This window comes from Juglans microcarpa x Juglans regia, chromosome 1S, assembly GCF_004785595.1.
Source record: "Juglans microcarpa x Juglans regia isolate MS1-56 chromosome 1S, Jm3101_v1.0, whole genome shotgun sequence".
NCBI lineage: Eukaryota > Viridiplantae > Streptophyta > Magnoliopsida > Fagales > Juglandaceae > Juglans > Juglans microcarpa x Juglans regia.
In genome coordinates this window covers 21,219,903-21,291,991 of record NC_054595.1, presented here as the reverse complement: position 1 = coordinate 21,291,991, position 72,089 = coordinate 21,219,903, and the positions used below count along the sequence as shown (strand labels likewise).

The 72,089-nt window shown below is 38.3% G+C and overlaps 6 protein-coding genes across 6 annotated transcripts; 2 read left to right on the top strand and 4 right to left on the bottom strand.

Annotated features, from left to right (window-relative positions):
• Nucleotides 1–7,742: 7,742 nt before the first annotated feature.
• LOC121247402 lies at nucleotides 7,743–10,137 on the bottom strand. Its single transcript, XM_041145758.1, has 2 exons — nucleotides 10,005–10,137; nucleotides 7,743–8,944 (listed from the first exon to the last, which is right to left on the bottom strand). The coding sequence occupies exons 1-2, from the start codon at nucleotides 10,135–10,137 to the stop codon at nucleotides 7,743–7,745; spliced, it is 1,335 nt and encodes a 444-aa protein (XP_041001692.1).
• A 4,102-nt stretch (nucleotides 10,138–14,239) lies between these two features.
• Nucleotides 14,240–15,198, top strand: LOC121247401. Its single transcript, XM_041145757.1, has 2 exons — nucleotides 14,240–14,274; nucleotides 14,406–15,198. The coding sequence occupies exons 1-2, from the start codon at nucleotides 14,240–14,242 to the stop codon at nucleotides 15,196–15,198; spliced, it is 828 nt and encodes a 275-aa protein (XP_041001691.1).
• Nucleotides 15,199–23,679: 8,481 nt separating this feature from the next.
• Nucleotides 23,680–25,550, bottom strand: LOC121246883. The gene is made up of 2 exons (XM_041145196.1): nucleotides 24,422–25,550; nucleotides 23,680–24,101 (listed from the first exon to the last, which is right to left on the bottom strand). The coding sequence occupies exons 1-2, from the start codon at nucleotides 24,786–24,788 to the stop codon at nucleotides 24,067–24,069; spliced, it is 402 nt and encodes a 133-aa protein (XP_041001130.1). The 5' UTR covers nucleotides 24,789–25,550; the 3' UTR covers nucleotides 23,680–24,066.
• Nucleotides 25,551–47,473: 21,923 nt separating this feature from the next.
• Nucleotides 47,474–49,441, bottom strand: LOC121247400. The gene is made up of 6 exons (XM_041145756.1): nucleotides 49,134–49,441; nucleotides 48,775–49,043; nucleotides 48,474–48,683; nucleotides 48,284–48,376; nucleotides 47,951–48,046; nucleotides 47,474–47,821 (listed from the first exon to the last, which is right to left on the bottom strand). Exons 1-6 carry the CDS (start codon nucleotides 49,417–49,419, stop codon nucleotides 47,474–47,476), a joined length of 1,302 nt encoding a protein of 433 aa, XP_041001690.1. The 5' UTR covers nucleotides 49,420–49,441.
• Nucleotides 49,442–49,775: 334 nt separating this feature from the next.
• LOC121247399 lies at nucleotides 49,776–53,435 on the bottom strand. The gene is made up of 3 exons (XM_041145754.1): nucleotides 50,881–53,435; nucleotides 50,684–50,771; nucleotides 49,776–50,573 (listed from the first exon to the last, which is right to left on the bottom strand). Exons 1-3 carry the CDS (start codon nucleotides 53,433–53,435, stop codon nucleotides 49,776–49,778), a joined length of 3,441 nt encoding a protein of 1,146 aa, XP_041001688.1.
• A 4,300-nt stretch (nucleotides 53,436–57,735) lies between these two features.
• Nucleotides 57,736–58,480, top strand: LOC121247398 (TIR-only protein-like). Its single transcript, XM_041145753.1, has 2 exons — nucleotides 57,736–58,271; nucleotides 58,414–58,480. Exons 1-2 carry the CDS (start codon nucleotides 57,736–57,738, stop codon nucleotides 58,478–58,480), a joined length of 603 nt encoding a protein of 200 aa, XP_041001687.1.
• The last annotated feature ends 13,609 nt before the right edge of the window (nucleotides 58,481–72,089 follow it).

Genomic DNA, 72,089 nt, shown 5'->3' with positions numbered 1-72,089 from the left:
GCAAAATTAAAGATAAATTAGATAAGCAGTTATCAAAATAATGACCAAAAACTAAGAAGTCATCCATAAAGACTTTGAAAAAAATTTCCACCATGTTTGAGAAGATGGACATTATGCATCTTTGAAAAGTGGTTGGTGCATTGCAAAGACCAAAATGCATGTGCCTATATGCAGAAATGCCATATGGACAGGTGAAAGTGGTCTTCTCTTACTCCTCGGGTGCAATGACTATTTGATTGTAACCGGAATATCTATCTAGAAAACAGTAGTAGGCGTGGCCGGCAAGTCTTTCATGCATTTGATCAATAAACAGTAAGGGAAAATGGTCTTTCCAAGTTGCATCATTCAATCTTCGATAGTCTATGCATACTCGTCATCCCGTGCTCATCTTGGTTGGTACGAGTTCATTGTTGTCATTCTTGATCACGGTTATCCCTTCTTTCTTTAGGATGACTTGCACTGTACTTACCCATGCACTATCTGAGATTGGATAAATGATTCCGATATCTAAAAGTTTCAATACCTCTTTATGCACCACTTCTTGTATTGATGAATTCAGTCTCCTGTAGGGTTGGACGATCGGTTTGAAATTTTCTTCCATTAAAATCTTGTGCATGTAAATTGAAGGACTTATTCCTTTGATGTCCTAGATGGTCCAACCCAAAGCCATTTTGTGCTCCTGCAAGACTCTCAACAACTTCTCTTCCTCTACATTACTCAATAAACTATTAATAATAACTGAAAAAGTAGAATTCTGGCCTAAGAAAGCGTACCTTAAATTTGATGAAAGTGGCTTGAGTTTAGGCTTGGATGACGTCGACTGAGATGAGTTTAGCTCTTTCACTTTCAGTTTTGTTAAATGAGAAAGGGAAGGTATAGATTTGAAATATCTCTCACACTTCTTAACTTTTTCATGTTCAGATTCAAAGGACTTCTTTTAGATTTCCTTCTACATTTGGTACTTTTTTGTTTCTCTAATAATCTATATGTGAACATTGTCACTTCATCAGAAACATTTAATTTTTGTGGTTTGAATTTTACATTTAATATCATTGCTCCCCATTTAAAATAAAATTGATAGATGCTCTTCCCACAAGTGTTGCTGCCCCCATCTTCATGTTGCTCGCATTTCTCGCATCCCGGTAAGATCTAATGACTGTTCAAATCTTTTGACTAATGCTCCAGCTAGTTACAAGTTCAACTAATTTTTCTAGTCATAATCTTGCAAAGTGTGATCTTCAGATCGATATGTATTGCGTGTCGAGTAGCAACTACCAATTAGCATTGATCATCAGGGTTGGATTTTTTTCTGGCCATGTCTAGAATCCGGAAAACCGGATTCCGGTTCCAGGTTCCGGCCCACATCATAACGGATCCGAAACCCAGATTGCAAAACCCACACCAATACGGTCCAGGTAAGGGTTAGGGACCCGGGTACCAGGGTTAAACCCAATACCCGGGTTTAACCCACCTCCCCCCCCTCCCCGGGACTCACTTCGACTCACTTCTCTCTCTCTCGTTGCGCTGCCGAGCAGAAACCCTAGGTCTCTAGTAGCAGCCATCGTGACCCCGTCGACGCATCTCCTTCACCGTCGCCCCATCTCTATCGCCACATCTTTGTGGCCGTCGACCTTAGGTCGTTATTCCGGTAAACCCCCTCTGACTCACTTCTCTCTCTCTCTCTCTCTCTCTCTAGTCTCTCGCTCTCTCTCTCATTGCGCTGCGGTAGAAGCAGAAACCCTAGGTCCCTAGCTGCCGCATCTCCTTCACCGTCGCTGCATCTGTTTGTCGTTGAGATGGGTCGTGCGGTGGTGGATGGATACTTTGACCATCTGTTTGCTGGTGGCCGTGTATTTTTGGAATGTTTGGAAACTTGCTTTTTTTTTTTTTTAATTTGTATTGAGTATCGACTTGTTTATGGATTTGTTGATTCTCTATTTTAATAAATTTGTTTGGTTGTTGGGAAAGTTGAAGGAAAAAAGCCCAAATTTGTTTAGTCGATGGTTTTTTGAGCTTAAAAAACCTTCTTTCATCTTTGTGTTGATCTTTACTAAAGGGTTTTATTAAAAATAAAAATCCGAATACAATCTGGAACCCGGATTTTCGAGTTTAAAAAACCCTGATCCACCCGGGTTCCAGCCCGGGTCTGATTCGGACCAATCCGGTCTGGGTTTCAGCCTGGGTTTGAAACTCGGGTTCCGGTCCTGGTATATCTAAATTCCCAGGTCAGAACCCAGATGAACACCCCTACTACCAATTTTAGAAGGTTCCTGCCTTCCTGATTCTGTGTTTTTTTAATATTAGCATATTTTAGAAGTGGAAAATATTGATGTAATAATACTTTAGCCATCTATAAGTAATGGCATTTCTGGGGATCCTTATAAAATAATTGGTCTAGCTAGGCTGTAGCTTTTTATGCAATTTCTAATGCTTGAACTTGAAACTAAGAACCCTATTAACTTACTACATTGAATGAAAGAAACCGTCAAAAGGATTTGAACTGTTGGAGCAATATATTATATGTAATTGTGATTAGATGCCTAACACAAATTTGCCTTTTTATTTTATTTTAGTTTTTATCATATTCTTAGATATTTTTAAAAAATAAAAAATACATTAATACACTAAAAGTTACTTTCTTAATCATTAAGTAAAAAAAAAAAAATTAAAAAAAATTAAATACATGAGCAATCAAAACGTTGAGATAAATTCAGGTAGCATACAAGCATTTTGCTTATATAATATGTTACATAAACTGGTGTTTGCAGGGCAAATTAATTAGCTATGGCTATGCATCTAGGGAAAGCTAGATCAGATATAAAGAAGGTGAATATATATGTATCATGTAGATACAAATGATCCAATGGGTGTGTGTTTTTTCTTCAAATGAATTATGAAAATAAAAACTTCTAGTTAGATATATTAATTATTTACTGGACACGTTCTTTTTTATATAATATTCTACATATACACATATATATAGCATGAAAAATATTTGCTTTACATAAAATCTCCTAGAATAAAACTCACAAACTAACGTGACTCGTTGTGGTACGTTAAATTATTGTAAAACTAATTTTATTAACATAACACATCTAGTTACACCAAGGTGTGAAATTATTTTCCTGATCTCTTTGCGAACATAATAGAGCTAAATTGTAGAGTTACAAAGCAGCTAGCATATATATATATGCTTACTAGAAACCCTGTGCTTAACAAATAGAAGAAAGAAATCACTTAACTTTTATATGCATTAATTCATGGTATTATATATACAGAAATTCATGTGGAAAAATTAGAAGGATAAATCTGATGACTGATAGTAAATGAGTGGTACTGCCATGAAAGTTAATTGAATTAATCCAATATATACATTGGTAGGAATTTATGACTGATCCAATCATGCATAATTAGCATTAACATACAAAGTGAACCTTTGGATTTTTCTCCATCCTAAATGAGTTGATGCCTTTTAAAATTTTAATATAGCCTAGTTATTTTTTAAATTAATTTTTTACTTCTAATTTATTTTTTCAGCTTCTCTGATTGTGATATGGATCTCAGACCTAGTGGAGATGATCACCTACAAGGGGATGTGGCGGATGCCAATGCTGCAGCTCTTACACCGGTGGGTACTTCCACCCCTAGAGCCACATCTAGGGTAGCTACATCTAGAGCAGCTACATCTTGTGCGAATAGTTGACTCCCACTCCCAATAGATATAGAGGATGAGGATATGTTTAACGAAGAGGAGATGCCCATTGAGCAAGATCAACCACCACGACCTTCTAAAAAAAGGTCGTGGACATGATATCATTTCACCAAAATTCCTGGTGATATTGCGAACCCGGTAGCAAGATGTCATCACTATGGGCAACTTTGTGGATGCCATTCGAAGAAGCAAGGCACCAGTGTGTTAATAGCACATCTAAATAGTTGCCAACGATATAAGATTGCAAAGGGATTAGCGGCCACTGATCAAACCAACCTCAGTTACAAAACTTCTACAGCCACTGATGGTACACAGATTAAGATATTGGTCATCCCTCAATACAGTGAGAAGATGTTGTTGGACATGCTTACAGAAATGATAATTACTGATGAGATGCCATTTACCACAGTCAAGAAAAGAGGCTTTCGAAAGTTTTTAAACTTTGTTGTGCTACGATTTCCCATTCCATCACGGTATACGGTGATGCGAGATTGTATAAAGAGGCATGCGAAGGACAAGGCGGAAATGAGGAAGATATTTATTACCACTGGCCAGAGAGTGTCATTTATGATTGACATATGGACGTCCATACAGAACGTCTGCTACATGTGTATCACAACACATTACATTGACAGTGAGTAGATTTTGCATAAAAGAATTATTGGCTTCAAAGAAATTATGGATCATAAAGGTGCATCCATTAGGATGAAAATGGATGATTGTTTAAAGGACTGGAGAATTTGAAAAGTGTTGTGTATTATAGTTGACAATGTCAGTGCCAATGAAACAACAATTGATTGGTTTAAACGGAACACGACGATGAAAGATGATGTCATTCGGGCCCACGTGTTTATTCATATTCGATGTTGTGCTCATATCATCAACCTCATAATTGTTGAGGAGTTAAAAGAGGTTGATGATTCCATTACCCGAGTACGCAGCATTGTGCGATATGTGAGGAGTTCACCTTAAAGGCTTGCCAAGTTTAAGACAATAGTAGAAGATCTTTAGATTGAATGTTCTACTCTGTTGTGCTTGGATGTTTCGACTCAATAGAAATTTACATACATGATGTTGGATGTGGCACAGATGTACCAAAGAGCGTTCGAGCGGATGGAGGTCGAGGATGGGGGCTTGAGATATGCTTTGTTGGAGCCAGCAGGATATGGCCTCGGTGTGCCGGACGCATATGATTGGACCAGTGTGAGGTACTTTGTTGAATTTTTAAAATTTTTTATGACATAACCATGTGGATATCTAGATCCAAATATACGACTGCGAACTTGTACTTCAGAGAGCTCTCGGAGCTTCACTTCTACTTGGAAAATAGTTATGCTGACTTTAGGGGATTGTTATCTGTTATGGCTTCGAGGATGAAGACCAAATATGATAAATATTGGGGAGATATTGAGATGATAAATAGATTACTATTTGTGGTTGTGATCCTTGACCCCCGATATAAGTTGGCCATTCTAGAATTTTGGGTAAATTCTGTCCTTGGGGGCAGTGAAGGCTGTAGAGTTTATTAGAATGCTAAAAAGTAATATTGATGACCTATATATTCACTATAGCAATAGTTGTCAGGCTTCATCCGCAGTTGGTAGCTCCTCACATTCGAGGTCAACGGGGTTGACAACTTAGATAATATTGTCCCATCCGTAAGGGTTATAGGCCATCGTATTATGCAACAGTATCATCAACTCATTGCAACAAGGAATATTATGCAGTGTACATCTGAGGTTGAACGATATTTTATGGAAGCTGTCGAGGCACCTAGTGCTGTATTTCAGTTATTAACTTGGTGGAAGGTTAATTCCACCAAGTATCCATTCCTTTCCAGTATAGCCTAAGATGTGCTAGCCATTCTTGTTACTACGGTTGCCTCAGAGTCGGCGTTTAGCACTGGAGGTCGTGTGTTGCTTATTGGAGTTCATTGTCACTGTCAATCGTGGAGGCCCTCGGTTGCACATAGAATTGGATAAGTGAAACATCCATTAGACTAGATACCGTTGACGTTGATACCGAGAGCTATAGGCTTGAATCGGGTAACTTTATATGCTTTTAAATGATTGTTTAATTATTTTTAATGTTTCTAACTTCTACTTTTTATGATTTCATAGACCTAACTGTGACCCCTAACATAATTACCGATGACTAAGAGTCTGAGACGAACGCCCTTGAACGCCCTTCAGAGTTGGGATGGAGTTGAGAGAACCCCATTTCTTGGTAAGAATCAAATTCTCCTTTTACTGTGTTAAATTTTTTATTATCAATTTTTTTTTCATTTATTGATTGCAACTTTCTATCTTCATTTCATGCATGACCAATGGACCATTGAGATTTGAGTGAAATCTGTCTTTAATATTTATGTAGTTATCTTTCAAGGCTAAGTCAATATTATTATTACATTATAAATGAGACTGTTATAACTTATGGCTACATCATACATGTTATTTAGTTTTTAAACTATTGTATTTAAGCATTTTTTTTTATCTTTTCAGTATTTTTTTTTACAGGTTTGGGCTTGGGCTTTGGTGAGCATATTTATGTAGCTATATATATCCACAAAACTCTAGCGCCGACTTTACTCACTCCTCTCGCACTTTTTTATTTTTCTTCTCTTCCTCCAGGCCCATGCTTAATGCACATAACTTGTATTCTTTCTACATTACATTATGCTCTATCCGAGCAAAGACTGAAACAAGGACCCACCACATGATACTCTTATTAGTCTTATATTTAATTTTAGATCAAGTCGTAGACACACCTATATCTGTTAATAGTGCTATGTAATGTAATGGATCAAATTAATTTTTGCATACAATTTATTTAACAAAAGAAATTGACCACATTATTATATTAATATATTTGAAGACAATATTACAGGATTGATGTTGGTTGATATTATATCATTTATCTTGTCAATTAGAGATCAAACCTAATCAGATTCCCAAAAATACAAATTAATTAGAGCAAAAATACAAAAAAAAAAAAAAAAAAAAGGTCCCAAGATGCCTTAAATTGATTGATTGCTCTCTTTGTACTCTAATATATTATGTAATGTAAATGTAGGACCACTTAAATTCAGTTATGAAGATTTCGATGGGAATGTACCAACCCTTTTGTTGAACCCATATTCATGGACACAGGTATGCCACATGCATGTCATCATCTCTCCAAAAGTCAATGTTTAATATTTATGTAGTTATATATATATATATATATATATATATATATTTAGCCCAATAGACAGTCGGAGCTCTAACTTCCAATCGAAGCTTCGCTCAGAGCTCAGAGCTCTGACCTCCGATCGGAGTTGGACTCCGATTCCGTTCGGAGTAGGAGTCAGAATAAAAATTTCGCTAGAGTCAGAGTTCAGAAACAACAACTCCGACTCCGACGGAGTTGGAACTCAGCCCTATGGATCTCTTAACTTACTTTATATCTATATCATATATATATATATATATATATTAATCCTAGTTTTTATAATGTATGGTTTTAAACACATGATTTTATAAGGAGATGTTTGTTGCTGGTGAAGAAATACCAAATTCATACACATGCAAATCAAATTAATAAAGCATCTATATTCCAGAATTATTAATTTGCAGCATCGAGCCCTCAATCGAGAAGTTATCCCAAACGAAGAAAAAAAAAAAAAAAAGACAAACCTGTTGGATGAAGCTAGCACTTTGGTCCTTCCCATGTTGAGCAGATTTCGTGGCTGGTTGAGTTGCATCAGCGGTCTTGTCTTTTGTTGCATTGGCTGCATCCAAGGGCGGAACTAGGATTTGATGTTTGGGAGGGCGATTGACAAAGTGTGAGGTATGTGTGAGTATGAGTAATATGTATTTTTTACACGTGGCTATATAAAAAATAATAATCATATGTCATAAAATTGCATACAAAAAATACATGTCTATAAATCATCTTATAAGATAATTTTCCTTAAGATTTCCATAGTTTGCTAAAAACCATTACAAAAAGAAAGGAAAATGAAATATTAACTTAGGATTTTCCATTCAAATTAAGCTCGACGACGATCTTTCATGGAATAAAATTCATCCATTATCATCTCTGAAGTGAAATTCTTGGCAATTTCTTTCTCAATATAAACTAGCAAATGATTTGCAAGAAACTCATCTTCCATTCGAGTACGCAATCTAGTTTTTATAAGTTTCATGGCAGAAAATACTCGCTCAGTAGTAGCAGTAGAAACAGGAAGAGTTAATACTAGACAAATTAACCTATCAATCAAATAATAAATCTTTGACTTTTCTGAAATTGTTAGTCCTCTGCATAGCTCAGATAAGGTAGACATATCTTGAAAATCTAGATGCATCAGCACATCAAGCTCATAATGCTGCAATTGAATTCTCAAAAGGAATTTTTCTTGCTCAGTAAAATCCTGTGGATAAAACTTCTCAACCAATTTGCATATATCATCAATTTTAAATGATTTGTAAGCACCTTTAGGGTTCAAAGCAGCACTAAGAATGAGAAGTTTCATTGTATGGTCGTTAAATCTATTATTCAATTCTTGTAACTGGAAGTCTATTTTAGCAGTAAATATATCTATCCTAAAATGATGCTCCATTGACTTGTCAACTTGATGACGAGATTTGCCTCTAGCTCTTGGATATTGGCCATTCATATCAGAAATATCAATTTCGTGTTTTTCACAAAATGATATAACATCAGTAAGCAAAGACTCCCACCCATCATCTCTCAGATTTTGAATGAGTACCTTTGTGGTTGAAACTAGGCACAAGGCATTCACAATATCTTGGGAATTTTGTTGCAAAGATTGGCAAAGTGCATTAGTGATTCCAATGATTTTTTTCATCATATGTAATATGAGAATAAATTCAAAAGATGTTAATACCATGTAAGCCGCTTCAGCATCACCACATTGAGAATAATTTGATCCCTCATTTGAGATAGTATTGATAACTGAGCAAGTAGCACTGAACATCCTCATCAAGCTACAAATAGATTGAAAATGAGATCCCCATCTAGTATCTCCAGCTCGTTGTAGCGTACCAATTTGATTTGCCCATTTTTCAGTCTCAATCTCATTGGAAGCAGTCAAACTTTCAATTTCAGCAGTTTGAGCAGATTGTAATTCATCATGACGTTTAGAAGAACCAACAACAATATTGATAATGGATGTTAAATGGACAAAGAACTGATGAACATGTTTGGCTTCTCTAGAGGCTGCAACTAAAGCTAATTGTAGTTTATGAGCTCAACAATGCACATAATATGCATAGCGACAATCTTTAAGAAATAAAGTTTGTAATTCATTCCATTCACTGCGCATATTACTTCCTCCATCATATCCCTGACCTCGAATATTCTTAATTTGAATGTCGTAACGAGAAAGAAGAGCACATATATCATTTTTTAGAGTTAGTGCCATAGTATCTTTGACATGCACAATATAAAAAAATCGCTCTATAATAAAACTTTCTTTATCAACAAACCTCAAAAAAATAGCCATTTGTTCTCTTTTAGACTCATCCCGAGCTTTGTCAACAAGAATACAAAATTTGGCATCCCCGATTTCTTCGCGAATCACATTTCGCACTTTATTTGCAACTGTATGCAAAACTTCCTTTTGAATTTTGAGTGATATATATTTGGCATTCTGTGGAGCATTTTTCATGACAACTCCATTAACTTGATCATTATAACTTACCAAAAGTTTTATCAGTTCAATGAAATTACCTTTATTTTTTGAGTTAGAGCTTTCATCATGACCTCTAAAGGCACAAGTTTGGAACGTAAGCCATCGAACACTTTCTATCGAAGTTTTGAGCCACAACCGATTATTCTCCATATCTTGCGATACTTATTTTTCAACTAACTTGTCAATATGTCTTGATCGATTCATTAGATCCTCACAACATTTTACAGCATTTTTATGTGGTGAATTTGGATCTCTCCCCACATGTCCTATTAAAGGACAATTCATTCTATCATTCACTTTTTTCCAATTGTCAAAACCTTTAATGGTAAATGCATCTGATCCTGGATGACCTGTTGATTTTTTAGCAAAAATGTAGCATGGAAGACAAAATATAGCATTCTTCGATAGTGAGTACTCCAACCAATGAATATCTTTGAAACCAAGAAAACTGAAATCGACGACGTTGATTGCCTATTCCTGAAAATAGATATTCTGAAAGTTTAGGTTGATATGGACCAGCTTTAAGATAGGCACATTGGATCTCATCTTGTAGGTTAGTAGGAAATTCTCATATTTGTGAATATAATCCTGGATCACGTTCCAAGGAGGTAGCATCCATCTCTTCAGGTTGGATTTTTGAAGTTTTAGAAGGACGCTTCTCAATGATAGAAGCATCATGTTCCGTTGTTACCGAGTTCTCTAAATGTATATTGCTCTCTGAATTGTCCATGTCTTTCTTTTTAAAAAAAGAATCGATTGTTCTTGGCTTGCTCATATTTTTCTATACTTTAAGAAAAATTTATAGATCAAGAATAAACCTGAGAAGTACCTAATAAGTAATGATATAAAGTTGTTAGATTTTTTTGTATAGTTTGTATTTATTAAAGTGAACAAAAAAAAAAAAAAAAAAACTAGATGCAAATGTTCTATCAAGCTATCAACAATAGAATAATCATCAAGCTGGTAGAATGGAAAAGTTCATATAAGTACCTTTTAGAAGTCTGTGGCAGCGTGACCCTCTCTCAAAGATCTTAATGTGCCTTTTATGAGCATTTGATCCTTAAAATAAATTCATAGAAAAGATACAGATCAATTAGATAACACTACTCAAAAGTTTATGAGTAACCCACACAAAATATCAAACTTATTTTTTTTCAATTTTCAGCATTTCATACCAATCAAAATAAAAATCTCAACTAATTGTTTTTTCTTATTTAAAAAAAAAAGTACATAAAACACTCATGAGTTACTATTATTCACAAGAAAAATTATTATTTTTATCAATTAAAGTCAAATCTCAACTTTTTTCTTTTCTCCAACTTGCAAGAAAAGTCGATAACCTTCCAGACTTTTTTCTTTTACTTTATTAGTTCATCAATTCCTTGTCTTTTTCTTTTTATCGGTCTTCCTTCTTCCGTCTTACAGTCTTGCCATCTTACTCCTAGCCTCTTAATATAATAATACTCGAAAGTCAAACTCAAAGGAAAAACTATGAAGGGCCAAGGCACTAAGTTGCAAAATCCATTTTTCTAAAAAAAAAAAAAAATGAAAAACCAAACAAAACTGGATAGTTTAAACTTACTTCGGTGAGGTCAAGAACTAGAAGAGTAGAAGCACTGCAGATGAAAGGTGAAGCACTAAAGAGGCGAAGCTCACAGTCGCGGAAAAGCTGAGATTTGAGAGAAACTTTTCAAGTTCAACCTCACGAATCGCAAATGCAGATGCGGAAAGGCGAAGCAGCAAAGCTCACTAATATTTGATGGTCAAATAAAAAAAATGAAACTTGCAGGTCCGTAGGAAATGAGCCTCGATGAGAAAGTAAAAAGTTCCATATTTCCAAGATATGATCATGCATGCACGGCCAGACTTGACTCTTGAGTTGTCCGTTGGTATTTTCACCTCTCTCCCCTCTCCGTGATATGTTATCTGCTTGTAAGAGTTCACTGCACGAGAGTTATGCTTTATTGGTAAGAAGAAAAGATTTGTGCGTAAGATAAAATGAAGTGAAAAGTTAGAATGAAGTTACGTAAGTATTGGGAATTGAGGGCACAATTTTAATAAAAATTTTGAAAGTCTGAGTATTTGGGGGGTGGGGGGCATTTTAATTATATAAAGATATATTATATTTATTTACCTATGATATTAATATTTTAAAAAACTTTTGGGGGGGCTATAGCTAGTTCCGCCCCTGCATCCTTTGTGGATTGCATCCACTCGCCAGCTGGAGAGATAAGTTGCAATCTGCTCAAAGGGATATTGAAGGTTGATAAGCTGGGGCTTCCAGCTCTGCGAGGGTCTGATTGTTTGTAATGATGTTTTTAATGGCTAGTGTCCTTTTCTGCAACTGGATTCCCTCCCCTTAGTGAGGTCTTTAATAAAGCAGGCTGCCTTGGCCTTTTTTTTTTAAAAAAAAAAAAAAAAGCTGCAATTGGTTTTATTTTTTCCTTGTGAGTGACATAATATTATTAGATGGACGACTTAAATCTACAGGGAAACTAATGAAACCCAAGTTTGATTGGTAGCTGTGTTTTCTTTGCGCGTACGTAGAGATTAGTATCGGCCTTTTGGGACGAACATGACTAGTATGATCAACATGAGCTACTAGTAACAGTTTGTGACATTTGGGTGCTTTAATTTGAGGTTAAGGTCAGGGTTTTGGGACATTTGGTCATCTGAGAATAATGTGAGGAAGTCTAGGTTAACTGCATCACACTACAAGGAATATGGCCTTTGCATCACAAGGAATATGGCCTTCACCGGCGTTTATCTTAGCGCCGCGATAGATAAACGCCGCAATTAAAATCGACGGAATCTGGGACTAATTACGACGACATTAATGTGCGCCACGGAATTAAGGCGCGACTTGGGTAGATGGCGCCAGTGAACAGTGTTTCGTTCAATTGCAGCGGGTTTTAATTTTTTGGGCCGAATTTTGGCATTGCAAAAGGTTCCCAGCAATGCATCGGTCGAATAACGTCGGTAATAATTTTTGTTGCGGTGAATTTATAATAAACCGCTGTAAAAGATCATGTATTTCCGTTTCGTGTCTCACGCTATCCCCCTTCGTAATTCCCACCGTACATGTTTAGGGTGGATTCTCATTGACGTTCCCGTCTCCATTGATCATTCCCGAAAGGAACACTGCTATAGATTGCAGTTTCATTTTCTTCTTTGGGTGCCTCCAGCCTTGCCACTTCCTCCCAAGGCCACAACCATCATCTTTCTCGCAGAAACCACGATAAAGAGTAAGGCAATTTGCACCCTATGATTTCGCGTGTTAGGGTTTCTGCAATTAGAAATCCTAATTGCTTACAGATTTTTTATGTTGCCCTACATCTAGTTGTGAAGCCATTTATTCGATTTTATTTGATTTGGGGCAGGCTTGTTGTTTGGGGATCTGTATGAACCAGCGAATTAAGACGGAAACCACATAATCTATTCCATCGATTTCCATCGCTCATCTACCACGATGGCCACTGGGTTCATAAATCTTAAAGGTATTGCCAGTTCCCTTACCTAAACTGTTGAAACAATCAGTTTGCCATTTTTCGTGCATATATTTGATGTATTTTCTACCTGTATTCACCAATTTTGGAAATGAATGTCAATATTGTAAGGTTGTTGAGTAGAACTTCTCTTCACTTAGGTCTCAATATTGTACTACGTTAAATATGACTTTTCTAAAAAATAACGTCCTCCCATCTGGCTATAACTGAGAGACCTCTATCCAAAGAAAATGAAGTAGAGTTCTCTAGAGTAGCAAGCTCTCCACGAGAATCTCATGCAATAGCATATGGCCTTCTTATTATGGTAGGCGATGATATATATGTGATTTGGAGCTCAATAATTAGGAACTTCTGCTTCCAATTTTCAAACCAATTTGTTATGAAAGAGGTAGATCATAGATAAGCCAAAATATAATGATGCTGGACTGGTGAAAGGGAAAAGGGTCGAGGAGGAAAGGCTAAAATAATATTATTGGCTAGCTAGCTTTTGTGATGATATATGTACTTGTAGTACTGTAGAAAGCTAAAAGTCATTCATTGAGCAGTAGTATGATGGCAATATAGTTGAGAAATCGGCATCCAATCATTTACATGCTCACCTTTAAGCAAACATTGCATGCATGTTTGTTGTCTTCTTAGTTAATAGTTTGCACAATGCACATCCTAACAATATTTAGGTATCGGGTACAGCTCTTATATATAAATATATATATACATTTATATTTATGTGTGCGTATATATAAGAAGTGTTAAAGTCACACAGAAATTTTATAAAACTATGTATATAATTCGACGTGCCATATCAAATCAAGTCATTTTGTAAGTTTATTTTTATCACATGTTTTTGTTTGTTAATCGGTTAGATATGTGTGTATAATCCATTTCCTTGGCACTATATATCATTCATGATCTCCGACAGTTTATAATAGAGAATTATTGATATTTTCAGTCTAATTAAAGGCCGTCTTGAAAAGATAGGAAAAAAATTGGCAGGATGGAAGAGATTGTATTTGTCAAAAGGTGGCCGGGTTACTCTCATTAAGAGTACCCTTTCTAATTTACCTACGTACTTTCTATCTTTGTTTCAATTGCCTGTCAGTGTAGCGGCTCGGATTGAGAAACTGTATCGTGATTTCCTATGGAGTGGGATAGGGGATGAATTCAAATTTCATTTAGTTAGCTGGGACAAGGTGTGTAGACCAATCTCGTCAGGTGGGTTGGGCATAAAGAATTTGAGAACATTAAATCGGGCTTTGCTTGGGAAGTGGTTATGGCGGTATAATTTGGAAACCGGAGCTCTATGGAAACTGGTGATTGATTATAAACATGGAAGCTTATGGGGGGGCTGGTGCACAAAAGAGGTAATTGGGGCAAGTGGAGTGGGGATATGGAAACACATTAGGTGTGGGTGGGGGGACTTTATTAATCATTCTAAAATGGTGTTGGGGAGGGGATCCCGTATTAAGTTTTGAGAGGACATTTGGTGTGGGAGTGAGGCCCTAAAGGAGGCATTTCCAGCTGTTTTCCGTGTGGCTCGCAACCAGGAAGTATCCATTGAGGACCTCATGATTATATCAGGGGATCATGTGCAGTGGAACGTGACATTTAGTAGAGCGGCACAAGATTGGGAAGTAGACATTTTTGAAGCCTTTTTCAGCCTTATATATTCTGTGAAGCCGAATAGACAGCAAGCTGACAGCTTATGGTGGAACCCGACGGGTAAGGGCATCTTCTCTGTTAGATCCTTCTATAAGTCTCTTTCCCACACCACAACCATTCAGTTCCCATGGAAGAGACTTTGGAGAAATAAGGTGCCTCCGAAAGCGGTTTTCTTTACATGGACAGCAGCATGGGGGAAGATTCTGACCATTGACAACCTGAGGAAGCGACGGTTAGTTATACTAGACTGGTGTTGCTTGTGTAAGAGATCAGGTGAGACAGTGGATCATCTATTGTTACATTGCGAGACAACGAGAGCCTTGTGGGTGGAAGTTTTCAGTCGAGTAGAGTTACCCTTCGTGATGCCAGAAACTGTGGTTGATCTGTTGGCCAGTTGGGCACTCCCGAGAGGCGTTCAACAAATTAAGGAGGTGTGGAAAATGATCCCGATCTGTATCATATGGTGTATTTGGCAAGAGTGCAATGATCGGACTTTTGAAAACAAGGAGCGGTCGCCGGGGGAACTTGGAGCTTTACTTTTCCGTACTTTAATGTTATGGGCCATTGCTATAGATTTTAATGGCTTGAATGTACATGACTTCTTAGCTTCCCTTTCGTTGACCTAGATAGGTTTTATCTCCTGTATCCATCTTGAGTACTTGGGTTTTTGCCTATCTCTATTTATAATATTATCGATTACTTATCAAAAAAAAAAAATATGAAACAATAACTTTATGAAAAGTTGGAATTGCCAATTCTTTATGTAATATATCCTACATATTTAGGGAGTTGTCAACTGGCTAGATAGCTTGGGTTTTTAAACTTTTTAATCATTATTCATCCATTTTTGAATTTTACTGTTCTGCTCTGTTCAAGCTAGTGGCTATTTTTGGTTCTAATTATGCATTTACAAAACAGCCCAGAAGGATAGGATTACAAAACACATACCCCTTGCAATACTGAAAGTGGAAAACCTAGTTAGACAGTAAGTCCTGCACCTTAAATATTAATTCCCACCAGCTTTCATTAAGTTATTTGACCCTTGGGATGTCAGAATGACTCAACGGATTCACTAAGCCAGAAAACAGAATTTCCCCCCCCTAAACTATTCTCCTTAAACCATAGATATACCAAACTAGAATCACTTACATTCCTTCTCTTGGCTAGATGGTGATTTTTAATCTTCAACTATTTGATTATATTTGCATTTTTCATGGGGACATGAGGAAATCCTACTTGTCACAACATTCATCCTCACCCAACAACCAGCTATATTCAATATCAGATATTTTGTACAGTTCGATATGGACAAGTTTATATCTTATCCATATCGATGTTTTTAATTTCCAATTTGTTGGTATTTTTGCTGATTTGATTGTTTTTATCACAACAACTAAAGACGCTTGCATCCCTACCTTGCTTTGTTTTGGCCATGTGAAAATCACGGCTTTGCCTCTTTCAATGACTTGTGCTTCTAACCCCATCTCGGGACGACTTTCACACCGTCGCCCTCGTCATCTGAAGATACTCTAATTGTCGATATGTTTTGTTACTAGATGGACAGAAGTTGGATACACCTGAGAAATAGACTTATGTCAACCCAGTACGCTGAAGGGGTCAAACAGTTCCTTACAGTAGCACAAGCGCACGCAACGGGAACTGACCGCATCTGTTGTCCTTGCCGTTCGTGCTATAATAATATCTTCCTCCATATACCCGAGGTGGAAACACACTTGTTCCTAAATGGGATTAATCCAAATTACAACTCCTGGATATTTCATGGGGAAGACGAGATTCTGGATGTTAGTGATGACAATCTGCCAACGTCACCTAGTGATGAAGGTGAATATACTAATGACATGGAGCGATGAGAAAATGCTCCAGAATGCCCAAATCACATCATTGGCATGATACTTAACAAACTTAATAGAAAATTACATAAAAGACCTTTTAACTTTTCTTCTAGAAAGCTACTGAAACTTAACCATTTAAATATACTAAACGGTGCGTTTCTTACAATAAACCTATTATTGAAATAACATCAAACTGTGACATTTCTTCTTATTAAACCAACGACCCGTATGATAATGCTACTGTGTTTTGCCTTTTGCCCTTATACGAAGTCTCCTTCTCGATTCCTCCTCAGATTTCACCTTTGCACTTCAAGTCTTTCACTAGGGACCCTAAAGCTTACTCGTTAAAAAACCTTGTCCCTAAGGTGTGGATACAAAGCCCTAATTTTTCACAAATTTTTCCAACTGTTTTCCTCTTCCGAAAGCCCCATCCATTTAATCAACACTTTGGTCACAACTCTTCCTCCTTGTTGTCTCATACGCCAATCTTGCACAGCCTCCGGCTCTGATATCACCTCGTCGTCACCATTGGTGGGTGTAAGGGTGGCTAATGGTTGGATTTGATCCCCTATCTTCTTCTTCAAGCACGACACATGGAAGACGGGGTGAATTTGTGAAGTGGACGGCAACTCCAGTCTGTAGGTGACCAAACCGAGCCTCTGAGCCACCCTGAAGGGACTATAGAAGTGTGGTGCTAGTTTCATGTTCCGGCGAGCGGCCACAGACTTCTGATGGTACGGCTGAAGTCGGAGGTATACCCACTCTCTCACCATGAATTGTCACTCTATTCTATTTTTATCTGCATAATTTTTCATTCTAGCTTGTGCTGCCGTGAGGTTCCCTTTCAAAATGTTGACAATCTGCGTCCTGTTTTGTAGCAATTGATCCACTATCACATTGTTAGAAGTTCTTGGAATATAATCCAGTAGTCTTGGGGGAGCATACCCGTAGAGGGTCTCGAAAGGGGACATCTTGGCTGAGCTATGGTAGGTGTTGTTGTACCACAACTCAACCAATGGTAGCCACTGACTCCATCCCGTAGGCTTAAGACTTGCATAACAACGCAAGTATCCCTCCACCACCTTATTTACTACTTCGGTCTGCCCATCACTTTGGGGGTGACATGCGGAACTGAGTGTCTAGCCATGGGGTCAGTGTGTATAAATTGTAGTAACTTTAGTTTAAAGGGGAATCAGGCACAATGAGAATTCTCCTTTTCCTCAGAATCAGCCCTTGCTGTAGTGTTGTTCCCTTAGAAACCTCTTGACGATTCAATAGTTTCCCCATCAAGGCAGAGTATTCTTCACTATTTTAATAACTTTGCTTTAATTCCCCCACCCAATCAGTAGTAGGAAATGAGATTTGTGCACACAACCCCAAGTCTTCCTCCCTTCTTGAAAGAGCGTCTACCACTACATTTTCTTTGCCCCTTTTGTACTCAATAAAAAATTTGTACCCAATTAGCTTAGTAATCCACTTCTGTTGTGCCTCAGTTCCCAAGCGCTGTTCTAGTAGAAATTTAAGTGCTTGTTGGTTTGTTTTAATGACAAAAGGTTGTCCAAGAAAGTACGGTCTCCACTTTTGCACTGCGGTTACTAGAGCAAGTAGCTCCTTCTCGTATGTTGACAACAAGAGTGCCTTGCCCTTAAGGGCCTGATTGAGGTAGTAAATGGGCTGTCTGGACTGCATTAAGAGTGCCCCAATGCCCTTCCCGTTGGCATCACACTCAATTACAAACGGCTTGCTAAAATCAGGTAGTTTTAGCACTGGTGGGTGGGAAACAATTTGCTTTAGGGCTGCAAACGCCTTGCTGGCCTTTAAGTCCCAAGAAAAAAAAAATTTCATGAGTAAGGAGGTGAGAGGGGCAGCAATAAGCTATAATTCTTGATGAACTTCCGGTAGTACCCCCTGAACCCTAGGAATCCTCGTAACATCTTTACATTCTTGGGCTCGGGCCATTCCAACATAGAGGTAATCTTAGAAGAATTAGCTATTACACCCTTAGCACTTATGATATGGCCCAAGTAATTAACTTCCTCCACAGCAAACCGACACTTGGACTTTTTGCGTATAAATAGTGCAGTTTCAACATGCTTAAAATAGCCCTCAAATGATCCACATGCTCCTCCCTAGACTTACTATACACCAAGATGTCGTCAAAAAAGACAAGCACAAATTTCCTCAAAAAAGATTTGAAAACATCGTTCATTAACCCTTGGAATGTTGCAGGAGCGTTGGTGAGGCCAAAAGGCATCACCAAGAACTCATAAGGTCCATCAATGGTACGAAAAGCCGTCTTAGGAACGTCACTAGGCACCACTCTCACTTGGTGATAGCCCGATTGTAAACTCATTCATATCTGCATTGTCCTTCCAAAATAACACGTAATCATTAGGGCAAGCATGTATTTTGTAGTATTTGAATCCTAAATCCCACTCCAGTGACCGTGCTGCTTCGTAAGAATGCGGAAAATGAGAGTCCGGAAATGAAGTCCTCAACAACTTCAGGAGAAGATCGAATGACTTTATCAACCAACCCCCAATGGCTTTAATGTGAAGCAACTTCACAATGAAGGAGAGCTTTGAAAATTGTTTACACTCCTGGTAAAGTGGACGTTGTGCATCATCTAATAGTTTGTCACATGAGAAGGAAGGGGTTGCCTCGCCTATAGATGGGTGAACTCTAGGTCCGGCATCATCATCCACCTCACCCATGAACGTGCCTTCCTTAATGTCATCTAACAATGCCGCTCGGTGGTTGCCAAATACACATAGCAACCGTTTAATCCCGCAGAAGGTGTTGCGTCATTTTCCTTTAAAGCCGAGGTTGCAACGACTATATATGTCACCTAAGATTTCAGCTAATATGAGATGACATAAAGAGCATAGCTTCAGTGAAGGTGGTACTATGAGGCATCCGGCCGATGCACAAGTTTGGACTACTTTCGACAGTGATCATAGTTGGTTTGCTGCAGATGCTCGCAATATCAGGCTTGGTTTAGCGAGTGATGGTTTCAATCCTTTCAACAACCTTGCAAACCGTATAGTATTTGGCCCATTGTCCTCATGCCGTATAACTTGCCTCTGTGGTTCTGTATGAAAGAGCAATTCTTTATCACGTCTCTCATTATTCCTGGTCCAAAATCACCTAGAAATGATATTGGTGTATACCTGCAACCCTTGGTAGATGAATTGAATGAGCTTTGGGAGAATGGGGTCCATACATATGATGCGTACAAGAAGGAAACTTTCAGATTGCATGCGGCGTTACTGTGGACAATAAACAACATCCCTGCATATGGGAACCTATCGGGTTGGTCAACTAAAGGGAAATTGGAATGTCTTTCATGCAATTCAGATACAGATTCTATGTGGTTGACCTTTGGCCGTAAGCATTGTTACATGGGACATCGTCGCTTCCTTCCCGCAAACCACATATGGCGGAAGAAAAAATCTTGTTTCGACGGAAAGGATGACCACTGCATGCCACCTAATCGCTTATCTGGGTTGGATATTGTCAGTCAACTCAGTCTTCTTGGGGACGTGGAATTTGGCAAAGGTCCGAAGAAGAGAAAGCGGACTGATAAAGAGAACTGGACCAAGAGAAGTATTTTCTACAACTTACCATATTCGTCCTCACTTCAGGTTCGACATAATCTTGACGTAATGCATATTGAAAAGAATATCTATGACAACATACTCCGCACCCTAACTAACATTCCTGGAAAGAGTAAAGATAATAGGAACTCTCGTCATGACCTAACAAATTTAGGGATAAAAAAGGAACTTCAATTGACGCAACATGGTGACTGGTGTTTGATGCCACATGCATGTTTTACACTAAATGGCAAAGAGAGGAAAATGTTTTGTGAGTGGTTGGCCGATGTGAAGTTTCCAGATGGGTTCGCAGCAAATATTTCAAGATGTGTTTCTGTGCATGACTGCAAAATTTCAACGATGAAAAGTCATGACTGTTATGTTTTCTTGCAGAGACTACTCCCTATTGCGGTGGAAGGGTGTTTGCGAAACGATGTTGCACAACCTTTGATAGAACTCAGTCAATTCTTCAAAGAGATTTGTGCACAAACTCTAAGTATGGATAGTTTGGCAAAGCTGGAAAGTGATATCGTCCTGATTCTATGCAAGATGGAGATGACATTTCCACTGTCATTCTTCGATGTGATGGTCCACCTAGCTCTCCATCTGCCCCGTGAGGCTTTGCTTGCTGGACCAGTTCAATATAGGTGGATGTCTTGTTTGTGGAAGGAAAGAGTAAGATTCCACTATATTGAAAATAAGGTTATAGGCCCCTCTTTATATAGATGATAATGCTCATCTATTTTAGGGATATTTACAGCTAATCTAGGAAGGAAATCAGAACTACCTAAAACTGAAAGCTATAAAACAGGAAACTTATATCTACAGATTTGGTAACAGACTACCAAATCTCCTAAAATCATGGGATAAGAAAAACTGATCTGTTAGCTGTAAATCTCCTAGATATTAGCCCCTAATATTGCTAACGGATCCTTAAACATAAATCTCTCTATAATTCTACACTCCCTCTCAAGCTAGGCGGTAAATATTAATTAACCCCAGCTTGGAACTCAGATTATCAAACACCTTTCTCGATAGAGCCTTGGTAAGGATGTCTGCTGTCTGAAGACATGTAGGCACGTACAACATCTTGATTATTCCTTCCTTTATCTTCTCCTTTATAAAATGTCGATCAATTTCCACATGTTTTGTTCTATCATGATGAACTGGATTTTTGGCAATGCTGATTGCTGATTGATTATCACAGAACATTTTCATAGGTTCTTCATCTGAAATTTTTAATTCCTTTAGCACCCTTTTTAACCAAATTCCCTCACAAATACCGTGTGTCATTGCCCGGAATTCAGCTTCTGCACTGCTTCTTGACACCGCTGACTGCTTCTTACTTCTCCAAGTGACCAAATTTCCCCACACAAAAGTGCAATATCCTGAAGTTGATCTTCGGTCTTGTACTGATCCTGCCCAATCTGCATCGCTGAACACTTCAATATCTCTTTTTTGGTTCTTCTCAAAAAATAATCCTCTACCTGGTGTTAGTTTCAGGTATCTCAGGATTCTATACACAGCTTCCATGTGTTCTTCATTTGGATTGTTCATGAACTGACTTACCATGCTAACAGCAAATCCAATGTTTGGTCGTGTGTGAGATAGGTATATTAGTTTACCTACTAATCTTTGATATCTTCCTTTGTCCACGGGTGCACAATTTTCCTTAGCTCCTAGTTTGATAGTTGGATCCATAGGAGTATCTACCGGCTTACACCCGAGCATTCCAGTCTCTTTTAAGAGATCTAGGACATATTTTCTCTGTGAGACAAAGATTCCCTTTCTTGACCTTGCAATCTCCATACCTAGGAAATATTTAAGATTCCCAAGGTCCTTGATTTCAAATTCTGCAGCTAGTAAACTTTTGATGGTGCAGATTTCCTCTTCATAGTCTCCTGTTAGGATTATGTCATCCACATACACTATGAGGACAGCAAGTTTTCCTGCAGAAGAGTGTTTAACAAATAGTGTATGGTCCGTCTCACATTGAGAGTAGCCATGCTTCTTCACTACCTTTGTGAATCTTTCAAACCAAGCTCTTGGAGATTGTTTGAGCCCATATAGAGATCTCCTAAGCTTACAAACCTTGTTGCATGTAGTTTGTGTCTCAAATCCGGGGGGAATTTCCATGTACACTTCTTCAGTTAGGTCCCCATTTAGAAAGGCATTCTTGACATCTAGTTGGTGGAGAGGCCAGTCAAGGTTTGCAGCCAAGGATAATAAAACCTGAACTGTGTTTAACTTGGCTACAGGAGCAAATGTCTCCTCATAATCGATTCCATATGATTGGGTGAATCCCTTTGCAACCAACCGTGCCTTGAACCGATTAACACTCCCATCTTCATTATATTTTACTCTGAAGATCCATTTGCAGCCTACTGGGCGTTTCCCGGTTGGTAAGTCAGAGATTTCCCAAGTTCCATTTTTCTCTAGTGCATGAATTTCTTCATACACTGCTGATTTCCATTCTGGTGAGCCGAGAGCTTCTTGTATATTATTAGGAACTTGGATGTTGTCGAGGTTGGCAACAAAAGCTTTGAACTTCGGTGACAATCCTTCATATGACACAAATGTGTATATCGGATGTTTTGTGCATGATCTTACCCCTTTTCTCACAGCAATAGGAAGGCCACTGTCATCATTAGTTTCAGGATTAGTGTTACCTGGTGGATCTTCACTTGGTCTAGGACTTGAGTCAGACTCTTGGGTTTACTCAAGAGATGCTTGTTGTTCCATCTCCTTTTGGTTCTTTCTCCTCCTTGAGTAGGTAATCAATTCATCACTCTTTGTTGATTGAATAGTGTCCAGATTTTGAGGTGTGTCCAGATTTTGAGGTGGATTGTTGGCTTGATCTTGAGTAGGAGGTTCTAGGAAGTAAGAAGACTCAAGGGAGAGATTTTGAGGAGGAAGTGATTCATGATTTAGTGATGGGCAAGTTTGGTCAGAATTATGAGAGACATGAGGTGATTCTTCAATATCCCAAAGCTGATCTTCAAGGATAAAATTAGTCTCCCCCTGAATATCAGATTTGGGGAAATAAGGTTGTTGCTCAAAGAAGGTGACATCCATGGAGTGATAGAATTGTTTAGTGACCGGTGAGTAGCATTTATATCCTTTTTGAGTTGGAGAGTACCCAAGGAAAATACATTTATGAGCTCTAGGATCAAGTTTGTCCCTGTGTTGTTGATGGACATGGACAAAAGCTGAACACCCGAAAACTTTGAATGGGATGGTGGAGATGAGACGAGTAGTGGGAAAGGACTGAAGGAGAATTTGACAGGGAGTCTGGAAGTTAAGAATCTGATATGGCATCCTATTTATGAGGTATGCAGCAGTAAGGATGGCTTCACCCCAGAAATATTTTGGTACATGGGTAGAGAACATAAGAGCCCGAGCCACATCAAGAAGATGCCGGTTTTTTCTTTCGGCAATACCATTTTGCTGATGAGTGTTAACACAGGAACTTTGGTGAACAATACCATGACTCATGAGATAATCATTAAGGCTAGAATTGAAATACTCTTTGGCATTGTCAGTTTTCAGAATTTGAATTTTTGCTTGGAATTGTGTTTGGATCATGGTATTGAAGGTTTTGAAGATCTGGTTTGCCTCAGATTTTTCTTTTATGAGGAAAACCCATGTGACTCTAGTGTGATCATCAATAAATGAAATGAACCAGCGAGAACCAGTAACATTTTTTATCCTAGAAGGGCCCCATATATCACTATGAATCATGGAAAAAGGTTGAGATGCTTTGTAGGATCTGTTAGGATAAGAATTGCGAATATGTTTAGAGAATTGACAGATCTCACATTGAAATTCATTTGGATTTTTACTATGGAATAATGAAGGAAACAACTTCTCAAGATACAAGAAATTTGGATGACCTAACCTATAGTGCCATAACATAATTGCACTATCATTATTAGACTGACTCACAGACAAAGAAACAGGACTACTGGACACTGAACAATCTGATTGATGAATTGCTCCTTGAGGAGGATCATTAACCTCTAGAAGATAGAGCCCCGAACACATCTTAGCACTGCCAATCGTCTTCCCCGAGTCCAAGACCTGAAATACACACAGATTTGAGCCAAATTTAGTAACACAGTTGAGATCCCGAGTGAGTTTATTAACAGACAGTAAATTGCAATTTAATTTTGGTACAAGTAGAACGGAATCAAGAGTGATGTTCTCTGAAATTTGAACCGAGCCTGTACCAGCCACCTTTGAGAGTGAACCATCAGCTATTCACACAGTTAAATTTTTATAGCATGGGGTGTAAGTTGAAAACAGCTTCTCATCTCCAGTCATATGATCAGAAGCTCCTGAGTCTATAATCCATGGACTGAGTCTCTCCTTGTTAGCATTTAGAGCACTTAAAAAATTACCTTTTTGTGCCAGGGATCCGGTACCAACTACAGTGGGAGCTGGTGCAGGCAAGGATTGGCTGAACATTTTCTGCAAGATCTCTATCTGTTCCTTGCTGACGGGAGTTGGTTCGGGTGGAGGTTGTTCATCCATGGAAGCAAGGTTGCCTCGTCCTTCTTTGTCATTGGCAAACCGGGAAGGCCTCCAATCTGCTGGTTTGCCATGAATCTTCCAGCAGTTGTCCTTGGTGTGACCAGGACGTCGACAATGATCACACCATGGTCGCCCTTTCTTTGGTCTGTGATCGTTGTTGTTGTTGGATGGATTCCCTCTCACCACAAGTGCTGAACTCTCAGGATTTGTCACAGAATCTTGAGATCCCATCATGATCTTCTTTCGACTTTCCTCTCTCCGAACTTCTGAAAAAGCTTCTCGGATATTTGGTAGTGGTTTGGATCCTAAAATTCTTCCTCGTACTTCATCAAGGTTCTTATTTAATCCAATCAAAAATTTGTATATTCTTTTCCGTTCAATTATTTGTCTATACCTGATTCCATCATTCGGATAGCTCCAATTGTGCTCCTCGAATAAGTCTAGCTGCTGCCATACCGATTGAGAGTGTTGAAGTATTGAGTCACTGTTAATTCTCCTTGGCGGAAGTCATGAAGAACACTTTCCATCTCGAATAATTCCGATGTATTCTCATTGTTAGAATATATTTCCTTGGCAGCATCCCAAATCTCCTTTGCTGTTCCATAGAGAAGAAAGTTTTCTCCAATGTCATTTGTCATGGAATTAATGAGCCATGACATGACCATATTATTCTCGGCATTCCAGACTTTGAACTTTTCATCTGTCTTGTTTGGTTTGGCAGCATCTCCGGTGAGATAATCATCTTTGCCCTTTCCGCATATGAACATCATTACGGAATGGGACCATTGGAGATAGTTGTTCCCATTCAGTTTGTGTCCTGTAATGGGCATGAGGTTACTATCATTGTTGGAAGCCATGGCTTCCTGATTGGAGGTGATTTGGGAAACGGTAGCTCTTGAATCATGTTTCCCGTATTTAGTCATATGAGGGAATTAGGGTTCAGAGCTTGCTCTGATACCATCTTGTTTGTGGAAGGAAAGGGTAAGATTCCACTATATTGAAAATAAGGTTACAGGCCCCTCTTTATATAGATGATAATGCTCATCTATTTTAGGGATATTTACAGCTAATCTAGAAAGGAAATCAGAACTACCTAAAACTGAAAGCTATAAAACAGGAAACTTATATCTACAGATTTGGTAACAGACTACCAAATCTCCTAAAATCATGAGATAAGAAAAACTGATCTGTTAGCTGTAAATCTCCTAGATATTAGCCCCTAATATTGCTAACAGATCCCTAAACATAAATCTCTCTATAATTCTACATTACCCATTTGAACGGTTCCTTAGAAGATTCAAGCGTTATGTTAAGAATAAGGCTTGCCCAGAGGGATCAGTAGCGGAAGCATACATTCATGTTGAATGCATAACATTTTGCTCGATGTATCTCGACGATATTGAGACGCGATTCAACCGACTGGACTGCAACATTGATGCTTTGGACAATGAGAGGTTGCTGGATTTAGAATCTTCCCACAAAAGGTCCATCCCCTGGGTGTGGCATCACCTATACAATATGATCCTCAACTATTATCCTCAACTTGTTGGTATGTGCTTAACAACTGCACCGAGATTCCTGCCTACATAGAGTACGCATCTTTTATATTGTCTACATATTTTATTTATTTAGCACATGCTTCCTGAACTTGTTGTGTTTAAGCTACTTACTGTACATCTACTTTGGTTCTTGTTGTCGACCATTTTTGGGAAATGTCAATAATACCATATTTCTTGCAATCAGCATTATCGATTGTGTAAGGAAAAGAACCTAACGATGGCCGATGGAACCCATCGGCTAGAGTTTCCTGCATGATTCAAGAAACGTGCATGTTACCCCACCCACACTTGCCATGATAAATATCCGAACTAAGTCTTGAGTATCTACCCACAGTACTACAATCACGCATAATTACATGCTTATTAAAGGACTTGGTTGTATTTTTCCAGGTCCAAACTATGCGTGAACATACCCCTACTGAAGTAGCCAATGATTTATTGCCTTAGCTCGCGGCCCTAAATCACAGGTGAGATCGTACGTCGCATGCATCGTTAATGGTAAAAGGTTCCACACAAAGCATCGAGAACAATGTCTCCGCGTTCAAAATTCTGGTGTTTAGTCACCGGTGATGAGCAAGCAAAAAATTTGGACTTCTATGGTGTTCTAAATGATGTTATAGAGTTACATTATATGGGATGATGTCGAGTCTACTTATTCAGCTGTGACTGGTTTGATGTTGGCGATCAAAGACAAGGTGTCCGAGTGGATTCGCATATGACTAGTGTCAATCTCGCCAGGACATGGTACAAAGATGAACCCTTTGTTTTAGCGTGCCAGGCTGAACAATATTTTTACGTCAAAGATAGAAGAGTGAAAGGTAGTTGGTATGTTGTACAAAAGTTCACGAATAGGAATGTATATGACATCCCACAAGTGCATATAAACGAGGATCATGAGACGTCATCAAGTGACGGTGAGGCGTATCAAGATAAGGAATCTGAAAGTTCCCAAGAAATGTTGACTGTGCTAATGTTGGTGTGGCTACTCCACTCCATAGGCCTGATATACAACCATTTGAGTTTGATGCATCAACATTGGTTGGATCATCTGGATTGCAACCCCTCGCCAGGGATTTTCTTGACGACGCAGAGGTTGAGTCGGGTTCAGATAGCGGCGTCGGCGATCAGTCTTGTTCTAATCTAGAAGAGATAGATTATGTTGATGGTGTTCTGTCTGAAGGGGAGTAGTGTATATAAACGTCGTTTTGCGGGAAGGTTGCTTTCCTTCGCATTGAACTAGTGCCTGTAAAGTTTCCCTTGTATAATTTTTTAAAAATCGCCAGAACTAACATATCCTCTTTGTTGGCATATAGGCAGCTGCTTTCGACAACCTGTGGCCATGTATATCTAAAGACACCTCATGGACCGTGGATTCACATTGGGTGCATTGGAGTCCACACTTGGTCCATTTATGAGATAGGCTTGGTTGAAGTTCATTTAAATTTACAGCATGTTGTGTAATATTATTTGCTAAGCTGTTAGGCCAAGGCAGGTTATGATATGTATTAACATACACTGTTACTACCTATATATTACACAATAGACTATGATGAGCTTGTGCTTCTTGCATGTTATCTAACACTGATCTGGAGCCAATTTGTGCTGATTCTATGTTTTTTATTTTGGTGGTATCCACTCTCTGTGGCAGGTGATATCCGTTCGAGGTGTTTGATGGTAATGGCATATAGCTGGTGCCATTATGTGGACCCTATTTCGGCTTTGCATTGCAACCCCATCGATTTGGAAGAAAAATATATCCTTCCTCCCTCTTTATTTATTTAACCTAAATAAGCTAGCATTTAACCCTATTTCTGATATTTCTCATGATATCCAACTCCCTCACACACACACACACACACACACACACTATATATATATATATATATATAGGTTGTGTCTTGTATGGTAATTGGTGTATTACCCATGTATGTATATATATATATATATATGTTGTGTCTAACATATATATATATATATATATATATATATAGAAGCATGTATATATATGTATGTATATATATGGTGTGCGTGTTATTGAATATATGGGATGATGCCACTCACAAAAGTAGGTTGACATCGTCAAACCAAAGGATGTGAAAATAGATATATTTCCTAACATTTTAATGGCATGAAACAATCAAACTGAATTCGTAATATCACAAAAAAATTACCAAATATATATATATATATGCAAATCCAAGATGGGTAGTATATAGGTCATATACAATGCCTGCATAACGTGATCAAGTAAACATCTAGTTGATTTTACAATTATATTATGGAATTTGGCTTTTACATGTTCTGTTAAAGGTTTCAATAGGCGGTTGCATCTTAGAGTCCCAATTTGTGCAAAATTTCAAGTTGGTTCATTATTAAGCGATCATAGATGGTCAAATCGCATATGCCTTTTGTTCACAATATCTCTAAGTATGTTCCAGAGTTCTAATGACGTAAAATGAGCTAAATGGTCCAATAACAATTATAATGTCGAATTTGGCTTTTACGTCAACAATTACAAAGGTCTGAAGTAAAGGTTGCATCTAAGAGTTCCAATTTGTGGGAACTTTCAAGTTGGTTCATTATTAAGTGATCATATTTGGTTAAATTGATTTAACCCTTTTGTTTACAATTACTTGTTGGCATGTTCAGGAGTTCTAAGGCAGTAATGTTTATCCACACCATGGGACGAAGAGGGGTAAGAATTTCCTGAATTTATTTGATATGCATGCTTAAATAAACTGCAGCTGGCCCAACCAGCACCTAAAATAACCTTATCCTTGAACATATGACATCACCTCATGGTCAAATTGTTGCAACCTGCATGTTTTCCCTTACTTGTTGGCATGATCTGGTGTCTGGAGAGGCAGTAATAAGAGCTAAATGGTCCAATAACAATTATAATGTCGAATTTGGTTTTTACGTTAACAATTATAAATGTTTGAAGTAAAGGTTGCATCTAAGAGTTCCAATTTGTGGGAACTTTCAAGTTGGTTCATTATTTAGTGATCATATTTGGTTAAATTGATTTAACCCTTTTGTTTACAATCACTTGTTGGCATGTTCAGGAGTTCTAAGGCAGTAATATTTATCCACGTCATGAGACGGAGAGGGATAAGAATTTCCTGAATTTATTTGGTATGCATGCTTAAATAAACAGAAGCTAGCCCAACCATAACTTAAAAACACTATGTCAGCCCGTTAGCTTAATCATTTTAATGTCCTGGGAAGCAATTAAGACAGTTGAACATCACTCTTACATATAAGTTAAATGCAACAAAAAGTATGAAAATTGTTGGATTTGGAGAGTATAGTGAATTGGCCGAATTTTGCACCTGTACATGAATCTGTAATGGGCGGGATAAATTGGCGCCTGGGAGGCAAAAGTTGGGACTTAGGGGTAAATTATTTTTAGGTCCAATGCTTTAGAAGGTTAAAATTGGAAGAATGGTTCACAATTTGTTCAGATTTGACAGCTAGGATAGGATGTTATCTGATGGGTTGGTGAAGTCGTCAAGATATATTTGGTTGATCAAACTATGACAGCTAGCTGCTTGTATGACTTGCTGTTTTTCCTCATGAATTGCTCTTCACTTCCAGCGTACCCGCATGGAAAATTTTTGAAGCCTTCTTTGGGTCTTTGCAATTGGTAGAGCTTGGGTTCATTGCATAAATGACTTGGGGAGGAAGAGATTGGTGCATGCATCCAATTTCTGCTAACATTGTGTTAGTCTTTTAGTGCAACCAAGGTATAGCTCTCGGTTATTTGACCATTGCCACTGTAGGAGCTTTTTTCAGGTATGGGACTTTTGCATAAAACCATAAAAATAGAGACAATAAAACATGCTTTCTTCATTTCCCTTAACCAAGTATGTCTTGTATGGTAATTGGTTTATGGGATTCTGTACATGGACCTTATCCATGGGTTCATTATCTGATATAAATTATATATATATAAATATATGATAGGATAATGTTACCTACCATTGGGTAGGACAAGGTAGTAATATTTTTTCAAACACATGTATTATGACAAACAGGTCAAGCTTGTAGTGTTGCATGGTTTAGGTGGGTAGTGTAGCACAGTATATGTTTTGAGCTTTGGACTGCTATTGCATAAGATATTTTGCAAGTGGCTATGCTTTCTTAATTGTGGATATTTTATGTTTTTAGTTGGAGCTAGATATCGGTGGAAAATTGGACCCCAATTATCTGAAAATATGACTTATTTATCCATATATATAGTGGCTGTTAATATAGGTGTATATGCACTGACTGAACATCTCTAAGTTGGAACCCACATATGTAGCTCTAGTTGATTTAATGTCCATTAATTTCAAACCATATTCAGAACAGTAACTGATGACACATTTAGCAATTTTGAAAAAAGAAGGATCTGCTTTGGGTGATGAGCAATGTGTCCACCTAAGTAGCCCAGATGTATTTCTTCCAACTATGATGATTGACAGTACCAAAGTTCTACCCTATTCTTGAGTTCTATATATGTTTTCCTGTAGGAAAACATCAATGCCTCCAGCCAGATGAGGAAGAGATTGCAGAAGAGGTGGAGGGTTCAGATGAGTTGTGCCACAGCGTCCAAGACTTTCATCTGAAACCCCAAATGATGATGGCATTGCGGGTAGTTCTGACGACTCAAAGAAACCACCGAGTCCAGTTAGGCCGCCTCAAATTGCAAACTCAAGTCCAATATTGAGTGGGCGTAGGAGTGGAGGCAACAATGAAAATCTAAATGGTATGCAATATAAATATTGTTAGCCCCTACTGTGATGCTACCCCAGTTGTTGAAACAATTTGACATGTTGTACAAAGCATAAGCATTGTAGGTTCAAGAATAAGGTTTAGCATCTGTGTTTACATGTTCCTAATTATGGGTCCATGAATGTGTATCTAGAACCTGCTGCAAAAGATGTGGCATCACCTGCAACCGGACCTGCCAAATCCCCAAGACGCAGTCAGGGGCTAGCGAAATGTATTGAGTTTGATAAGCTTCGAAAGCATGGGAAAATATCTTTGAAAATTAACGATAGGCAAACCGCACCTTGCTGCGAAAATGCAACGGTGTTTACAACACGGGTCACATGGATCTTGAAGCATCATGGGGACATGAGTTACCCACGATAGACTGATGTACCCATGGTTGAGAAGGAAGAGCTAATGGACTGTGTCCAGGTGAGTCAAGGATTTGGACTTGCACATTAGAAAGGAATAGTTGTTGGATATTAGATTATGATGTTGAAACTAATAACTTGTAAGTTTTAGGCTGACTTCATATTGGACTGGGATTTGGACAATCACCGCAAGGCAGTGTGGAAACAGCTACGAAAGCGCTTCAATGCTTTCCATCATGAGCTTCACAAGAAATATTTGTCATATGATAGCCATGAAAAAGCCTTGGCTAGTGCAACTGATATGGTTGGGCAGCATGTTTGGGCAAAGTTTTGTGATAGATGGGGGAGCGAGACATTCAAGGTACGCCTTTGCTGCATTTACAACATTAAGCACTAATTTAATAGGCCAGAAAAGTATACTTACTGTGTATCAAGTGCACACATGATTCGATTAAGCCACCTCACATTGTGCATCCTTAATTTGATATGTGAAGTTGCAAAGGGAAATCATGTATGAATTAATAGTGAACAGTCACTTATCATTTAGTAATGCAAAACCAAAGTCGACTGTAAGAATAGATTAAGTCAATATCAAATAACTGAAGCAAATTAACGAGTGCACTAATATGAATTCGGCCTCACCTAGATGTGCTAATATGTGAAATTGGGAAGCTGTTACACAACCTGTCATACTTGGCATTGTCATAGATTCTCAAAAGGTGAAATAGGCTGTGTATTACAAGCATGGTTTCTCGATCTGATTTGATTCATGTCGAAGCTACTGAGACACAGGTGGAGCATGTAGACTCTAGAAATCATTACTTAAACCTAGTTAAAACCAACCTCACAGTAGCATAATTTATAATCAAAGTATGTTTAATATGGTGGATGTTCCAATTTCTAACAACCATTTCTTTAAATTATAACAGCACCGGTGTTCATTTTCAAGTTCACGATATATTGTTGGTGTATTTGTAGAAAATGTCAAAGCAAAACAAAGAGAACCGTAACAAGCTGAAAATCAATCACACCGTCGGGAGGAAGTCATTTGTTCGAATATTAGAGGAGAAGGTGTGCACTTGTTACTTACTCTATTCATAATTTTTGACAAACCGCTAGTTAGACATGCAAGACATACCAAAAAACAGTAATAGTTTGATAACCCATACACAAACCAGTGCAAGCAATATACATATATTCCTTGATTGACTTAACATACACACATTGAAGTAACTGAAAAATGCTTGGTTTCTGATTAGGCATCGCACATACATCAATTTATGCATTATTGCACATTCTTTCAGTCCTACAATGATTATTTATGCTATGTTTGACAGCGTTCAACCACCCCCAACTTGGTAGAGTTTTACAAGGAAGTCCGTTGGTCTAAAAAGAACAATGCATTTGTGATAGAGACGACGGGCGAGCTTTATGTGAGAATTGCATATAAAACATGCTAGTTATAGTTTAGTAAATAGTTTTTGTTTGTTATTAACATGTTTGTAAAAAGTAGACTAATCGGATGGCATAATGTGATGGCAAAACCAAATGGTTGGCAAAATGCTTGATATGGAACCTGAGCAACGTAGTGAAGAGGCAGCAACTTCTGTATTTAGGGATGTCTTGGGATATCAACCAGGTTATGCTAGGGGGCTCGGTGAGATGAGAATGCCAGACTCTACGAAAAAAAAAGATCGTGAATAGCAGAAACGTCATGCAGAAGAAGTGGAAAGACACAAAAAAGAGGCTGAGTATTACAAGAGTGAGTTCGAGGAATTGGGGCAAGCGTTAGAGTTCTTCTGGAGAGGCAGGCTGAGTATGACAAGACATTGGGTAGTTTGGTAAACACAATTCAGTCACAATAAGAGTCTCATAGAGAGACTCATGGTGATTAAAAGTTGCTGACCTTTATTCTAGTTTTTTTGTGGTGTTTTTTGAAGTAAATGGTGGCAGATTACTTCTTGGGTTATGTAATTACAAGTGTTGGGTGGTGAACAGGAGTTCTAAGGCTGTGCTTGGTAGGTAGATAGGAAATATATATTAATATTTTGTGATTTTCTATTGTGGAGGACTTGTAAGTAACTGGGGCATTTCTGTGGAAACTTCGGATGAGTTGTAATTCTGCACATTGACTGGTCTAATCCCTTCAGGTATTGAACCAATAACTTTCCAGGCTATTGGGCCTAATTCCCTCTTTATTAAGACTAGTACAATATTGCATACTAGCACATATATTCTGTATTATCTGACAGGCAATTTGAATGCAAGGTTACTTACTGATATTTCAACCTACTTGAGAGAATGGTGATGCCTTGCCCAAAAAATCGATGCAGCTTGTGCTTCTGGTTAATTAGCACAAGGTTCCTATTCTCTAGTGGCTTTGTCCCCTTAATAATTGGTACTTGCAGTAATAATAGTTTAGATTTATTAACCCTTCCTTCGTTGTTCTTATATATTCCGGATGTCATAATTGATTAATTGCAGGCTCCTTTTTTTTTAATCCTCATTAGCTATATGTACTTGGGGAATTGCATTAGCTCTGTAAACTCAACAGTAATGGGTGTGTTTTTACAGCAAGATACTATATAACGATTGTTGCCATGTGTTAGGGTATTTTATGGGAAGAGGCTCCTCGAGATGTTGATCCTGGATGCATGTTAGAGAGACCAATTTGATATATTGTGACAAGCATTAGCTATGTTGGGGTACAACTCATCATGGACAAGGAATATATGGTGGATGATCAATTGTGAAGTGAATGACTGCCTAGAGAATGAAAGTCTCATTGCCTGTCTCACGTTAGCCCTGCCAACCATTAATATTGATGCCTATAAGTTTTAGCTTAAGTTGGTTTATGTAAGGTTTATGCATGACTTCTTTGTATTTTAACAGTTTCTAATTAGCTAGAATTAAGTTTGTAAATGCTGTTTGATCTGGACATCATGTAATAGTTACAAATCCTTGATCAGTTTTGTCTTAAAGTGATCAATGATTTTTAACAAATGTATGGGGATGGATCAGAAATATACTATGTTGTTGATTTGATCTCAATACACTGCTTCTTACTTAAAAGTCTATTATAGCAATGTATATATGCAAGTTATTCGTGATACATATGGTTTTGCATTTCTCAATGGAAGGATAACTTTCGTGTTACCTATTGTTTGCAACCAATTAGAAAAGATTCTCCAAAGCAGGTACTGATGCATTTTAGTAATTCATATATGAGGGGTATACCATTGTGTCGGTTGCAATATTTGCAGCAATTTTGGGGACTCACTGGGATTGTCAATACCAAAGGCATGTTATGCCAGCCATCCCAAATGGTTCAGATATTTGCAGCGATTCTGAAAATCCGCTAGAAATGGGCATTGCATTTTCAGAACAGCCATTTGCAGTGAATTAAGACGCCGCTGCAAATACCTACAAGTTTTTTTCAACGGCATCTGGTCCAGAATGATCGCCGGAAATAATAAGCGACGATGAATAATTCACTGCAAAGATGATCTTTTACAGGGAATTATTAAACTGTTGCAAATGATGGAGCAGTTTATGTCGTTGGAAATAAAGATATGCGACGGACATATTTGACCAAATAGAGTTGAATTGCCAGCGAGATGAGTAAATCGACAATACTATTAGCTGCGATCCAATGACCAATTGCGGCGTGTCAAAAGTGCCAGTAATAACTATTTCCTACATTTTGCGTGCAGATTTGGAAACTTTTTAGCGACGTGTGAAATGGTCTATTCTAGCAAAGATGAGTTCACTGCAAATAGTACTAGTAGTAGCGATTACTGGAAGAACGATATAATCACTTTGTTCAGTCCGTTTTTTGGCAACCACTTTGCAGCGAAGAAGAAATCGCCAGGAAAGGCTTTGTTGCGGCGAATATGGAGTAAAGGCCACATTCCTTGTAGTGTCATGCAGACTACAACTTTCGAAATTTCCCACATTTTTTTTATTTTACTTAATGATTATTAGTAACGTTGTATATTTTTTAATTTTTTCTTAATTGTTAAAAATGCCCAGCGGTTAGTGCTAGTTGGTCCGCTAGGCACACCACCCTATTATCATTACTCTTAGGTATTTTCTTTTGATGAAGAAGGGTATATTATTATTATTACTACGTTTATCAATAAGAGGATGTTTTGGCCTCTGAGATATCAAAAAGAGTGTAAATTATAAAATAACCTCAATTTAAAATAAAGTTGTAGATTTAGGGTTTTTTTTTTTTTTTTTTGTAAAGTAATAGTTGATTTCCTTATTTTGTTGCTCCAATTGATGGAAGGCTTCGTTATTAATTATGGGTTTGATTTGTGGGTCTTAGTGATTGTGTTTTAATTTGAGAAGATTATGTAAGAAAAAGTGTCGGTGTTTATATATATATATATATATTGATCATATGCGATGAATATAATTTTCATGAGTATAATTTTCTTCTTCCTTCCAACGGTTACAATGCTCTTGTAATGGAAGATAAATTTTCTTTTTCAGCTCCTTGTAACCGTCGCCTGTTGCAGTGCGGTGTGATAAAGATAACGATCATAATATTCCAACCGAATAACATGCATAAGAGGGTGAAGATGTTGTGCTTGACGTTGAAGACGTTGCTGCTGTTTATATTTTTAAATCTCTTGTAAATCTTATCCCTTGTAATGAACAAATATATTTATCTTATCTCTTGTAACAACCTTCCTTATATATGAATGAGATTACACACGTCTATGGCAAGTAAAACCAGAGTTATCCCAATTCTTTCATGTTATCACAACCATCTATAGCTAACGCTACTGTCGATCCTATGGTTACCACTACAGACTCTTCCTCCTCTTCTGCTGCATTTCATCTTCCAGCTCAAGTTATCTCCATCAAACTTGATGGAACTAATTTTCTTGCATGGAGTGCTCAATTACTACCTCTGTTTCGAAGCTACGGTCTCATGGGAATAGTTGATGGCTCCAAGCCTGGTCCTCCTCAATTTGCCAGCGCTGAACATAAGGCCCAAGGTATTGTTAATTCTGCTTATATAGTTTGGCAGTATAAGGACCAAACGGAACTTGGCTGGATTGTCACTTCTCTATCTCCTGCGGTGGTTTCCACCGTTTATGGTCTTGAGACCTCCACTAGGCTTGCTTGGCAAGCCCTTGGCGCATGTTTTGTTGCGCCCTCCACTTCTCATATTTCTCTTATTAAGAGAAAGTTACAGTCTTTACAGCAAGGCTCCATGTCTTGCCAAAATTTCTTGGATGAAGTTAAGTCTCTTGCTGATGAATTATCTACTGTTAGGAAACCGATTGATGACTAGGATTTAATTCTCTCTGTTCTCAATGGCCTCAACTCCTCATTTCATTCTTTTGTGACAACATATATGCTCCTTACTAAGGAGAAATCTATGCCATTTTCGGACTTCCATGCAGAGTTGCTGAACTATGATCTTATGCAAAAATTTCATAGTCAAACTATTCAACCAGAGGTAGGGCCCTATGCTCTCTACTCACATAAACCTGGTTCCAAATCAGTTTCTTGCAACAACAACAAGTCTTGTTTCTCTGGGACGTCAAAAGGCTCGAATCCTACTCCTTCCCAATTTCGGCAACCATTACCTCACTTGTCATCCTCATCACCAGCTGCTACGTTTACCTCTCGTTCACAGTTCCCATGTTAAATTTGCAAACGAGATGGACATCAAGCACTGGATTGTTTTAATCGGATGAACTACTCCTTTCAGGGACGACATCCTCCAACAGATTTAGCTGCTATGGTTGCTGAGGCTAATACTACTTATCTCAATCAACATCAATGGTATGCTGACAGCGGTGCTAACGTTCATGTTATCTCAGATATTGCTAATCTTGCAACCTTTCAACCTTACGAAGGTAATGATTTCGTGGGCGTAGGTAACGGGGCAGGTTTGACCATATCTTGCACTAGCATTGCTTCCATTAAAACTCCTTCTTCTACTCTTACCTTAAATAACGTTGCTTATTGTCCTCAAGCTTCAGCTCATCTCCTCTCTATTAATAAATTTTTCAAAGATAATAATGTTCTCTTTGAGCTCACTGGTTCTAATTTTTCTGTGAAGGACATCCTGATAGGGGACATGCTTCTGACGGGGCCAAGTGATAATGGATTGTATTCGATCAACCTTTGTCAACTTCCTTCATCCAAATTTCATGCTCTCACCATGACTGTTGGCGTTAAGGCTTCTACTTCCACTTGGCATTGTCGTTTGGGACATCCTTCCTTGAAAATTCTACATCGTGTCATTTCTAATTTTTCTCTTCCAGCTAATTATTCCAAAAATAAACAGGCCATTTGTGTGTCTTGTCAACTTGGCAAATCTAAACAATTGCCATTTTCGGATTCTTTAAGAGAGTCGACTACTCTAGAAATAATTCATTCTGATGTTTGGTCTACTTCCACTCCATCTTTAAGTGGTTGTCGGTATTACGTAATTTTTATTGACGACTATACTCGCTTTTGTTGGCTCTTTCCTATTTCTAATAAATCCGATATTTATTCTACGTTTGTTAAATTCAAGCTTTTAGTGGAAAAACAATTTAATTACACCATCAAACAATTTCAAAGTGATAATGGTGGTGAATATTGTTCTACCATTTTAAAGCAATTTTTAACTACGAATGAAATTTTTCATCACCTTTCATGTCCTCATACCTCACAACAAAATGGCCTCACCGAAAGGAAACATCGTCATATTATGGAAATGGGACTCACTCTCCTCGCCCAATCCGACTTACCTAAGAAATTTTGGGTCGATGCTTTTCTAACTTCTATTTTTATCATTAATCGATTACCTACCAAGGTTCTTTAATATTCATCACCCTATGAATGTCTCTTTCACCTACCCCCTGACTTCACTTATTTTCAAGCCTTTGGTTGTCGATGTTTCCCCTGTCTTCCTCCGTACACACCTAATAAATTATCTTACCGTAGAACGCCTTGTATTTTCACAGGTTATTGCTCTAATCACAAAGGTTTTCGGTGCTTTGATCCATCCTCCAGGCGTGTGTATATTTCTCGAAACGTGATTTTTGACGAAGGAATCTTTCCAGCTCGTGAACAATCCATCTTCACTGACTCTGCCAATTGCTTGGACTCCTCAAGTAATTCGAATACTCTGCTCTTATCTCCTCCCTCTCATATTTTTAATTTTTCTCCTATTTCTTATTCTAATCCAGTTTCACCCCTTTCTCTTATTTCTCCTGATAACACCTCACCTGCACCTTTCCTCCATACACAGGTTGTCACTACTGGTCAACCCGAGTCTTCCTTAGACTCTCCCTCTTCCACTACACCTTCTTCTAATTTTTCCTCCGCTACCCACGAAAGCGCACCTTCAGATAACCAAGACAAAGCACTCCCTCTTCCTATTCCTTCTTCTCGTATACTTACTAGATCACAGACTGGACACTCTAAGCCCCGTAGTTTTCTCGACTTCCAACTACACTACTCTACTCGTCACTCTCTTCAAGCTTTGCATGCAGGTGTGGTCATATCTGAGCCTCGTACCTATGTTCAAGCAGCTTCTATACCTGAGTGGCATGCGTCAATGGATAGTGAATTTTATGCCTTGCTGAAGAATGAAACATGGTCGTTGTGCCCTCGCCCTCCTGGTAAAAATGTAGTTCCTTGCAAATGGATATTTAAGCTCAAACGTAAACCCGATGGCAGCATTGACCGTCACAAGGCAAGATTAGTAGCTGTTGGTTATCTCCAGAGAAGTGGTATTGACTTTCATGACATGTTTAGCCCTGTTATCAAACCTTCTACTGTTCATATGGTTCTTGCAATTGCAGTCTCTTTCAATTGGGATATTAGGCAACTAGATGTTTCCAACGCCTTTCTCCATGGCATTTTAGAAAAAGAGGTCTATATGACATAGCCGAAAGGTTTTGAGGATCTTGTGCACCCCCAGTTTGTATGTAAGCTTCATAAATCTGTCTATGGCTTAAAGCAAGCTCCTCGGGCTTGGTTTAATCGTTGATCCATTGCTCTGTTATCTCTTGGTTTTCATAGTTGATAGTTCACAAGTTGATCCATCATTGTTCATGTATCACCAAGACTCGATTAATGTGTTCTTACTAGTATATGTGGATGATATCCTTGTCACCTCCAATGATCGACACTTCATTACATCCCTTATATCTAACTTGCAACTTGAGTTTGCTATGAAGGATTTTGGCCAGTTGACGTATTTTCTGGGTATTGAAGCCACACGCAACTCTTCTGGTTTGCATCTTCACCAAACAAGGTATATTATTGATTTATTAAATCGTGTCAAACTTCTTGGTATCCAACCATATCGAGCTCCTTGTGTTTCGGGTTCCAAATTGTCTAAGTTTGATGGAGATCTTCTTTCGGATCCATCTGAATATAGGCAAACAGTAGGTGCCTTGCTGTATGTCACTCTCACACGCCCCAACATTGCATACTTAGTGAATTAGCTCTATCAACACATGCAAGCTCCCACCTCTACTCATTGGACAACAGCTAAACAAGTGCTACGATATTTGAAGCATGCGCTCAATTATGGCCTCTTCTACAAACCGAGTTCTTTTCTATTAATGCCTACTACGATTCCGATTGGACTAGCAACCCTCGATAGACGATCAAAGTGTGGCTATGGTGTTTATGTGGGTCCTAATCTCATCTCTTGGTCAGCCAAGAAACAACCTGTAGTTTCCAAATCTAGGACGGAGGTGGAATACCGGTGCTTAGCTCTTGTCACGGCTGAGGTATATTGGCTACGCATGCTCTTGTGTGAGATAAAAATTTCACTTGACTCTGCTCCTATTGTTTGGTGTGACAATATCAGTGCTTTAGCTCTTGCCTCCAATCCAAATTTCCATGCAAGATCTAAACATATGAAGTGGATTACCACTTTGTCCGAGAAAAGGTGGCAAACTAAGACATCATCTTACAACACGTCCCCTCTTCATTGCAACTTGCAGATATCTTTACTAAGGGACATACGGCTGATGGATTCTGCTTTCTCAGAGACAAACTCACAGTGTTGAATCTCCCTACTAGTTTGCGGGAGAATGATAAGGATAAGGATCATAATATTCCAATTGAATAACATGCAGAAGATGTTGGAGACGTTGTGCTTGACGTTGGAGACGTTGTGCTTGACGTTGAAGACATTGTGTTTGCATTGTACTCTTGAAGACGTTGCTGCTGTTTATATTTTAAATCTCTTGTAAACCTTATCCCTTGTAACGAACACATAGATATTTATCTTATCTCTTGTAATAACCTTCCTTATATATGAATGAGATTACACACGTCTCTGGCAAGTAAAACTAGAGTTATCCCAATTCTTTCACGGTGGCCACTAACCGAAGCTCCTGGCAAAGGCGCAAGTCGTGGCAGTGCCACCCCCACGTTGCACTGTGTGCAGTGCTACACCATGGCAGCGTTTTTGAGGTGCTGCTTCTTCACAGAGACACTGGGTAGCATGTTGTCTTCAGCTGCCACAAGCAGCGCTAGGGAAGACAACCCAGCTGGTGTGCGCAACGCCTTGTGCGGCGCAGCATCCATCTGGTTTCCCAAAGCTTGTCGCGCAGCACCGCACGTCACCAAAAAAATGGAGTTGTCGTGCTCTGTACGTAGCAAAGCTCACAGCACCACCATGGTGGGCATTGCTCTGCGCGCATTAGAGGACAGCACCTCCGTCAAGGTGCTCGCAGCTCAGCATGTAGCAGAGGCGGCCATGCAGCTCCTAGGTGCTTCTCGCACCTCCAAGTGCTCTACACCCTATGGCAAATTGTCGCGTGCTGCAGCCCTTCGTGTGTGCTACTGTGGTGGAACCCTATTGGTGCATGTCGTTTTATCTGCTGCACCACCACAGTGTGCATAGCTTTGCATGCAGCAAAACACGTTGCGACATGGTGCCGCAGCACCTTAGGTGGACACCGCTGCCCTCTGGCCCGCATAGCACCATGATGCTCCCATTACCTATGGTGTTTAGTATACTGTGGTGAACACAATGCATCCATGTAAAGTCGTTGTCTTGTATGGCCTAACACCGAGGTGTGCCACCACCTCTCAGGTGGCCAAGGTTACCGAGAGAGAAAAAAAAAAAATTCTCATCGTGCACGAGAAAAAAAAATCCAGTGAATGAAATCACAACATACACGCCAAACATGAATAAGGAACAATGGCTAATTGCTCTGATACTAATGTTAGAAATATTAGATCAAAATACATAACATAAGTGATATTACCTAGTCGGAAATATTTTGGATCTAGTGCAGTTGCTCCATGAATTCTTCGGCGTCGTCATTGTTCATCCATAATCCTCCCAGCGATGGTAGAGTGTGCTACATAGTAATATCAGAGCAACACCCACATATTCCACAGCTTAGATGTCGAAACTAGATAGAACGATTTTGTAAGAGAAATCGTTTGTGATGCAAGTGTCTAATCCAAAAGGGGGTGAATGAGTGCCCACTATAGGTGCCCCTTTCTTACATTAGGAAATCAATGAGTATTGATTGTAGGCAAGTTCTCTTCCATATACCTTCGATCGCTTTCTCCCTTTCTCTCCCCTCTCTCTCCTCAGCACTACAATTCTTCGAAAAAATTGAATAAATACAGGATCCACATGAAAAAAAAATTAATTTTTTAATAGTAGACTCTACTCTTTTTCAAAATGACTGCACGGTGCTTGTACACTCCACATCTATATGTAACATTACTCTATAAGAATTCTTCATTTACTCTTCTAAAAGTTTCATTTTTATTTATAATTTTCTTTATAAATAAGAAAAAAATATAATTAGTACAGATCAATTCATAACAAAAAATACAAAATAATAATAATAATAATAATAATAAAATAATGTTAAAATGAAAACTTTGTGTGTAAATAATCAAAGATGGAAAAGACATACCAGTAGGAACAAATCCAGATCTGAATTTTTTTCGCACATGTAGAAAATATCAATCACTCTTGCTGAATTTCTACTAGAGAAAGCCATTAAAATTCACATCTACTTTCTATTGATCATTCTTTAATATATTCAATGTTATTTTCCCGAATCTCATGCAACTGCAAGGAATGTTGCATTGAATGGACATGAGAGAGATATGGATGAAAATAGCAGTTGCTTTGAGGAGAGGGAGGGATGCGGAAAATTAATGAAAGGAGAGAGAGAGGAAGCTAGGGAGAAAGAGAAAGAGAGAGCAACAAAGGAGGTGAATGGGAGAGATAAGCTGCGATCTGCACAAAGGGATATTGAAGGTTGATAAGCTGGGGCTTAATTCCAGCTCTGCGGCTTAATTCCAGCTCTGCGAGGTTCTGGTTGTTTGTAATGATGTTTTTAATGGCTGGTGTCCTTTTTTGGAACCGAGTTCTCTCCCCCGTGGTGAGGTTTTGCGAGGGTCTGGTTGTTTGTAATGATGTTTTTAATGAAGTTCTATTGGACGTTGTTACGTCCATACCGACACTACAAGAAACAGTGCCTTTCCCGGCGCCTAAATTCGCTGCTAATAATGCATAAAATCGCTGCCAATACTTATTTGCAGCGATTTACGCTGCGTCGGCAGTCCGTCGCAATTGTTGCGCCTTTTTAAAAATTTGTCAGCGAAATGAAAAATGCGTCGCCAAAAATTTTTATTAGCAGCGATTTTTCCCCCCGCAAATATACTTAATTTCGCCGCAAATAATGATTGAATTTCACTCTTCTATCGCTGCGAAAAAGTATTTGCAGCACTTTAGATTGTTGCGAATACCCAAATAATCGCCGTAAATAGCGCATATTTTTGTTGCAGCGTTTTTAAAATCGCTGCAAATAGTAGCCCCAAACTTATTTGCGGCGACTATGTTTTGCTGCTAAAACTTATTAGCATCGACTTCTTTCACCGCAAATAACAAACTTATTTGCGGCGACTATGTTTCGTTGCTAAAGCTTATTAGCATCGACTTTTAGTCGCCGCAAATAACCTCGTCATATGACTTTGTTTTTGGCGTCCAACTAAGTTCGCCGCAGATGAGGAATATTTCTTTTTGCAACGAAATAATAATCGCCGCAAAAAATCGTTTTGATTGTTAGATTGCTTTGACGTCCACTCTTGTTCGCCGCAAAACAACTTTTTTTATTAGATTAAATCTTTTTGCGGCGAATTATAAATCGCCGCAAAAGAGATTTTGAACCTACAATATGCAGTATACGTACAGAATGCAAAATTTGTAGTGGGTACCTAATTCCCTGCTCCAACTGATTCACAACATTACCAAATAGTACTTTAATCCAATACTTGTAAGCATAAAATGTTGTACATTAATATATATAAATTCAAGTTCTCATCCAATACATCATCAATACATCATACCCTTTAAGGTTACTATAAACTGGCATATGGTGCATTAATGGAAGGCAATAATGTCTTACAAATGGGAGCAGCTAATGTCTCTTACAACTTTAATCATGAACAAACATATCACTTGCATCCACAATCCAAGTGATACATGTCTAAACAAATATCAAAAATATGCTTGCTTGGGTGGTGTTCATCCGCAACTTCGAGATATCGATCGTTGATGATTTGCGATGACTTGTATATTGAGGGGCAAAGATCGATGCAGCTGTCTGGAACAGGGTTATCGCCGCAAATTTAGATTTATGCCTTCTACATTCGCTCCACAAAAGAAATATCCATAAAATGAAAATCTGCAATTAATATAAAAACAAATGGTGTACATGAACAAATAATGGGGAAATTAATAGGAAATCTGCAGTGGAGTACACTGCCTTCTACATTATATAATTTTTTTAAAGCATAAAACTCACACGATTTCTTGGTAGAAATTATGTAAAACCTATTAATACATTCTAAACCAAAAGAGTTGGGGGATCGAGGGTTTCCAAAATTTCCAAGCCTTGAATTCTACGTAATTCTCAAGAGTATATACTACATAGTAGGCTTAGTTCCACTCCAACATGTTGAGATGAGAGACAAAATGCGTGCATGCGTGCTATGCCATTATACGTACCCGGCCCCTTTTTGTTTTGGGGTTCAACATATATAACGTTCATTTCTCTCATATATAGTGTCCTTAAACATGTGCTCCTAATTATGGTAGGCTGGTGGACTGTCGCTCTCATGTCTCTTCGTCCCCTCCACTCCTCTTTTACCTACTCAATCACCAGCTCTACTAGTCCCCTTTAATTGCTTTGACGCTCCGATTGATTCCTCATGCCGGATACATCCTACAAGGTTGGAATGTTCGTATCTTTAACTCGACCCGCTCCCTTCAAGAAAAACAAAAGGAATCTAAATTTTTCCCATTCCAAGCAACTTCAAGTTCTCCGTACATTTTCAGGGAAACTATTTGGTTATTAACGTACCTGTTAACTGTTTGTATATTTATCCTCAAAGAGAGTCGAAATTTTTTTATTCTTTTTACATGCAAACACTCTATTATTGTGTGGCCACGTCACTCATAAAAATAATTTAAAACAAAAATATTTTTTATACTAACTGATATGGTAGTTTTTTTATATCAATAATATATTTGGTGTGTAAATAAGTAGGATGGTAAAAATATTTTATTTTTCAGTTTTTGGGCCAGACCTTGCCCATATATTTCAGTTTTTGGTGTGGAGTACACTGCCTTCTACATTATATAATTTTTTTAAAGCATAAAACTCACACGATTTCTTGGTAGAAATTATGTAAAACCTATTAATACATTCTAAACCAAAAGAGGAAAAAATCCATGATTTCTTTTCCATCTAGCTAGCTAGCTACCTAATAGAAATATATATTGTTAATCTAATTAAAAAAGGTATTAAAATGGAAGTATATATATGTATTCAAGATGATTATGATCTGTATTAGATCATGTGGTACATTATATTTGCATATACCACATGCATAAAAAAAAATATGATTCCAAATGTGCACGGGTTGTTTATGAAAACTTATTAAACTATCAAGCTGCCATCTACAATTTGAGTACAAGGCACGAATGAACATCAACTATCAAGCTGCTGAGAGTAATAAAAACTATCAAGCTCTACTCTAAAACAAGTAAACAACATAACTAAATTTAAGAAGAAAAGACTACATGTAGTGATGGTATTACCTATCCAGAAGCCTCGTATGATCTGAAGTTACTTCAAGCTTTTGAAGGAATTTCTCCATTAATTCTACGAACATCCTATTAAACATAAACAAAGTTAGGTTTGACACCCACCACACTTATACATCCATCATAAAGTTCCCAACTCTTGAAAACTATAACATAATTTAAGGCCTAATTTGCAATCAAAGTACATATCAATACTCATCCCAAGCATGCTGAGTAAAAACCATCCCAGACTCAGAGTCTAAGTCAAAACCTCTATATGCGTCTAAATGTCTAGGCTCAACAGGTACGCAATGGGATATGGGGGTAAACGTATAAGTAATTCACCGGTAGATATACAAGTGTTGATGTCTGTTCTGGTAATTTTTTACAGGATACCATCAAGTACCTTAAAATCTATTCGGTGGCGTAGCTCACGTCCAGGATATGTGCATAGTCCGAAGTATGTGTCACCACCATGATCAGTACCCTGTGCACATTTTAACCCCATGCTTTTAAATATTAATGGATCATCTTTTAGCAAGTCTAAAACATACAAAGATACATGCATGACAGATAAACAGAAGGAAATGGCTTAAAATACACAAACGATCTGCATATATGATTCGGACTATGCATCTTTCATTTTTCGCTTCTAATTTACAGATGATTGAGTTAGGAAAGTTTGAAGATCTTTTACTTTTTCTTCTTTTAAGTCTTCTTTTCAACCAAAAGAGAAATGATACTTGGACGGTATATAAAATGACAAATTATTTCGTTATCCCATTTATCATAGACTTTATAACTCAAAATATACTTTTCTGACTAACCTCTTGATATATAAAAGCGGACAAGTGACTGGAACTACTTAAAATAGAATCAGACAAGTGTCCAAACGACATCAATTATTCTAAAAACTTAAACTTAAAAACACAACTCCAACAATACATATCAAGCTAACACAAATTGGCACCACCTTGCCTTTATATGTGCAGCCAGAATCTGCACATGGAGCCCAGAAACTGAAACGAATGTTTTGAGTTTCCTAGGACTCAAAACAGATGTTTCATAGGGAAGACAAACTGCTATTTAGAGGTTAAAGAATCAATAATCATAAAAGTTTAAACTTTTATGAACCACCATGCTGGGTCTATCAAGTTAAGACACTAACCGAACATACGAAAATGGCAGATATGGGCTTCTATTTCTACCATTTGAATACTTTTAAAAAATTGAAATAGGGATTCTAAGTCTTACGGCAGCTCAAGTGGCTGCAAATAGACTAAGGCCTTTAGGAAGTGGTCCTCCAAGCAGATTCCTAGAGTTTAAGTCATATTGCAGTATTGTCATTGCAAACTACCAAAAATAGAAGCCCATTCCAAACTACTTATTTTTACAATGTGATAAAACACAAACGGCCTAATTTGAAATTTGTATGTAACCCTTCATACACTAATTTCAAACGGGAACCAAACATACCGTTCATACTACAATCCCCACCTATAGCATACCATAACTAATTTGTGTACATAAAGTAGGCCTATCTATACTTGAGCAGAAGCACAAATTGGGAACTCGTATATAATGTATAAAAATTACATGAAATTCATATCATTTGTATAGAAGTCCATAGTAGAAGTAAATCGCATAGGGGAATGAAGACATCACCTGCTTGTAGACCTTCCGTGAATTTGTAGTTCAAATTCAAATTCTCTAAGTTCATTACTTCTAGCGTAAGACGACCCCACCCATGAGATACCATGTACATCCAATATGGTATGAATTAGCCTGTACAACAAGCAACCAAATGTTGTTAAGCATGCCAGTACTACACCCAATCGATATGTATAGTGAAAGCATTAAAGCGTAGATACTTACAAGCATGACTCATGTAAGTATGAGGCCTAACATCATCTCATAATTTTTGGTACATATTATCATACCTATTCCTTTGGATATAACTTGGGCCAATACATATGCTTTCCCAACCCAGCTTGCTCCCACAAAACATATACATATAACCTCCCATTGGATATATATTCTATATATATCTTGTCAATCCACCATCTTAGGCCAAAAATGCACCACAAAATACCACAAAAAAAATTCCCATATTTTTAACCCCAAAAAATATCCTCACTGAGTCTCTCGAAGAGACTCAATGAGGGACGGGTTCGCAGCTAAGATGGCCCTCAACATACGATCGGTTTCATTTTGTTTCTCCATCATAACCTCCATGTTTGCCTTCATTGACGCCATCTCACTCTTGGAAGCTTCAGCCTCTTTCTTATGTTTTTCAATCAAAGCTATATACTCTTTCTCTCGTGCCAAGGAGTGTTTTCGTGTAGACTCGGGGATCACCATCTCTCCCAGTCCTCTTGCATAACCCGGTCGATGCCCAAGTACCTCTCTGAATACACCCGCTGCTGCTTCATCAGTTCGTTTGTCTGGTTCTAAATTATCCAGCTTTCCTACCATATCCTTCTGCAATATGACATAATGAACCGATTATGAACTTATATGTCCTAATAATGCATTTTTATGATTCAATCTGATAAATATGTATTCCGTCATTGCATTTAACATACAAAATTTATGCTATAATATACTCACATAAATGTCTTCGGTAGCAGGTGTCACAAATTTATCTTTCTTCTTGGACCAGTGGGTTTCCTTGTAGAAGTCCACCAAATTTGCATTTTCAGCACGCTACATGTGTGTGGTACGTGTGCATGTAACATATTCAATCAGATAATATATTACATATGGCATGGAAAGGTTAATCCAGCTTAAACGACTATCCAAACAAATGCTAAACAAAAATTCTTGATCATATATGAGAGAAAGCATGGGGATATAGCATACCCCTTTCGTCAAAATCTACATCCTAAATTTAACATTATGTTAGTGTGTGGTTGCCATGACATGAGCTTTCAAACCTTATACCTTTTGTTCTAGCATCCTCACAAAGGATTTGCGACCAGTTGTGTGGTTAATTTTCAGCATCCTTCTATTGTCCCGATTTTTACTTGCTATTTTCTGTCATTGAAAACCAGCATTTTAAGCAAAAGTACATATAGTAATCCATATCCCATGAAAAGTCTGGGTTTAATGATTGAACACGCAGAATGCATACCTGGAAGGCCTCGCTACCCCATCGTTCACAGAGCTTAAACCATACTAGGGGGGTGACCAAACTAGTCCCAGTCGCCAATGCCTCGTCATGGCTGCCATATGACATATATATCTGATGTAGTTGGTGGTGGAAGGCATTAAAGCGCTTACGAAGCTGTTTAGTCACAGCCAATTGATGGTTCTCTAAGTCCCAATCCAATTCAAAATCACCCTGCATAGCCCATTAAAATTTAGGGTGATCACTTGTGAATTATATATAGTATAAATTTTTAATGATCAACATCAAAGTATAAAAGTCTTACCCGAACACGATCGATTAATTCATCCTTATGCTCTTGGGGTACATCACTCCATCTTGGGTAGCTCATGTTGCAGTGATGTTTAATGATCCAGCTTAAACGTGTTGTAAACATGTTTGCATTCTCGCAACATGGTGCTGTTTCTCCACTATTTATCTTCAACAACACTTTTCCATGCTTACGTAATTTTTCAAATTCAGTACACTTCGCCGGCCCGCGACCACGTCTCGTATGTGCCTGGTTGGATACAGGCACAGGCGGGACATCCTCACCTGTATGACATAATCACAATAAGGTTGCGTTAGGGGTCTCATTTGTTTAAAGCAATCTTACACAACAACGATATAGCCCATTAAATTCACCTCGTATATCATTGTCAACTATACCGATCTGATTACTTTGAAGAGGATCTGGTTGTTCCCTCGGGGAGGGTTCTCTGTTTGCCTCTGTCTCCAGACATGGGTTCGCACAAGGAGTCTCCAATGGAGGGCTTGGAGGTTGCGTTTCATCATCTGAACTAGCGTCTCCAATGCGGACTCCACGTGGCCTGCGTGCACTACATCTGTACAACATACCAGTCCTGGGACGGGTTCCTCGTACACTGGGCAATGATCTACCTGGGCCGTTTATGCTTCTCATTAACTCCATGGGTTGAGATGAGATTATGATGGATTTTGCCTTGAACACTAACCAAAAGTCTCCTATTTCCGTCTACCTGAGATTCAACAATAGCAAACGTTAATTACATGAAGCTATTTAGAGGAAACATAACCATAGCAACCATGCAATAAGATAATGCATTAAAATGTCAATTTGTGAAACTATATATATTTGCATGAAGTACCCTCATTAATACAGCTATTTCAGGGTCCACGAAAAAACCCAATGAAAAAGTTAGAAAAATTTATAATAAAGTGCAGTTTGCAACCCAGCATACGATCCAATCCATGAAGGCTGCCTCTTCTGACTCGCTGTTCACCTGGTTTCCAATGGTTGGCAGATGCCTATTCTGACTCCGTTTCTTCATCGGTGGATAGGTCCTCTTCATCTGAATATTCCCAATCACCATAACCATCTCCGGAACCAGATGGAACCATTCCATCATCAATAAAGTCTGTTGAATGTCTAGGCTCACCACCAACTGCCATATGGCCTCGTGCATCAATGTGGATAGGTTCTATATCAGTCCTACTAAGTGGAGTTGATACTGGATATGCATCACAATGTAAAAGTGGATAATCATATGATGGCTCATTTTCTTGATATACATCATCCTCACTTGATTCGTCATCAATATCATCTTGAACCCTTGGCATTGGTGGAATGTCATACACATTCCTATTATTATACTTCTGCACAACATACCAGTTCCCCTTCGACCTTATATCTCTAATGTAAAAACACTGGGAAGCCTGGCATGCCAACACAAATGGTTCATTCTTATACCAAGTTCTGTCCATGTTGACACTAGTTATATGATCGTCAACTCGTACCCCACGCTTCTTATCACTAACATCAAACCAATCACAGCTGAACAAGTACACTCGACGACCTCCCATGTAGTGTAACTCCACAACATCATTAAGAACACCATAAAAGTCTAAATTATTAGTATCTTCGTCACCAGTTACCAACACTCCTGAATTTTGTGATCGCCGGCGAAGTTCAAGCTGCTTCGTATGGAACCGTTTACCATTTATAATGCAGGCAGCATATGATGCAACCCAAGGGTCAGGACCACAAGCTAACGCATACAAATCAGCGGACACCCGTTGTGGGTTTCCCGTACGTTGGTCTTGAACCTACACAAATAGCGACCCAAAAATTTTGAACTTATACTTTCAAGTACATACTCAAAAGCAAGGTCGGGTTAATTATAAGTAGATAGAATTTAGTCCAATTGCTAACTTACACGTTGCTTGAACCAAGTTGGAAACTCAGTTTGATGCGTACGATCGACAGAATTTGGGTTTGACAACCTACATTTCTCATAGTGCTCCCTGCATTTGGAGAACACAATCGGCCAATCAATATTAGTTAGTTACGTAAAGTCTACGAGATAGTAGTAGGTCGTTTCGAAAAAGCACAAAGGAAGTCATGATTGCTTACTCGAGATAAGGTCCAATCTCGATACAGTTGTTAAGCACGTACCATATGGCTGAGGTGCGGAGTTTATCTTGTAATTGCACATTACGAGCTATACCCAATGGACGAAGTCTTTGGTTGAAAACTTTGAAACCATCTATAGTATCCTCTTCTCCACCATCAATGTTGCGGTCCGCTCGATTAAACTTCGTTTCAACATCTTGGAGATACATGGAGCAAAATGTCAAACACTCGATGTGAATGTAGGCTTCCGCTATTGAACCTTCTGGACGGGCTTTATTCTTAACATACCGCTTGAATTTGCCAAGATATCTTTCGAACGGATACATCCACCGATATTGAACTGGACCCCCGAGTATGGCCTCACCCGGTAAATGGACAGCTAGGTGGACCATAATATCGAAAAAAGAAGGAGGAAATATCATCTCTAATTTGCATAGAATGGTGACGATATCAAGTTGGAGCTGGGATAAGCGATTCACATCCAGGTTTCGGGCGCACAACTCTTTGAAGAAACTGCTAAGTTCAGTCAATGCCAATGCAATATCACTCCTTAAGAACCCCCCAACAACAATAGGAAGCAATCGTTGCAAGAAAACATGATGGTCATGGCTTTTGAGGCCAGTGATTTTGCAATCACGTACAGATACGCAATGTGTGATATTGGAGGCAAACCCATCTGGAAATTTAACCCGAGCGAGCCACTCACAGAATTTATTCCTTTCATCTCCATGTAATGTGTACAATGCACGTGGCATTGTAACACGTCCACCTTCAGACTTAAGATGCAATTCTTTTCTGAAGCCCAAGTTCTCCAAGTCACGCCGAGAATTTATATTATCTTTTGTTTTGCCAGGAATGTCCATTAAAGTGCCCAATAAGCTATCGGAAATGTTCTTCTCAACATGCATAACATCTAGATTATGTCGAAGCCGCAACATTGACCAATAAGGTAGTTTGAAGAATATGCTTTTCTTTGTCCAGTTCAACTGTTCTGCAGGGCGTTTTCTCTTCCCACAAGATTTTCCAAATTGGACATCTCCAAGCATTTGTAGTTGAGTTAAGAGACCTGCTCCTTCAACCCAATTTGGTGGCATGCGATAATCTTCTTTACCGTTGAACAACTCTTTCCTCGTCCTCCAAATGTGACCTGCCGGTAAGAGACGTCGATGTCCCATATAACACTGTTTTCTACCATACTTCAACCAAATAGAATCTGTGCTTGCATTGCAAGAGGGACATGCCAATTTCCCTTTTGTTGACCACCCAGAAAGATTTCCATATGCAGGGAAATCATTAATTGTCCACAATAAGGCAGCATGCAACATGAACATTTCCTTTGTAGAAGCATCATATGTAGGTACCCCATGTTCCCAGAGTTCAAGCAACTCATCAATTAACGGCTGCAAATACACATCAATGTCATTCCCTGGTGATTTTGGACCAGGGATAATGAGTGATGTCATGAAGAACTGGTCTTTCATGCATAACCACGGCGGCAAGTTATACGGGACAAGAATCACTGGCCAAATGCTATACGGTTTTGCTAGGTTGTTGAAGGGATTGAAGCCGTCGCTTGCCAGACCGAGCCTAACATTGCGAGCATCCCTAGCAAACCAACAATGGGCTTGATCAAATGTCTTCCAGGACTGAGAGTCAGCAGGATGTCTCATACTAGTCTCATCGAGTACCCGTTGCTCTTTATGCCATCTCATATCACACGCTATCTTGTCTGTCACAAAGAGACGCTGCAATCTTGGCTTCAAAGGAAAATGCCGAAGCACTTTTTGTGGGATCACTCGTGACCCATGTGTATTTGGCATCCAACGCGAAGCCTTACATATAGGGCACTCGTTAAGATCAGCATATTCCTTCCAGAATAAAATGCAGTCGTTTGGGCATGCGTGTATTTTGTGGTACTTGAAATCCAACCCTCGCTCCAATGACCTTGCCTCCTGATATGAACTAGGAAATTTAGCATCAGGAAAGGCAGACCGCAGAAGGCTTATGAGCATATCAAAAGACTTGATTGACCACCCACCAAGCGTTTTAATATGTAACAACTTCACAACGAATGAGAGCTTTGAGAATTTAGTGCAGCCGTCGAAAAGAGGACGTCGAGCATCCTGTAATAGTTGGTCAAAAGTTGAGTTTGGGGAGGGATGTGGTATTGATGGCTGAGTTGACGATGTAGTGTTGTCTTCAGGTGCATCTTCGAATGTGCCTGCTCGGATGTCATCTAACATACGGTCCATGTCATCAATGTACTTCTCTTCAACTCCAACCCCGGGATCAGTGTCGTCATCAATGATGGGGAGTGTTTCCTCCTCCCCATGAAATATCCACTGAGTGTAATTTGGATTGATCCCTTTTATGAACAAGTGAGACTCCACCTCAAATATAGGCAAGAAGTGGTTATTACAGCATATACGGCAGGGACACCGAATGCGATCACTTTCCTCACAATGGTTTTGTGCCATTGTGAGGAAATTTTTAACCCCTTCAGCATATGCAGGTGATACAAGTCTATCACCCAAATTCATCCAGCTTTTGTCCATCTAAATAAAAAGAAGACTCGTCAAATTCTGTTGAATGTCTCGGTGAAGGATGTTATGATAGGTAATTACGATATTCTATATACATATGAGATAAGAAAGTGTAAAGAGGGATTTATGAGGTACTGAAAATCACCGCTGGATTTAGCACGAGGAAGTGATCATGAATGTGGCGTTCAGACTTCTTACATCAATACATATTAATATTAATTTATGATATGACACAAATAGATCAAAGGACTGTGTAAATTGAAACTCACACAAGATGTAATTAGAGCCATAGATTTGTAGGGTAGGGGGAGGTATTGAACTTTATGCAAACTTATATAATGAATGTGTGGCTAATAACTGCATTTTTTTGGCTAAATAATAATGAACATTATAAAGAATTGATGGAGGTAATGGCGCCGTTTTCATTAAAATCAGATTCGCAGCGAACTTATGCGTCGGCAGAACATTTTGTGATTTTGCGGCGGTTTAATTCGCCGTAAGTCTCGTTAAAATCGATGCAAAAGTAAAAAGTTTTTTACGGCGAAAATTTTCGCCACAAATAAGCATAAAATCGCCACAAAAAAGGACAATAATACGCACGGGTTGGTAGCCGCGTCGACCAAACCTATCGCCGTAAATAATGACTTATTGCGGCGACATTTATTGCAGCAGACCAAAAATCGCCGCAATAGAGCCATTTTCTTGTAGTGGATACTGCTGTTTGTTTGTGCAGCTGCTGCAACTTAGTGGAATTCTCACTGTTTTCTTCTGTGGAATTCTGATGTCACACTATGCATGGCATAATCTTTCTGAGAATTCAAGAATCACGACCAGGTATGTATGAAGGGATTATTTGGGAGTGTTGTGACTGTAAAAGTCTGTAATTAGTGATGCCTGGTGCTTGGTTTATTGCCTCTTCTCTGCAGGCATCTATTTGCAACAATGTCATTTATTGCAGAAACATTCATATTTCTCTTTGTGGGAATGGATGCTCTTGACATTGAAATGTGGAGGATGACCAAATTAAGGTGCTAATTCTCTTCTGCTACAATTCAGATCATTCATATCACATATTACAGTTAGTTTATATTCAGATCGTCCAATTAAGTTTTAAGTTGATTTATATTGATACGAGTTTAGTGAAAGCTTGTATGCTCTCTCTCTCACACACACACACTATATAATATAATATATTCACCCATGCATTTTCCATGCACCTCCAATATCCCTTCTTAATTAGCACCCAAAAACAAATATGCATTTATAATGTTATTGGTTTTAATGGGTTTTATAGTTAACAATTACTGATCCCCTAGCTCTAGCTCCTTTCCCTTTCAAATTATGGTTCAAACAAATAAAAAAATATATTAGAATTAAAGCATTATGGATGGTACGTATGTGCTCAAAAGCCACAATATGCAAATGGAAAGTTTTAGGTATTAGTTGATCAATCAGTGATAGTTGATTCTGTGTATAAGGTAGTAGTACTGCTTCATATATATATATATATATAATAAGTTGCTCACCATACGTAATGCATGGACTATATATATATATATATATATTATAATGTATAAGTTTAGTACTATAAAATAATGTAGTACCAAATCAATTAATTGAAGATACCAAAGATCCCATCATCATCATGATCTCCGTTACATTAATACAATATTGTTTGACAATTAGCTCCAATATGGAAGATAAGATATAATATATATATATATATATATATATCATTATAACATAGATGATACCGCTCTAAATTATTTTTCCTTTAATAAACTTTAAACAAGATTTTTATTTCTGTTTGATGTATTATATTTTAGTTGATAAATTTAACTCTTTGCTATATATTATTTACTTTTCATTTAATTAGTAATTACAAAAATGGTCGGGTGGTGGCTTTATAGACTAAATATTAGAAGTGATAACACAAATATGTTGGGATAATTGATTCATATAGTTTAGCTTCATTCTTAAAAAGTAATAACACAAATAGCCTAGTACAACTTTATTCTTAAAAGTATATGTTTATAGATCATATACAAAGATAAATGTTTGGTTGATCACAAACAGAAATTAGAAATAGTTGTCATACAAACTGAAATACATACCTACTTATATATACACCCCTAATATATATTTATATAGTTTGTTGTGATAAATTAATTAATTGTAAAGCTTTTTATATTGTAAGATAAATTAATCTCTATATGCAGATAGTCAGTTAGTAGACTGTAAATCATAAGCAGATCAATTCTCGTTATCCCATTCCCTAGCTAGCTAGCTTCCCCCAGCCAAAGAATAAAAAGATGGCGGTACTGGTGGATACCTTAAGGCCAGTCAATTCTATATTTCCATGGAATTTTTCAAAACAAGTTTTTATTTCAATATATATATTTATAGCACTCGAATTTTAGAGGTTAATTATGCCTCAATATTTGATACAGAAAATCTCAATAGCTTAAGGTATTGACAAGTATTATAGCACTTGAAAAACCAAGGGAAATCCTTTTTTCTGCTCAGCTCATGTTTAATTGGCCACCAGTACTAGAAAGAACTTGAGTTCCCCCAACTAGCAAGAACATAGATATATGAATATTAACTACAAAAAGACAACTATAATGATGATCATATTCGAAATACCCTATAACTAAATTTATACTTGTGGGGTTTTTAATTGAAGTTATGATCTTGATTATGCAGTGAAATTGTGGACAGTACTGTGCTAATAGATGCAAGTGAATTTTCCCCCAAAAAGGGCCATAAATGCTACAAGAAAAAGGCTCTTTTTTTTATTGAACATCACCGGCGATTTTTGCCAACTGCTAATATCTACAACTTAGACCAGCACATATAGAAAAGGCAGATATACAAAAATTAAACCTCAAGGAAGAACATAGGACTGAGATTGACAGTGTAAAAAAATTATTGTACAAACAAAAATTATACCTAAAACGAAGAACATGGGAATGAGAAAATTTAGATAAGAAAATATACTTGAAATGTAATTTAGATAAAAAATTATCACTCAGAAACCAGAATGCATAAGCTAGAGATCAACAAATCCATTAAGACTGCAACTATGTTCGACACACTCTTAATCAGTACCCACCAAAATGCATAATTTTTGCAATAAGCAGCTCATGCGAGGATGAAGGGGGAGAGCAATTTCTTAAAGGGAACCACTTACAAGTGTCGATGGATGATCTCGACCGCCGATATTGGCCTTCCCAAAACAATCACTCGGAAACGGACCGCGGGAAGGCACTGACTCCGCTGCTGCTTCAAGTCTGGAATGAGGGGCCTGGGAAAGGGTTTTTGCTCCAGAATCGCCGGGCGCGAACAATTACAGAGAACAATTTGGTACGCCAAAATGGGGACGAAGGAAATCGGGATTTGGGGGGAAATAGGGATTTGGGGGGAAATCAGAAAATCGATGGAGGTAATGGCGCCGTTTTCATTAAAATCAGATTCGCAGCGAACTTATGCGTCGGCAGAACATCACACGATTTTGCGGCTGTTTAATTCGCCGTAAGTCTCGTTAAAATCGCTGCAAAAGTAAAAAGTTTTTTACAGCAAAAATTTTCGCCGCAAATAAGCATAAAATCGCCGCAAAAAAGGACAATAATACGCACGGGTTGGTAGCCGCGTCGACCAAACCTATCGCCGTAAATAATGACTTATTGCGGCGACATTTATTGCAGCAGACCAAAAATCGCCGCAATAGAGCCATTTTCTTGTAGTGCGCGAAATTCTCTACCAATCACTTAAAATCTTTTTTTTTTTTTTTTTTTTTTACTTTTTCTTTCACCATTTTTTTAAACTATTTAGATATTTTTTTAAAAAAAAAAAAAACATATTCATTTAAAAATATTTACTTAATCACTATGTAAAAAAAATTAAACAAAAATTACGGTGGACGGTTTCGGTAAAACATTTCTGTGGGCATAGCATTTTCCTATTCGAAAACGACTTTAAACGACGCCACACCGCCCAAAATAAAAGATAAAAAAGAGTTTAAGCTTTGAACAACATGCTTGACGTTTTAAGAGTTGCCCCTGAAACCAAAATATACATCCGATCGAAGGACGATGCTGCTCACATGAGTTACTTACCACAAGGTTTTTGTTTGGTGACTTGGTGTCGAAAGTTTTGTTTTCCATTAATCTCGCTCAAAATCTTCTTTCTTTTTAATTTCCACGCATTACAATTGTCATGGAAGATGGCGTTTTGATTTGAACGCGTACTGTTAGGCAGTAATGTTACTCTTACATAATTGCTGCTTAGGCTATTGATGTAATTAAGAGCAATGCTAATCACATGGAAAGTAGCGGTTATAGTAGCCACGTCGCGGTTACAAGCTTTCATCCCCAAGTGCTTTGCTAGACCTTACTGCAGGCCGAGCCATGTACAAACAGTACCAGTACCCCCACACGACGTGTTCATAAGCCACCGGGGTCCCGATACCAGAAGACACATTGCAGGTTTACTCCACGACCACCTTCTCATGCGGGGGCATAGGCCTTTCATCGACTACCGAAACTTGAAAGCTGGTGACAAATTGTCCGAAAAGATTGATACCGCCGTTCGAGATTGTAAAGTTGGTGTCGTAGTGTTCTCGCCAAGATATTGCGAGTCCTCCTATTGTCTCCATGAATTGGCTTTGCTAATGGAGTACAAGAAAAGAGTTATACCCATCTTTTATAATGTCAAACCGTCCCAGCTTCGAGTTGGAGACGACGTATCCAATGGACGTTGTGTTTCAGAGAAAGAGCTTGAGAGATTCAGCACAGCACTTGAAGAAGCTAAAAATATCGTTGGACTTAGCTTTGATTCATCAAGAGGGTCCCTTTCTATTCTTTCCCCCTTTATCTTATTTTCAGTGACGGAACAAATATTTCATATATTTTGTTAATATTGGTTCGTTGAAGAGAATGTCTCTAATACTGCTCCATCTTTTTTGTTTATTTTTTTTTTCGGTTTTCAGATATTGGTCAGAGTTCCTACGAAGTGCTTCTGATGCCATCATAGAGCAGCTCGGCCAGAGCTCCTGAAAGTGTTTCAATAATCTCGTATGGTACTTTTGTCGAAAAATCCAGTTTCTGACTAGATATCTCTATCCCGGACCTTCTCCCAGCCCCTACAATGTTTTTTTTTCCTTTCAGTTGAGCAATTTTTTGAATGTAGTTTGGGGGGTTGAACCCCAACCTTGGACCTCGTGGTCACTAAGAACCAGCAATGTTATAAATCACAAGGAATAATGGGATGCTGTCAGCGACAACTCCAGTTGGGTCATGACCAGTTACCTATTATATATATCCTTATAAATTATTATCAGCAGACAGCGAGTTAATGAAATTACGGAGGCTTATTACAGCTATCAACAGAAGATCACATGCAGCGAGTTGTTACGTACGTACTAAAAAAACTTTTTCCACGGGGCTTATCATAAAATGTGAGATAGTTAATTTAGGATCTGTTTGGAGACACTGCTGTTTGTAGATATTCTCAGATATTATTAAATTTAATTTTTTTTCACATTTTCTAAAATTTAATAAAATGTTTCAACTCAAACTATTTCACTATTATTCATAAATTATTCATTACTATTTACAGATATTCTGAAATATTATTAATATCTAAACGAGCTCTTAATTACCCGGCAATGATCTACATCCCATTAATTAATTACAACTTCCAACCCAATTAAACAACTCCCTTCTATAAATGAAATTGCTTAGACTTCTAACTAACTGAAATTAAATTGGAATTGCTTAGGCTAGAAGCTTCCACGTGACACTAGTTCTCAAATCAATATTGTTAACATCGTGTTTCACACAATTTTAGACCAAATTCCGGTAACTCAAGTCTTCCAAAATGAGCCTGCAAAAGATGAAGGAGGGTGCAACAAGAAGAGGGCAGCCTCAAGGTCGGAAAATCTCTGATGCCAAAGTTAGTAAATATTCTTAAAAGTTTGTAAATAAGTAAAAGAGTATAGGAATCAAAGAGTTTTTTCGTACCTGGAACTTGTTATTTATATCGTAGGTTGGGAGAGGTGCAGATCGTCTTTGTCTCCACTGAGTTCGTGCCCCTCCTGCTGTTAGAGTTCTTTAACGCAGTGCGTCTTCTCCGATGGCACTAAAAATGTGGCGTGTAGCTTGGCAGTAGCGTCATTAATGCGGCGTGGTTCCCTAACTTTGCGTCTGTCCTCTGTGGCCCGTAGATGGCCAAATGTCGATGAATCAAAGGCTATCCGCATTTCCCGTTGTGTTCTGCGCAAGTTTATGGGTTTTGAACGCAGCCGTAGGCTGTTAGGCTGACTTGTCTAGTCGACTACCCGACTCCTTTTCTTGATTGATGTCTCGCCCCTTACACGAGCTTGGTGGCCTTTGAGCACAGTACTAGGCCAAGGCCCAATGGGCTTTGTGAAGTGGGAAAAATTCCCTTATAGCTACCCCGCCAATTCCTCTCGGGCAAGTCTGAGGGGAATTCTTACTTCATTCTTTAATCCTTTGTCTTGCAAGACCACCCGACCTTCTTTGTCGTGAGCCGAACAACAGTTAACCTTACACTCACGTGGCAGTGTGGCGTCAATTACGTTTTCGCATTGAATGGCATCCCTTCGGTTTCTGCTACGTGACTTCGTGTTATATAGCCATTTATTCCATAGATTGTATCGACATATACGCTCTGTAAAAGTTATGATAATCAAGGGATTCTAATACTTTGGGAAACACGTGGATTTATGTTACCTCAGGAGTTCAAACATTAACCCCACGTCAACCCCGCCTATATAAGGGCCCTTCCCCCTTATGAAAACTGATTGTACTCACTCTGCCTTTGGCACATTTTTTGCATCTCTCGTTCTTTGCTAAAGCTTTTTCCCTTTGGTTTTCCTCAGTTTTTCTTCATCTTTTCTTCCAAAAGTTCTTTATTTTTCTTTCAACCTCTCATGGCTCCAAAGTAATCTTCACCCCCAGCTGGACAAGTTAGGTCTAGTGGAGCTTAAGCCACTACTGGCCACAGTGGTTCCACTCTGAATGATTTCATCGGGTATTCCTGGCAATCAGTGGTGACCCCTGCCGAATTGGAGGAGTTAAAGGTGGCCTACAGGGTCTCTTCGAATGTAGAGTTCGTGGTGCCCTCCCCCACCCAAGGAGCGGTGGACTCCGAGACTTATGGCACCAAGGTCGCGGTGTACCCCCCCCCCCCCATGTTCTGTTGCAGCCTTAGGTTGCCGTTTTGCCGGCCAGTGCGAGAAGTCCTTCGAGTTGGCGTCTACTCAGCTTCTTCCCATTACGTGGAGGATTCTTGTTTCGTGCTACATTATCTGGCACCGCCCGTTGGAAGAGGCCAGGTCAGACTTCTTGGATCTCATAGCTCATGAGTTCTTCATCACCCACAACATTGTGCGAAAGGGTCATCGTCTCTATAGCTTCCAACCGGTCCAGGAATTGGTTCGGTTGGAGGCACAGCATGCTACGGTGAAGGGATATACCCGCTGATTCTTCTTCTTGACAGGCGATCGATGGGAGTTCCAGGTAGAACAGACCCTCAAGCACCTATTTCACGTGCCTGCCATATGGGGTACCGTAGATGGGGACACAAACCGCCGCCCTAAATCGACCCCAGAGGAGGAACTGAGGCTCTAGGTGGTTCAAGGACAGCCTTTGCCAGTATTTGTCCCATTGGCCAATTTGCGCTCTTACGCAGGTTTTCCCATAAACTCGATCACGTCACTTGCTCATAGTCGTTCCTCTAGTCCGCCAATAGAGGGAAGGGGGAAGAAGCCCCGGAGGATCTCACCCTCCCATTCCGATTCTGATAATGTCCCCATCCTTTTGGGGGAACTGTCTGTTATGGTGCCTTTTATCCCTACAGCCCCAAGGGCTCCGGAAAAGATGGTGACAATAGTGCCTCACGTCGTGTTGTTGGTCCAAGGTGTCGTTGTTGAGGCTACCCCCGTGATCAAGGTTACCCCCTCTGATGGTGTCGAGATGGCGAAAACTGACATTTCGGCCAAGGAAGCTATGGCGCCTGGTGTGCCCGACAAAGGGGAGGGCAAGGAATTCATTGAAGAAATTATGGCGGATCCTCGAACAACCGCTTTGCCCGATCAAGCCAACCTTCTTCTCGAGATGGAGGGTAGACTCTAGAGGCTATTCGCAGGGGTAAAATTTACTTGCAAATTCCTCAGACTCTTTGTTTCTTTTCTTCGGTTTTAACTTTAATTTCTGTGATAGGGATTAGAGCGTTTGGTGGCCTTCATTGTGGACAGCCAAACGAAGTTGAGAAATGATAATCGGGCTCTTCATTCGTTGGCTCAGTTGGCCTTGGATTGTGCGGTTGTGGAGCAGAAGTAGAAAGAGGAGGCCGATGAAGCCCTTGCTGACTTGATAAGATCCCAGGGGGAGATCGGTGAGGTCCGCATTGAGGCCTCACTTGCTTTCGAGGCGAGGGAGGCGCTGCAGCAGTCCCTTGACTTATGTTAGTCGGAGCTCGAGCGCCGACATGTTGATATCTGGGTGCTGCACCAGTAGAGGGATTTTGGCCTATCATAGTGATGGAGACCTCGGCCTGTCGTAGTGATGAAGATCTCGGTCCGCCGCTTGCATGGAATTTATAATTTGATTAAGCTCAATTGCAGTGGTCCCCAACCTTCGTTTGGTAAGCGGTTCTCAACCTTTAAACCATCATCATGGCTAATTTGTGCAGGAATAAGGTCAGTTCTTAAAGAATTTTTCTGGTGGTAAAGGGTGGAGAGTTGGCTGTTGAGTGATCATGAAGGTAAAGCCCGAAATAAGGTGATGAGATGGAGATGTCCCACTGAAATTTTCAGACTGTCTTCTACAGTTTGTTTCCTTTTGAGCAAGGTGAATAATGGCCTGAAACAATCATGATTTCTTTCCTACTATGACTACAATGGTCATACAGTGGTGGCCAGGTCGTGGGTGATAAGTGTTATTTTTATGTTATTTTTATCACTATTTTATTTATAAAAAGTGTCATTTTCCCTTCAATACCATTGATTTTATTTTATTTTTACATATTTTTATTTATTTTCTTGGATTTGAAGAAATAAGAAGATTTAGTGCAAAATGATAGCATTTTGGTACAAAAGAATAGATTACAGATCCAGACCGATGAGAGACAGGAAGATCTGAAGAGAGCCAATGAGATTTGGGCCTAGAGCCTTATCCCGTGGGCAACAAAGAGATTTATCTCGCCCAAAGACGAGAAGGCTTACCTCTTGGTGGGCGAGGAGATTCGCGACCAAAGGGTGAAGACCTGGGAGTAAAGACAAGAAGGCGAGAAGAATTGGTGCCAATATATTTTACCTTCTGGGCGAGAAGACTTGGCAACAAGATTATGGGCGGTTAGATTGGGTGATTAGTCTAACCGACCAACTTAAAATCCAACCTAAACGACATCGTGGGCAACAACTAAAAAAGACGAGAGGAGTCTTTCATCTCAGTTGAGAGTCTTTCCACCCGGTAGGCGAGAAGAGGGCCGTGTGGTCTTTGTGACCTCCATGCCCGTTCATTTGTGACCTCTACGCCAGTTATATTTAGTACACGGCATCTACCCGGTGGAATAATTCCTCCTAACCGGGATCAATCTGTTGTTGACCACCAAATCCGAGTTCTGAAATCAATTTGTTGGTGACCAAATCCTTCAGCTTCACAAATTAAGCCGCATATCATTGAATCTTCCATTTTAGATAATCCCGTTAATATTATGTGAATTTTGCACTAAGTGCCAAGAGTAAGGCTAACCTTACCATCAACCCTAATGTAATTAATAACCCAAAATTATAAGCCTAATCTAGAATATTTAGGGGTTCATCTAGTGGTTAATTAAGTGAGGTGTTACATCTAATCCCGCTCTCCACCTCGGGGAATCAAGATGACCTTAAACTCAACTTGCTTCCTCGGCCCACAGGGAGGTAAAATAGTATGGGCAGTTCGGAACAGCGCCCGTCTTCCTTCTTTAGTGTAGATTTTTTCTTCGAGAAGTAGTAGGGCTGATCCTACTCTCCACCATGGGGAGTCAAGTGGCATTTGGCTCGACTTGGCTCCTTGGCCCATGGGGAGGTAGATTGTACAGCCGGTTTGGAACTGCACCCGTCTTCCTTCTAGTGTAGATTTGTCCTTCGGGAAGCCGTGGGGCTGATCCTGCTCTTCGCCATTGGGGAGTTAAGATGGCCTTTGGCCCGACTTGGCCCCTTGGCCCATAAGGAGGTAAATTGTCCGGCCAGTTTGGAACTACGCCCATCTTTCTTCTAGTGTAGATTTGTCCTTCAGGAAGTCGTGGGGTTAATCCTGCTCTTCGCCATGGGGAGTCAAGACTACATTTGGCCCGGCTTGGCTCCTTGGCCCATAGTGAGGTAAACATTTGTGTTTGCCCTATTCAACAAAAAGTAAGTATCATTATTTTGCTTTCGGTCACAGAAGTTAATGTTGCAAACCTGAGTCCTTCAATCAAATGTCGTGTAGTGCTTGTTGATGATTTCCATGTTGATGTCCTGTGTAGCTAACGTCTGTGTTGTCAATGTCCACGTCTTTCGCTTTATTATTTAGGCAGTCCATGGAATTTTCCCTCTCTCCGTCGGGGAGAGATCGGAATGTCTCATGCCAACCCGCATTTTTCTCTCCCAGAGAGGTAATTTGGACAGCGATGCAGCTGGTCCGCCACTGCTTCACCTGGGTAAGTGTTCAGGAAACTTCGGGGCTGAACCCGCTCTCCTTTGTAAGGGGAACAAGATGGCCTTTGACTCATCTCATCCCTTTGTCCCTTGCAGGAAGTATGTTGTTCGAGCAGTCTGTTCTAGATCCACTCCCGCCCATTGACACCATAGGAAATGGTAAGTTTGGGCCAGTCAGGTGCTGATCCCACATTTCATTGTTGCGGGGGGCATGGTAAGTTATTCAGGTAGTCGTGCAGCTGATCCCGCACTCCACCACGGGGAAGGATAAGGCCACCTTAAGGCCTACATTTCCCTATGGTATCCCACAAAGAGGTAAGTCGTTTGGGCAGTTTGCTACTAAGCCCGCTCCCGCCCGTTGACACTGACGAGGAAGGTAAGCATTTTCCTTCGAGTAGCTGATGACTGACCCACACTCCACCGCAGGATGAATAAGGCAACCTTTAGGCCTACCTTTCCATTTGTTGCCCCTCGGGGAAGGTAATTCAGACAGCGATGTGACTGATCCACTCCTTCACCATGATGGGGGTCGGGGTAAATTATTCGGACCACCGTGGGGTTTAGTGTCGCTCTCCCGGAAGAGGAGGTTGAGCCGCCTACTCACCTATCTTCTTTCATTGGGAGGTAGGTTGTTTGGGTAGTTTGTTCTTGACCCGCTCCCGCCTGTTGACATCACAGGGAAGGGTAAATTTGGGTCAGGCAAGTGTTGATCTCACACTTCGTCTCAACGAAGGCCTAGGTAAATTATTCGGGTAGCTGCGAGGCTGAACCTGCTCTCCACTGTGGGAGGGATAAAGCAACCTTTTAGGCCTACATTTCTCTATGATATCCGGCAGGGAGGTAATTCTTTCGGGCAGTTTTGTTATTGAACCCACTCCCGCCTGTTGACGCTTAACAAGGAAGATAAGCCTTTGTCTTCGGGTGGTCAAGGACCAACCTGCAGTCCTCTATGAGAAGGACAAGACAACCTTTTAGGCCAACCTTTTTCTTTTATATCGCAAGGAGGTAAATTGTTAGAGTTCCCATTTAATGGTGTTGACTATGTTGATGGAGATCGTTGATTTGGTCGGAAGGGAGTTCGCTTGGCGAGTTATGTGATGTTCCTAAAATAAATCATTGAAATGCAAAAACTGCTTTTATTAGGGCATGCAATGAGCGTCTGAGAACATATAAATTAATGACAATAAACCAGTTTAGCAATAATATTTTCGTAGATGCTCGGCGTCTCACAGGTGAGGTAGCTTGTTTCCTTGGGAGTCTTTAAGGTGGTAAGAGCCCAGACAATTTGTGGCGATGACCACGTAACGGTCCTCCCATCGAGGGCCTAGCTTTCCCTCATCCCGCGTTGTTGTTCCTATCTCATTGAGCATGAGATCTCCGACCTTGAATGTTCTCGAATGTACGGGCTTGTTAAAGAATCTCTCTGCCCTTCTTTTGTTGGTTGTGGTTCTTATTTCAGCTTCCATTCGAACGTCTTCTAATAAGTCCAGTTGTTCTTCTAGTCGCCTATCATTAGACATTTATTCGAAGTGCTGAACTCTGTAGGTGGGGATTCCGATCTCTACTGGTGGCATCACCTCATGGCCATATGTTAGGGTGAAGGGGGTTTCCCCAGTCTATGTTTTCACCTTGACCTAGTAGGCCCACAAGAAGGCATGGAGCTCTTCTGCCCACGCCCATTTTCTGTCATCGAGCCCCTCCCAAGCATTGCTCGGGCATCTTAATTTCTCGTCATTAGAAGAGACCATTCGGTATCGCGGGCATCCCGTGTCGTCATTGTGGCCAAAACATGGCTGCCAACAAACATCACCCATGTGTCACCAGCCTTCACCACACTCAAGCGAGATGGTTCAGATTTGCAAAGTCAAACTTGTGATTTGGATTATTTAATCTATCCTTTCTTTTCTTTTCTTTTTTGTACGATCGAGCTCTAGCTTCCACCACAACAAAGTGGTCAAGCTTAATTTTAACATCAACACAGTCGAGCCATCCTTTCATCGCCAAAGATACACGATCGAGGCATCATCCTGCTACACTCACATCGCTAGAGTTATGCAGTCGAGGCATCCTCCCCTACACTCACATCGCCAGAGTTATGCGATCAAGGCATCATCCCGCTATACTCTCATCTCCAGAGTTACGCAGTGGAGGTATCCTCCAGCTACAGTCTTATCGTCAGAGTTACGCTATAGAGACATCCTCCCACTACACTCACATCGCCAGAGTTACGTTGTTGAGGTATCCTCCCGCTACATTGACATAACCAGAGTTACATGATCGAGGTATCCTTACACTACACTCACAGCCGAGTGACTCCACTCGCAACATCAGTGTGGTCGAGGCATCCTTCCGCCAAGTACAAGCTAAGTGTCTCCACTCGCTACAACCGCTGCCAGTGGGTTACCTTCGAGAACAAGGCTCTGAGCTCTACAACTGCCTTGTGCAAGATTCCTTCTGGAACGAGTTGACGGACTCAACAACCACCTAAGATGGATTCAGGGTGTCGATGGACTCCCTGATCACTTAAGCGTAGGTTACAAACAAACTCTTATATCAACATCCAAATAAAAATATTAAGTGCTAACAAAAAATTGTAGCACGGGGAAAAGAAAACCAAAAATGATCACCGAGTATGGAAATATTTGCACTTTACTAACGATAAATGATCACATACAATCATCAGCACACTCAATTATCACTCAAACGTTCTTACAAACAAATTTCATAGAGGCCCATCCTCGAACACCCTTACTAAAAATTTCACAAATTCTTCTTGAGGACTGCTCATTGAGGTCTCCATTGCATTGCATAACAAGTGATAGACTATGGACCATTTCCCTGAATTACTTTTTCTGCAGTATTTTACAGTTTACCTCCATCACGATTGACTTGAAGATTCTCAAGACCTTCTTAATAAACAAGTCGACCTTAAGAATTGTTAGCATTTGTTAGGGACAAAATTGACTGGGTCCAACCTATTGAAAACCTATCACTAATAATAAGGAAATAGATAAAGCCAAGAGATAAGACAGGAAAGAAATAAACCAAAAGTTGTTAGCTCAAACTCCTAAAAGAAAAAGATTTCGCAAGGCAAGTTAGACTTTATCACTCTACGGAAGAAAATAGATTTTTATAAAATGAGGAGATCTCTACAAATGAGGGGAACTCTCCACAAACTCTCTACGTACAAAACTCCATTACATATAGTGACTCCACTAGATCTCTCTCAATGGAGGCATCGTCTTCAACTTCTTGAAATCTTAAATTTTTCCATTGTATTAAGTGATATGTAATGTTATGAGAGATTGTAAAATCATCTATTATAATAGATTTTATCTCCTAAATAACTTATAGACATAGACTTTATGTCGAATCACGTAAATTTTTATATTTTTTTATTTATTTTTATTTACTAATTTATTATTTATTTTAAGAATGAAGGTAAAGAGAATTGTATCGCCGTCTAAATCACTATTGTACGAGGGAGATAATTCATTTTTTCCTTCCGACATATTGTACGATTTTAGACCTTAACACCATGTCAAATCACGGCAGTCAAAAACTAAGAGGTGCAACAATGTTGCACTTTCCATGTTACATAGACAGGGAGAAAGGTAAATAGGACACTATTTTTCCTCCTGTCCCTTGGCTTTTCTCTCCTGCATTACCACGTTAACTCTAACTTGGACAACGGAGGACAACTGGCACGACAGAGGAGCAATAACAAAGAATGTCTCGTTTTCCAATCGCATGACAAAGGATCAGTAACAGGCATTCCAAAAATCATATCAACTGGTATCTTAATTTTTTTGAAGAAATAAAAAAACAGACACGGAATCGTGCGAGGGGAATGTAGAAGATATTCTGATGATAGGATATATATATATATATATATATATATATATATATATACACACACACCAGAATCATAAAATCCAAAAGGAACCCATATAGCAAGATTGTGTAACATAGATAATCTCTACAAATAATTTTTCATATGATAATTTATATACTTATAGATAGCAACCAACCCAATATATTCAGTAAAATAGCCTCGTTTGTTTCGTGAGATGAGATGAAAATATTATTAAAATATATTTTTTAGTATTATTTTTATTTTAATATTTAAAAAAATTAAATTATTTATTTTATTTTATGTAAAAATTTAAAAAAATTATAATAATTATATCGGATAAGTTGAGAGAAATTATAAAAATAAACAAAGCCTTTTATTACACGAAAGTTGAGTGTTCTGAAGAATGTTATGTTGTTTCACGTTTGCAAGACATGAATTATGCTAGGAATTTGGACCTATCAAATTCACCTCTAGGATTCACTTTTGGTGAAATATGAAGAAAATTAGAGAAATAATAACAACACAATAATTTACGTGGAAACTCCCAAAAATAAGAGAAAAACCACCAGACCCAGAGAAGAAAATATACTATCTAAAAAATTATTACAATCACACAATTTTTCTTCTCACCCCAAATGACACCCACAAAGTTTTTCCACTAGTAAAACTTTAACTTTCACATCTTTTCTTTTTACAAGAAAATACTAATAGATGATTTTTTTTAAAATCACAAGTTATTAATTAAGTTTATGACTTGGTGTAATTAACTAAGAGGCCAAGCATCCTATTTATAAGCTTTGAGGCCTGCTCCTTACTTTTTATCCACCGGTGTGGAACTCCAAATGAGCAAACCCAACAAATTAAGTTCAGTACTCATGGAAAAAACTCTGTCCGTAATTATACACATTAAATATTTATCGTATATATAGTATACTGGATCAAAGTTATTGCAATTTTATTAAAAGGATACTGCTCCTGCTGGCCTAGGGAACGAAAAATATTGACCGAAAATGTGACGGAATTCCATTTTTTTTTTAATTTTGTTTTTCGACAAACCAGTTATAAAAATGATCTTTTATTCATATAAAATTAAAAAAGATCAATTCGGTCACAACTCATATTATGTGAAGTTCCAAGATTAGACTCATGAGTAGGTATACTACATCTATAAAAATCAACATCTTTTGTCCCCCCATATATGTTTTACTAGCTGTTCACAATGATCATCAATTCTTTTCATCTTTTATATATATTTTTGATTTTTTATTTGATTTGAAAAAATTCTATTTATAATTCGGTATAAAGAACAAATATTGTAATTTGCTCTTTTGATACTTTAAAAGAACTTTTAAAAAAAAATCAAATATCTTGAAAATCAATCCTTTTCGTGTAAGCTGTAATAGAGCAATTTCTTACTTTGAAAGCATTTATAAATAATTTGAATGGTTATTAGTGGGAGAAGTAAAGAATGTAAAATGAAAAATAATTTAATCACTAGCTTGACATGCGATGATCAGTTCTCGAAAGTTTGTATTTTATGTTTCTTCCGCCTATTTCTGACTTATTAAGAACATTAATGATGTGGATTGTGCATTAATCTTGAATCAGTACTGCTTTTTCAAAGATTCTTTTCGATGATGACAGAAGCTTGCTCCCTACCGGGCCATTAATTCTACTCAGAATCATCCTATTATTTCTTTGTCATTTGAAACTCTCAAAGTCTATACAAGAATTTGTTTGAGATCAGAACCTTTTTTTTTTTTTTTCTTGTCAATTTCCAAGCCTTGAAAAAGTAGTAATTAATATTTGAAAGTAGATCTTTAAATTACATTTCTCTATTTAACTAACATTTGATTTATTATTTTTATTTTTCTATTTAAATATACATATTTTAAGTATTAAAATGATAAATTACATGTTGATTAAATAGATGTATGTAGTGTAAGGCTTCTATATAAAATTTCTCTTTAAAATTTACCTTGCAAACAAATTATGTCTAGTGTATTGTGTGTAATATAAAAACTTTCAAATAGAATTATTCTTTAGAAAGAATGTAATAGTATTTGAATGTCTTTATATCATATATCATCTACGTAGTATAATTTAAATTCTAAAATTCAAATTTTAAAATTTATTTTTTAAATTAAATTAGTCTATATCCCCTACTAACATTTGAACAAGATCGAAGAGCGTGTATGTATATGCTCCTTTTTTTTTTTTTTTTCTTTTTTACTTGTTTCACTGGTCAATATGATTCTATCCAAGTAACCATTGGTCAATGGAAAATGTTAGGCTTCATTTGAAACTATAAATTATCTCAATTCATCTCAATTCATCTCAATTCATCATTATAACTTTTTCAAATCTCAATAAAAAAAAAAAAAAAAACGTGAAAAACACTAGCCGGAAGCCCCACCTCTCAGCTCCGACTGTAGAGCCACCCTTGGTCAATATCAGTGACGAAGGTAAGTGGGGCCATCCCCCACCCACAAAAAAAAATCTGATAAAACCGACGGTTTTTTTTTTCCCCTCTAATCAAGGATAAAACTAGCGTATGTAATAACATTTTTGTGTGAAATTATCTGGGCCCGCAAGTAAAATGGGGTGTTTAGAAATTATTAAAAAATAATAGTATGACTATTAAATATGTTCATCAAAAGTATTTATTAATATATTTTTATTTTTTTAATGGTTAAAAAATTGATTATTAGTGAATTTATATTTTTTTAATATTTTTCTTAATGGTTAAGAATGTTTAAAAAATAATTTAAAAAAATAAAAAATACAAACTCATTTATATTAGTGAACACATTTGACGGGTGCATTTGGTAAGCACTCTAATACTGTCCAAAATCATTTGCCTTGCGTATGAGTACATGTGGCACTCAACTCTGAACATGGTGTTAAGGCGCATTTAGATTATGAAAATATTTTATCTAATTTCATCTCATTATTATAATTTTTTTAAATTTTTATACAAAATTTAATAAACAATTTAATTTTTTTAATTCTCAAAATAATAATAATATTAAAAATTAATATTCTAAAAATATTTTATTTAATTTTCATCTCAACTCACTGTCTAAACAATACTAAAAATAGAATGGGTCTAACTTTTACATACAAAATTTAAAAAAGGGACAAACTACAAAATTTTAAAAACAAGTATTCTAAAAAACATAAAAATTAAAATGGCTGTGCTAGATCCACCGATAGTGGCTCTCAACATTGCCCACTGAGAAGACTAAATGCCTTTTTTTTATTTTTTTATTTTTTTCATGTATTGTTTTTTATATTTTTAGATTTTTAAAAAATATATAATATTATTAAAAAAACACTTACTTAAATACTAAGTAAAAAAAAAAAAATATCGGTAGAAATGCTCAGATCCAAAATGGAGACCTCAAGCATTTTTCAAATTAAAAATTAAAAGAGTAGTGTTACTATGCTCCTCAATTTGTCTATTTGGTGTGCCCTTAGTACAAATTACACTTTTCTATTTTCTTTTATACTTTTTTATTTCAAGTATTTTTTAAACATGTTTAAATATTTTTAAAAAATTAAAAAATAAATATATAAACGATCAGAATAAAGAATAAAATGAAGGAAGATACTAGCATTATTCAAATTAAAAACAAGTGCCCCTGCAGTGCAGACTGTGGAACCCTTTCGCTTTATATTTTCTTGCACCAGTGCCTCAATATATATTTCACCGCACTTTTTTATTACATCAAACTTCATTGTTTAACATTTTATTCTTTTAAATGTAAATCAATTAAAAATTGTTTGAAAGATTTAACACCAATGTCATAATTGATAAATGTTACTCAATGAAAGACTGACGAGCTCCATTAACATAACTCCTTATATTTTATTTTTATCTTATTTTATACATTCAAATTTGTATTTAAAAAACATGTATTTTTATTATATATAAGAGTTTTGTCATGCTTTTTATACAAATTCTTACATATAACTTAGCCCCTGAATTAAATTCCTAGCTTAGTCCTTGGTCAAGGTACACGAATGGTAGGAAACGTTTGATGAGAGGGTTTTTCTTGTTACCACAAACACGAGTGAGACATCCTCGTTTGTTTTCAGA

Bases quoted from the DNA above. Each gene is read 5' to 3' on its own strand.
- LOC121247402 (XM_041145758.1), bottom strand. From the start codon at position 10,137: ATGGACAATTCAGAGAGCAATATACATTTAGAGAACTCGGTAACAACG. The intron at 8,945-10,004 runs GTGATCCAGGAT...AACTACAATTAG, and splicing joins GGATGCTACCTCCTTGGAAC to CTTTAGTTGCAGCCTCTAGA.
- LOC121247401 (XM_041145757.1), top strand. From the start codon at position 14,240: ATGGAAGCTTATGGGGGGGCTGGTGCACAAAAGAG. The intron at 14,275-14,405 runs GTAATTGGGGCA...TTGGTGTGGGAG, and splicing joins GGGGCTGGTGCACAAAAGAG to TGAGGCCCTAAAGGAGGCAT.
- LOC121246883 (XM_041145196.1), bottom strand. From the start codon at position 24,788: ATGATGGGATCTCAAGATTCTGTGACAAATCCTGAGAGTTCAGCACTT. The intron at 24,102-24,421 runs GTAATTTTTTAA...TGTGTATTTCAG, and splicing joins CGGATCCCTGGCACAAAAAG to GTCTTGGACTCGGGGAAGAC.
- LOC121247400 (XM_041145756.1), bottom strand. From the start codon at position 49,419: ATGGAGTTAATGAGAAGCATAAACGGCCCAGGTAGATCATTGCCCAGT. The intron at 48,377-48,473 runs GTATGCATTCTG...TTTCAATGACAG, and splicing joins GGGGTAGCGAGGCCTTCCAG to AAAATAGCAAGTAAAAATCG. The intron at 47,822-47,950 runs GTGAGTATATTA...GTCATATTGCAG, and splicing joins CTGCTACCGAAGACATTTAT to AAGGATATGGTAGGAAAGCT.
- LOC121247399 (XM_041145754.1), bottom strand. From the start codon at position 53,435: ATGGACAAAAGCTGGATGAATTTGGGTGATAGACTTGTATCACCTGCA. The intron at 50,772-50,880 runs GTAAGCAATCAT...CTCCAAATGCAG, and splicing joins GAGATTGGACCTTATCTCGA to GGAGCACTATGAGAAATGTA. The intron at 50,574-50,683 runs GTAAGTTAGCAA...CTATTTGTGTAG, and splicing joins CAACTTGGTTCAAGCAACGT to GTTCAAGACCAACGTACGGG.
- LOC121247398 (XM_041145753.1), top strand. From the start codon at position 57,736: ATGCTAATCACATGGAAAGTAGCGGTTATAGTAGCCACGTCGCGGTTA. The intron at 58,272-58,413 runs GTCCCTTTCTAT...TTCGGTTTTCAG, and splicing joins AGCTTTGATTCATCAAGAGG to ATATTGGTCAGAGTTCCTAC.